We start from the raw sequence: 72,089 nt of genomic DNA, 5'->3' as shown, positions 1-72,089 counted from the left end.
ACCACTGCGAGGGGATCTCTACAAGTATCCAAAGGAAGGGTGCCAAGAGGATGGAGCCAGGCTGTTTTCAGGGGTTCTGAGCAATAGGACAGGAGGCAATGGGCAGAAACTGCTGCACAGGAAATTCCACCTGAATGTGAGGAAGAACTTCTTTACTGTGCAGGTGACCAAGCACTGGAACAGATTAACCAGAGAAGTTGTGCTCTAAGAAGGCCCTGCTTGAGTAGGGAGGTTGGACCAGATGACCCACTGTCATGAGGTCTCTTCCAACCTCATCCATTCTGTGACTCTGTAAACACAAAGAGGAAAATATCCCAACTATAAATTAGATAGATCAGCTTCATGGATATCCTATTCTTAATATTACATCTGGAAGCTATTAAAGAAAATGGATTTCTCTTCAGGGATGTTTTACTGACAATAATTTGCACAGATTTTGAAATATTTCTCTACAGTTGTTAGCACCAGCCAAGTTTTTGTGTGAAAATGACTGGGTTTTTTTAATATAGATATGCATCTGTGCTCAGGATTAATCTTGTTAGAGAACAAAAATACTTGGAAACCCCTCCAAATAAGTGCTCAATCAAATGGGAAGTAGGCACCAGATTGCCTCCTTCAGAGTTCTTCTATATATGGACAAATACCTCTTTAATGAGTTTAAGTCCCTTGAAAATGTCATGCTTGAATGTGAGTTCTCTGTTTCTCTTGTGTTTTCATTTCTAAAAAATATTTTTGGAGCACATTGATTTTTTTTTTTTTTCCCAAAGGTGGTCACTAATGTTTGGTTAAGAAGTACTGCAACCTCCTCATTCAGTTATGGAAGTAGATTGTTAATGTCCTTAGAAGTTCAGAAATATTGTTTGTACCTATTATTTACCTAAACCCTAGCTGGGCTCTTAGGGCTTACTCTGAATAATTCTCTCACTAGTAATGTCAAGTTTAAAAGGAATTTATGTATGCATGCCCATGGAGGTTCTTTAGAGGGAAAGCCTAATTTCCAAGATACACAAATGTTCCCAGTGCTGTCTGAACCAGGCTAATTTATGTGTGGGACAGAAATGGTTTGGATCTTGAAAATGGAAGAGGAATTGTCTGAAGTTTTGGTGAAGTTTCAAGGGTAACCAAGCATCTGTAACTAAGGTGAAACTAAAAACTTTAAAAGGAAGGCAAAATGCTAATGCTCTGTGAAAAAGAATTAGTTTGAAAGTTTTGGGTTTTTTTATTGAAAAAGGCATCTATATGCCACCAACAGACAAGAAAAACACAGATCAAAAAGATACATGGCAAAATGTAACCTCTGGGAACCAGTAAGAGCTATATTAAAATCCCATCAAGTGAAGAAAACGTGCTCCACACCACAGACAGCAAATCAGAGGCTGGTGGCAAGGCAGAAGTAATGCATTCTTCAGGCAGAGGCAGTGCATTAGAATGATTACACTTGGACGAGCTGAGCTACTGCATTCAGAACAAATGCACTTCCAGTGTCAGCAAGCAAGACAAACCCAGATGATTGTTTCTAAATAAGCTGTGGCACCACTGTGTATTCTGGCACATGCCAGTTTTTTTGGTAGTGGCCGAGCATGGCATGAAAGTGAGCTATTTGGGTATTGACAACATAGAACAAAACTACTGGAATTCCAGGAATCGGCAATGGGCACGTAAGAGGCAATGCTGTTCTACTTGTTGAAAAGTAGGACATGAGAACCGTAGGGATGGCTGCCCTTCTGCTCTTGCAAATTCATTTTCTGCTTCCTCTAAAAAGATTCAGCAGAATATGTAGTTTGGTACATAGGAAACATAAAACAAGTTTCCCAGAAATCCAGATGTGAATATATCTTTACATATAATCAACAGGGAGAAAATGTTTAGTGTTGTAGTTTAAAAAAATACACTAGGGTACCACAAATGAAAATTCTGGTGTTACTTGGAGTATGTGAAAATCGAGCACTTTATAAAAACAAACCCACAAGAAGGTTTTACCTGCCCCCACACACAGTTATGCACAATGACCAGAAAAGCTCCCCAAAACTGAAGTGTAGAGCACAAAGGTTTATACACAAAGTAGATGATAAGCAAAGCTGTGATAGGAGACAAAGTCATATCTGGAGATGAAAACTAAACTACTGAAATGTGAATGCCTTACCAAATGGAAAACAGTTATGTAGAATCTTTGAAAAGGAAATGACGGTTTAGTGACATCTAGTGATGTTAATGCTTGTCTAGATATTTCCATCAAAATAAGACATCAAATATTGGTTTGGGACAATCCATATTGTACTCTAACGGAAAATATGGTTTGTGCAGATGTTCAGATTTTTGCTGGGAAAATCCAAATGATGTATATAATTTTGGGGTTTAACAGTTTAAATTTCACTTGAAATTAAAAGCATACTACAAGCAAATTTGTTTTATCTTGGAATAATGGAATTATATAAAAATCAGCAAAGCAAAATGTAGGCAAGTAAAAAAATGAAAAATGTAACTGGAACATGCTTTTACCATGAAAATAAATCCCATGGGGGAACTTCTACTCTTCAAGTTGTTGAAATTTGATTAGTTTAGATGTTCAAATATTCTATAAAGGCAAATACACATACTCTCTATTTTCTAGATGTAAGTGCTGAAGCTCTGAACTGACTATGGCACATTTTCATGTTAGCTAAAGAATCATGAAATGAATGTATTTTTACATTCTGCAGAGCCCCAAGGAGTTGAGCTTATAATGAAAACACTGAAAATGTTAAGTGATATGACTTTTCTTTTAGACTGAGTTTTTGTTGGCGTGATAGAAACAACACAGGATAGGATCCTTTAATCAAATTAAAAAAAAATTAGACATTATTTTCTGTACTTTCACTTGCATAGGAATATTATTTTTTTTTTAAAAAGCCCCACTGTAAAATATCTGAAGCCATACAATGAGGTATTATTTTAAGGCAGGGGCCTAGTGTTAGAATTCTTATATTTCCCCAGAAGTCTCTCCATTTTTGCATTCAGCTTTTCTTTTCTGTATCTACCTCATTTATAGCCTATTCATCTTGTCTCTTTTTGATTTTAAGTTTGCTATATTATGGTTTCTTTATCAACCAGCTTCAGTACCATCCCAAGACTTTAACATCAATCTTTTTTTCTTTTTTTTTTTTTTTTTTTCTTTTTTTTTTGCTAATGAAGGGGAAAACCACAATTCTTTAATATGAGACCATAACTTCTCTGTTCCAAGAGCAAGCTCATTACTTTACTGTTAAGGAACAAACATACTGTAACCACACATGAAAATTGAACTGCTCTTTTCTAGTTCTTATGCTGCTGTTTTATTTGGCAGGAGGGAGAGGATATTGTTGGCTTTTATTTGTCTTTCATTTCATACCATGAAAAGCTGCCCTCAAGCACCACTGGGCATGACACCCTTTGCTGTGATATACAACATGAACTGTTGATGTCCTGCCCAAAGAATGCCTTGGGAAGAGCAAGATGTCAGTGTGGTTACTGAATGCCTGCTTCCCAATGTTATGACAAGGAAAAAATTGTATTAGCACAAAACCCAGAGCATCTATTGCAGAATTCAGAAGGGTTCATGTATGCTACAATAAAATTGGCTTCCAAACTGCCTAGAAAGGTAAATGCAGATTTGGAGTTGAGCAGGGGCTGATGTATGATCTGTGAAGCTGGAAACAGGAGACAAGATAAAATGATGTATTTTGTGTGTACAGGCCCACTGTGCAGAAATGATAATAAGGTGAGAATGGCAGCTGGATATTTTCTGGTGTGCAGTTTTTCTGTCAAAGAAAACTAACATGCTGAAAATGGAAATATCCTGGGGAATGTTGATCACTGTAGATGCTTATTTGGCTTTTTCATGAAATGGGTTTTAGATTTTGGCTGCTGATCTAGACATGAGGATCCCAGAGTTTTCATCAACTGGCCCTTCAGATACTTGCTCCGTCCTGACTACCAAGATCTCCATCCTTCCAGGACAGTGCAATTCAGCATGTGAAACCTCAGAGTCCCTGGGAACTCATTGCCCAAATATACACCCACTAAAGAGCCCAAGCAACATAGCTGCCTTCAAAACCATGAGTTCAGCCCTTGAAATGTTTTGCTTTTTAAGAAATTATAGCTCCTAGATTCCAATTTCAAAGAGAAATCAACTTTCAAAACTTTGATTTGTGATTCTTAAAAAATAGAAAATGTTACCTTAAAAATTACTAGAGAAGAATGATGGGAAAACAAGATGAAAGAAAAAAGGGAAAGTTCAGTGGAGATAGATAAGCTGGAAATAATAATTATTATTATTGAAATTGATGAGCTGAAGGTTGAATGCAAGAAAATGGGTCAGTATAGCATGTCAATGGGACCCTTTTAAAATATTCATATTCTCAGGTTAAAAAAAAATCTTCATATCTGTGTTTTCTTTGGTCTTTTCCCTTTGCATCATCATCTGTTGTATTCAGCCTAGAGCTACATATCCCCACAGCATTTATTAGCACAACACCAAGAGCAGGAATACTCACAAAAATATAGACCTCCTAGACTGCATCTCAGTATTATCAGCATTTTTGAACAAAACCCAGGGGTGAAATTCTGGCTTGATTTATATCCCTGACTATTATTTTAATGAGACTATTATTGTATACTATTTTATTTCCTCAGGTGCTATACAGGTACATTAACTTAAGTATATTATTATTCTGGTGTTGGAGCCAGCAAATCTCATTCATTACTTTCAAGTTCACTACAATTTCTTTCAGTTCTTTCTGTTCTTTCCTGTGATTTCTTTAACCTTTTTTAATTTGGGTTTTTTTTGGCCATTATGCAAACTTTCATTTCACACAGCTGTTCTGTGAAAGGGGTTCCCTAGACCATGATTAGAATTTCTCTGCATATCTGCCCTTTTATGCAGAAATCTCCCAAGAAATCTCATTTTCATTCTGTGAAATTGTCATTCTTTTGACCTCCTTGCTAGCCACCAATCTGATACATACTTTGTGGCTTGCTTAATCATTATCTAGTCCAATGATTAACTTGACATTGCAGATTATTTAGCAAATTCCTGTTGTGGTAATTTTTCAATTTATTGTTCAATTCATCCTGACCACTAACACTTAAACAAATATTGCTATTCACAATCATTGCTTATCAGACAAAGTATTTCAATTCTTTTGTGATCTTTATACATGAGCAGAGGTATTTGAATGCCTTATAATCCTTATATAATGAAATTTTACTGTGGTTTTTTTTGTTTTTCTCATAATAACGTCTAATTCTTCTTCTGCCAATCAATTTTTAAAGCATTTTTCTTCTCATGTAGATTACGTAGAGTCTTAATTTTTTTTTCAGCTATTTGTTTTCACAGTACAATATAATCTTAGACTCACACAAAATTCTGATGGAAAGAAACCTCTGGAAGCTTCTTGTTCAACTTCCTGCTCACATCAGCTATAAGGGCAGACCAGGCTTCTTTGGGCTTTACTGTGAAAACAAAGGATGGACACAGCACACCCTCCTCATAACTAGGCAACCTGTTTCAGCTGATAAAAGATTTTCCTTCTATCTAGTTTGGACTTTTCCTTTTTCATTTTTTGCCCATTGTCTCTCATCCCAACACCATCACATTGTTATGAGCAGCCTGGCTCCCTCTTCTCAATTACACTCCATGATTTTGTAGATAGCTCCTTTGAAATCCTCTCAGCAGGATAGTCTCCTTTTTATTTGGCCACAGAACCAAAATCTTTGTGATGTTTGATCACTGACCATAATCTTAAAAACCTAAACTAATGCCAGCATGTGTGATTTTTCTATTGCTTTACTCTTTGCTGCAGTCACATTTGCTGCTGTGTCCTGTGCTTCAGACAGAAGCTGATTAATTAACTCCACTCAGCTCTTCAAAGAGTACTTTGCCGTGTTCTAGACCATTTTTTTCTTGTCAGGAGGCAGTCAGATTGTGAAATGGTGGCACTGTTAATTTAATTAAGTGATAACCTCCCCATTTCCAATGTGGATTTTGGCAACAGTCAGATCCTAGGCCATGACTGACTTTTCTTGGGCAGCCTCCTTTCTGATTCTGAAGCCAAGGCACTCATTGCAGACCTTGCTGTGCTTCATTAGCCTATTGAGATCTATCATGAGGCATGAACCTTCGGGGATTTTACCACACTTTTATTTCAGATCCATCTTCAGTTTTCCATTTTTCTTTTCAGTATTAGTATTTTTTGGCATTTTAGTTTGACTTTTACCCCCAGATATCAGCAGATAACAATTGAGGTTTCATGTGTAATGTGTTCATCAACTAATCAAGCATAATATTTTTGTTTGGAAATCATAGTTAGTCTTAGGTAAAGGCTGTGCTGTACCCAGTGTCTCACAGCTGCCCAAATCTGGTTATAAACTGCCATGTTTTATACCTTCAACTTAGTTTAGAGTACCTCCCATAAGAGGGAAAATAACAGAAATGCATCTTCTACACACCACTGGCAACACTTTCTAGACATCAAATTATTTCTTAAACTTCCTTAGGCCAGCTGTCTGAGGCATATTTAAGAGACTAAATAGAAAAACTTAAAACAATTTATAAAATTAGTCTTTTCTGATGTGCCCAGCCAAGGCAGAATTCTGCCTTTCTTGGTCTGTGCTGTAAGTCTCTTCACTTTAAGAATCCCTGAGTCAGGTTGAGCAAGTGGTTTGTGTACAGAAGATTTTGATTCATCTCACGCACCGATTATCCACAGTTATACTGAGCGAACTGTGGAAAATTCCTTCAAAACCACTAGGAGGACACACAATATTCTGTTATTGACTTTGATATGTGTAGGTACAAGACCTTGTCAAGAGCTGATGGACATGTCTTTTTCCTCTATTTAAAAAGACAGTGATAACACACCTTGGAGACAAACCCTAAGATCTGTGAGAGATTTAGCAGGCAGGAAGGGTCTGAAAAGCTTTGTTACACTTAAAGGAGGGCAAGCCCGACAGACTTTTGACCAGCATGCAAGAAAAGGATTACTAAAAGTGACAGCAAGTTGGCCATGGAGCTGTAGGGGAGCTACTTAAGACCAATTTGTCCTTCTCACTGAGTCTGATTAGTCAATTCTTTAATTCTAGGCCCTTGCTGAGTTTTTGCTCATATAAATTCCTGTTACAATTATCTTAATCTTAAACCCATGACTCAGTTTCAGAAGGTCACCCAGCAGGTGGCACTCCCATCTGACTTAAAACTGATCCAGGAGCCAAGAAGAGAGAGCTCTTGGCACTTACACGGCAGGGCAGACCTGCCAAGCCTCACATCATGGGTGGTAGATGGGTGCCTTCATCTCCATCCCTACTTTCCCACATGGGGGCATCTTTTCTGTTGACCCACTGGCAGAGGAACGTTTCTAGGTTTCACATCATGTCCAGCATCTTTATGCTGTGGTTCCTTCCCTATTGCACAGCCTGCTGCATAGCCTAGAAAAAGGTTGAAAAGCCCAGCTGGTGCAAAGAAAGATGCAAGTAGCAATGACCAGAAAAGAGCTGTAGAACTGAGGTGAAGGGTGACGTGGAAGTCTGTAAAGTGCATGCCTGAAGAAGGCTAAAATAAGCTTGGCATTGGAGTGAATGCAGAAAGATTGATGTGCATACACATTTGTCTCAAGATGTATAATTTACATCTCACTCTTCTGTAGGTTTTTGTGACCTTTTCAATATTTCAAGTTTCACGTAATTAACATATTTCTTCCGGTTAGAGAGTCTGAAAGGTTAGAAAGGTTGAAATCAGAGATAAACGGATATCTCCTTTGAGTCAACAGATGAAAAAGGCACAGTCTGACATGAACTAAAATTATAATTAATGGAAAATATGAGAGAGTAATAAAGCATCAAATATGAAACAAGTTGTCAAGTGTGTAGAAAAGTTGAGTCTGAGGTGGCTTCTTCCTAGCCCCGGAGTTTCTCTGTATTTTGGTGGCTTTCATCCTTCCTCTCATTCTTCCCATTGAGAAACACCTGAAATGTCCTTTACCTTCTTCCTCTCACTACAGGTTCTTTTTTCTCTGTATCTTCTATAACTTTAGTATGCCCATATTCCCAAAGAAATCGTCATGGTGTCTTTTCTTGATTAATTTTTCTGTCCTACATCCTTCTGCTTTGTACCCTTCCATAGTAGTTTGCATCCCTGGAAAAATCATACAGGAGTTCTAAACTTAAGCAAGATTTTTTAGATATCTATTTTCTACAAGCACATCAGTTCTCTTTGCTACACTGGAAGAAATATTCCTTACAGTCTAAAGAGAAATATTGTTTTGTTTTCCTAATTAGAGAATTCAGTTCAGAGTAAAGGGATATTATTTTTCATTCATGAGTATATATTTTAAACTCTAATCATGAATCTGATATGATTTGAATTTTCATATCATAATAGGTCATTATACTACTGGTTTTATTCTGTTGATTGTTCTAGATGTTCTTATTTCTCACCTGTGTCTGTTCAATAAATTTGTGCCTGCCATTACAGGTTGCAGTTTGTGAAACCAGACTTATGAAATGCATAAATCCTGTTTGTTAAAAGGATGCATCAGATTTTGCTGTGTCAGAGACTTAAAACCACTGCCCACAGTTAAAGGGCTGACAATCTGACAGCTACAGCAGGATTTTATTTTCTTGCATGATGCTGGTAAGATGTTGAAGTACTTTGTTAATGCGTAAGAGAATTCATGTTGCTCTAGAATTAGAAATCCTGATTTTTACCCTTCAGGGATTCCTTATTTTATCATTCAGTGAGGGGTTTTAGGGCAATAAACAATCTGCATTATGGATCACATCTTTGAAATTGGGGATCAATTGCAGCACATCTTCCACTTGCTAAATACTACATACATATATATGTCATATGTTTGTGCATGTGTACGTCCCTGTTCTTTCACTGTGTAGGCTCTAAATGCATTCTAAAATTTTTGCTATATAAAAGTGAGAAAAGGCTGCCACAAACTGTGGACTCCATAATTATTTTGTCCTAGGCAATATTCCAAGACACAGAGTACTACTGATGTTATTTCTATTATGGAGTCATTAGTTTCAAACTCAAACCCTCAAAATAATAAGCCATACCTCATTTTCTCAGAACTGTGAAATTACATATTTTTAATTCTTCAGTCATTTTTATATCTTGTTTTTTGGGTTTTTTTTCTTAGCTATTCTCAATCTGTATAAATTAGATACACATACCTATGTGTACTTTCCTATATTCACGTGTAGGTATGTAACAGTCTGTGCATAGTTCTTACTTTTCCATATATGTAGTAATTCCAGAGGAAAATCAATTCCAGTTGCACACATGTGAAATGTCTGTTTTTCATAGCCTGTCTGGCAGAAAATACTTGGTTCTGTTGGGACGATGATAACAGGGAGCTATATGAACTCTTTTATGTCTGTATGCATATTCTCAATCTTCCATTTACAATGACCTATATTGTATTTTAGATCTCTCAAAATTTTCTGATTAAAGAGGCTTGTCATGACAATTAAAAGTAGCCTAATTTTTTAGTGGTTATCATATATTAAATTATAAGCATTTTAATTTACTGACAGTGTCTTGCTTTCAAAGACAGAGACTGACAAGTCTGTAATTATAGTTTGTATAATTTCACCATTTTTCCCAGCAAGAACAAATATGCAGACTACATCTATAATGCTTCATTAACAGCCTTATTAAAAAAGCTCTTCAGTATCTGACTGCATTAATTTTTAAAATTTATTTTTGTTATGATCTGTAAGGTGGAAAAGCCTTTTTATCTCTACTTTATTAGCCAAAAAACAGTACTGACGATAGAGAAGTGAGAATACTGTCTGGCATTCAAAAGGTTTCAGTTTCTTAAAAAAAAAAAATTAAAAAGAATCTGACTTCTTCAAGGTCATATTGGAAACCTGGAGCAAAGTAAGGTCTCAGGTTCCAGGCTAATGCCCTCCACACAATGAATAATATGCTAGGTAATATACTGCTAGAAGAAATTGTTGAAATGCCTTTAGGGAAAAGGAAAAAAAAAAAAGAAAGAAAAAGGATTCATATCCTTTTGAAAAAAGATGTGTTATATATATAAATGTTTGAATCTTCAGTCATTTTCCACTATTTTGTTGAGAATTGAAAGCACATAGTATGTCACAAGACTGTTCACCTACATACTGGTCCTTAGAAATGTATGACTGCTTTTTATTCTGCCAAATAAATGCATGCTGTAGGGTACAATCACTGTTCAAGCATTCTTTATTGCAAGTTGTCAATCATGTATTTGAATTGCACATTTTTCTCCAAATGAACTAAGAAATCTTTACCCAGTTTTTTTGTACCCCTGTATGAGAATTGGACATGTCGCTTGATAAAGGATCAATTTTCCAAAACTCCCCCATCCCAAAGTCTCCTTGGGTCTTATACACACTGTTTTTCATATTGTGTGGTTTTGACTCTGTTACCAACAAAGAAAAAACTGACTGCATTTTTTCTTTCTTAAATTCAAGTTAAACATAGGAAACAGTCAACACAAATGCTGAATTCAAGGTTATGCAAATGCAAAAGCTTAGACATAAAACTAGGAGAATTTTTACAGTAATATTATGAGCTATTCAAAATGTCAGTCCATATTTTGTATGAGGTGCTGATACACTGATCATATGCCAAAGCACAAAGCTTAATATGCAGAGAATCTGTAGCCTCTTGGTTTTTACTGTTTCTAGGGTTAAAAATTACAGAAAAAACAATGTGCACTGCAGTGTAAAAATGACTGGGACCTCTTTCACTTTCATTTTGTATCTGGTCTCTGTTTTGGAGGGACAGACTGTGAATTGTACGCTGCATTGACAGACACCATGACTGTAATCTAGTGCTGATATGTATTCTCGTGACTGTAATGCACTTTTCTTCCTGCCCAGTGTTGCAGACTGAGCAGCCAGACAAGTGACTGGGAATAGCTGCTCCTCCTTTGTATGCTGGGGAGCCTGAGAAGCAAAAACTTCTCTCCAACGTAAAGCTGCTCTGCATTGTTTTGCACTCCAATGACAAAAGTCGCTTGGAATTTAATTTCTTTTTGAAAACCTCTTTTGTATATTACTTCCTTTGATAAAGTCTTGAAAAAGAAAGTAAGAATCTTAGTTAAAGTGGATTTATAGTGTTTTCATTTATTCATGATCTGATTCTAAACAATAAAGAGAGCAACGCAGAAGCATCCCCATGCAAAACAGTAATATTATACTTTAGTGAGAGATCTGCCTTCAAAACCTTTAGCAGCTCCAGCTGGCAACTGTAACTATTTTGGCACTGAGACCTCTGGAAAAAAGAAGATAGCAGGATGAAAAACTGCAAAAGAAGACTAGAAATGGAATAATTTTCCTGTAAGTGGAAAAATTTCCAAGGGTTAATCATACTGAAAACAGAACATTTTAATTGCATATCTAATTTGCTACAATCAGCTCCCAAGGCCAATAATTCCTATTTCTGAGTTACAAACTGTCCCCGCAAAGCACAATAGAACAATTATTTTTAAATAAAAAACCCCTTTTTTTATTTTCAAACTGCAATTAATGATGAGAGACACTGAAAAACTTTGCAGTTCTCTTTAATTTCACAAGTATTTCAAAACACTGTTTCCAGAACTGTGGCTCTAGACTTTCAATGGCCAATAGCCATTGAATACATAGAGAAGAAATACATATTTTTGAATACAGAAATACATATTTTTGTGCTGAGAATGCTGATTTTCCATGGGAAACTTGAAGATTGATAACAGTCACTTGACCTGCACTGCACTAGAAAGCTCTATTCAACCCAGAGTGGTGGAGATAGACAAAATGTCCAAGAATCAAACATGCATTAAGGCCACCTTAATTATTTTCCTGAGCGTTTACTTGTCGCCTGAAAATTACAATTTCCTCTCAAGGGTCATTAGCACAAGGAAAAGGTGCTACAATTCACATCCCACAGAGGCTTGGCAAATACCTTATTAAAACAGTGTTGCCTCCATCTAATTAAGACCATGGAGAGGTGTTCTTTGTGCTCACTGCTCTGCCATTCTCTTCTCCATTGAAAACTTGTGTTCCAAAATCAAGGGCTCAGAAGTTAGGATATACTTCAGCTAAGTTGGTTTTGTAGTTACATAATTCCAAAGAATTTTTACCTCTGTTCCAGGGGGTACTTTCTTTCCAGATCTTAATGACCCATGGGATTAATAGGTCTCAAATTCCCTTAAGGTCCTGTTACAAGTCCTCTAGTGAGGAACATTTCAGGAAACCCCAAAAGTGTCCTCATTCTCTTCCTTTCTCTATGGTTTCTTCTGGAGTATAATTACTATTTTAGAACAGCAAAAAAGCATTTGGTTACCTGTTAATTGGTTAGCAGTTGGTTACCTGTTGGTTACCAGTTCTGCATCAGCAGATGCAGAGCTGAAACAGGTAACCAACCCCCAAGTATTTGTAGGCTTTCTGAAATGACACTTGCAGCTTTTTGTAGTGTATCTGGCAGTGATCAAGTGTGAACCTGTGAGTTTGATCTTCAGTCAGTATTATGAAAAGAAAACACAGAAAAGCTGCCCTGGAACAAGAAGAAAGGTTTTCTTTCTCTGTTAAGACAACTTGTGCAGTCTGAACATCAAAGACAATGAGTGGAAAAGAAGAAAAAGGATGCATAAACTCTGCTAACTTAAAGACATTCTGCAACATCTCACTTGGATAATTGGGCAACATCATTAACAAAACCCACGGATCATCTCCATTTCATGGCAAGAGGGTATCATGGCAATGGAGCCTCAGCCCTTGTCATCCTGGGCTCCTGAAGCTGGTGAGGTTACTTCAGTCACAAGCCTCTGGACCACACTTCTTTGTCCATAGCAATGTCATGACTTCCATGAGAAGCCTTCCTATGTGCCTACTATGTGTTCACCCTGTTTGGTAAGGAATGACATGTATGGGACCTAGTGATAAATTATGTTCGGCACAATACTGGTGCAAAAAAATCAGCCTTCAAGTATTTATTAGGGCTGTGTACTGTTCTCTGCAGCCCAATGGGATTTAAAGTGGGTTCTCATGTCTTTTTTAAATAGGATAAAAAAAATTAAATGCTGCCTTATTATTAATCATTGCAGGAAAAATGAAAATTTTATTATCAAGAGAAGTCTCTGTAACAAGTCTTTTCTTGATGCATCTCAGTTAGTTATCACATGGCCCTAAGAAGCCTTTTTACGTCTTTCTTTCCATTAAAAATTCTTTCATCCCTTTCTCTCAAACACATCAGCTGTGTTAGCACAGTGATACAAACCATCCCTGGCCTACTCTCTGCTGCTGTAGTATATTAAACTGGTCTTGGCTCTATAAATTGTCTTCATAGGCTTGGCCATATCTTTGTCTCAAATACTTTTCTGAAGTTTATGGGATCCTTCATTTTTCATGGATCGTAAAGTTAGAATGAACTGTTGAGGTATCTGTTTTGCCCCCCCAGATAAAACATTCCACGTAATTTCTCTGAAACAGATTACACTTGGACGGACCTGCCCCAGGCCAATCTTACAGCTCTGTGGAGGCTCCTGCAGAAATGCCAGCCAAATATTTTGATAGAATACTTTCCTCACTTCTCTGGATCTTTTCTTGCCTGTTGGCACTATTTCTGATAGAATCTCACTAGTGCAGACCTGTGTAGCAAATTTTAGAGTTTATCAGAGGTGGCAGAGTGCCAGGACTGCCAGGTGCTCTGGAGGTCATCACCTGCAAGCAATTGTAGCGTGCAGCATCTCTCTGCTGCACTCTTAAAAAGATCCTGGAGCAAACTCTGGAAAGCACAAACATGTCTGATTTACATTTGCTTGCTTAATCTTATGTCTACAAATACATTGGAATATGTGAGCCAGAGATAAATTGATTAGGTTTTTACTTTAAGTAAACAAAATCAAGGCTTCATAAGGTTTTCGAAATCCTAAGTTTGTTAGAATATGCTTTATAAACTTCTTTTTTACTTCTGTTTTCTTCTTCAAGAGTATGTATTTTACATACAATAACAAGCATAAAATTTTAGTTTAAAATATGAGTTCACTGACTGAAATATCAATAAAAGAAAAATATACTTTTATTTTTAATTGCATTATCCTGTTAAAAGGAGGCTCTGTGAAAATGTACATGTTTTCTGGTGATTGAGTACACCGTGTTTCCAGCCTTGTATTTCATGGGGAAGGCTTTGCTGTTTCGATAGGAAAAAAAAAAAAAGGGGAAGTTGGCAAAAGAACATGTTCTGGAATAGAATTATTCCACTATCAAACTAATGTCAGTTTCCAAGCATTTCTCTGTGTGCGTGTGGAATAGAGCCCTGTTATAGCAGCTTTTTTTATTGCAAAGCTTTAAAAATATGACTCATGGGTGTTTTGTCAGTGGAAATGTTTGTAAAAGATGTTAGAGTACTATTTGTTTTCGAATTGTCTGTTCACTCTGGTTTCAAGTGTTTATATATAAATCGCATTCAAGAATCTCTTGATTCAAATCATCTGAACATAATATGGTGTGGGTAAAAAATGCTTCATCACATTTTTTGTTCACCTTTCCATGTGATATATGTTATAGAAGAGAGTCAAAATAATGTGTGTTACTGTAGAAGTTGAATTTAAACACTTTTTTTTTCTTAAATATGACATCAGAAAAGCATATAAGTGCACAAATCAATAAATGAAAACTTTTCAAGTTAAATATATAACTTAAAACCTTTATGCTCAAAGGGTAAATTCATAATAAGACTATCAGTACCACTGACCAATGAGTAATTGGAATAAAGGCTGCATAGAAAAAGTAACAAAAAAATTCATAATATTATGAATGTTATAATGTATACCTAAAGTCATTATGAATGTTGAAGTGAAAATTTTATTTATTACTAAACACGACAGTAATATCCAAATATGCAAAATGAAAATCCAAACCTCTATTAACTTCAGAACTCATAGAACAATGTAAAGATTTTATTTTTTATAGGTGGATTACTGCTGGTCTTCATGATATCGACTGAAGAAAGGACACAAAAAAAAATCAGAAGGAGAAGGAAAGGGACATGGAGAAAAATACACCTTTCATTCTTCATGGATGTAACCAGATTTTCTATTTCAACCTGGCTTTTTTACTTTACAGAACCACTGGTTCCTGGTGATGGAATGAAGATACTTCATTTCTGTTTATTTAATGGAAATCTTTTTCTTAGTCCTGTAATACATTAAATAATGTTTTATATCTAAGAAAGTGTTAAACAAACAAAAAATCTTTTGAAAGTATAATTTGGCAGCACATTTTTATGTCACGTTTATCTCTCTGATTCATTAATGTTTCACTTATGTTTAGAGCTACAAAGACATATTTCACTTCTGGTAATGCTGCTCGTCAGGAAAATGAACCTGAAGCATATGGCAGGATATGTCCAAAAGTAAATAAACAGTAAAGGGCTTTGTTTTTTTTTGTTTTTTTTTTGTTTTTTTTTTTTTTTTTCTTTTTTTTCTTTAATAGCTCTTTTCATGGTTTTTTACTTTTCAAAAATCCAACATAAATTAAAGTGACATTTACAGCCAGGCTGGTACTTATTGAAAGTTTGGCTGATGTTGTTTGGGAACTTTGTATGAGGCACTTCTTAAGAGTGGATCTTGTGGTGAGGTTAGGCTATCACTGAAAAATCTGCATCACTTCCCCAAACTGTTGTGATTTTAGAATGATTCTTAAATAGAAGAAGAGGTCAACATTTTTAGTCAAAATATCTGCTTAATTACTTTACTTCTCTTGCAAATATTTTTAAATAGAGGAATTTTTTATGAAGTTCAAAGAACTTTTTTTTTAAGGAAAAAAGGTTTACTGTAAATGTATTTAACTGTTTTTTTTCTTTTTTTCCCCCAAGTACAAGCCTAACTTTCTGACTTTCCCTTTCCCTGTACCTATAAACAACAGTTAACAAATAAATCCAAGTTCAGCTAGACAGTTTCATTTATCAGGAGGTCTATATATTTTTAGAAGTGTAATAAGTAGACTGAACAAAATAATGAGAAAATATAAGTTTTTCCTGAAGATAAAATGAAATATATTTAAAATTGAATGTATTTTAAATGCTTTCATTAAAAAAAAAGAATTATATTTCTAACCAAATGTAAACCTTTTTTTCTTGATGCAGTAATGGCCTGTACTTATCAGCACCTGAAACAAATAAAAATAGTACTTGATCCCAGGAAGATGGCTGAAACATTTCATCAGAGATCACTAAAGCCTTTCCTTCCATGCAGCTCAGGGAAAAGAAACCCTTGCTCTGCTCACTGTAATTTCAATACCTTCAGAGTTTTTATTTCAAAGTCTGTGACCACGTGTGCCATCTCTGTGGTCATGCAGATTTTAATTAAGAATAACTTCTGATTAAATACATTTACTTGACAAGGGTTCCCTAATCAGAAAAAAAGTTCGAGGTACCAAAGCTCTTACTTTTCAAACAACCACAAGGAATACCACAGACTTGATAAATTTTCAGTTTTCAGTGGAGAAAGAATGATAAAGGCAACTTGTAGCAAAATTTGAAGTGGTGTTAATCTTGTAAGACAAATATTTTCACCACAAGGTCACTGTATTGAATAACCTGAAGACATGCCTCTCTCTTAGAAGATGAGTACACCTTGTTTCAACTGCTTTTTGCAAGCTGATGTGATCTTGGTACTTTACAACAACTGGAAAAGGGTAGAAACAAATGTACAGTTCCACTTACTCAAAATTGGACAACAGAAATCATGGATCTTAAGATCTTGCAATGGTTTTCTGTAAATAAGATACAGTTATGGTAGATGACAGAGCAAACTTTCCCGATAAAAAGCAACTGACTTTATTGGAGCACAAATGGATAGTGACAACAAGTTCATATAGAGTCTTCAACATTACTTGGTATAGAGAAGTTGTAGTGATAAAATTCCAGTACTTTATTCAGCCCTGAGACTCAACATTTTCCATGGAAACTTCTGTAAGAATTCCAATACTACTGATGGCCTGGTGACATAGGAAGCAAAATGGAGATGGCAAATACTCTGTTTGCTCATTGTAATGCCCATGCTTGGAATTTGGCATAGCTTCAGTCAGTAATAATACTATTATTTTATGTGACAGCCCTGTAGATGTTTAGCAAACTATAAAATTTAATTCAAATTACACAAACAAGATGTTATTTTGCAGGCCAAATTAAAAAAAAAAAAAAAAAAAAGAAAAGTCATGACGATGATATAAGGAATTTGCCCAAAAGCATAACATATGTGCGAAGGAGAAATGGTTTTAATTTCTGAGCTGAGTAGAACAAGTTGCAATAGGAAAACTTGGACATATGCAAAGAAAGAATTTAAAATGATTGTTTGAACTGATTGCAAAGTGTTGTGAGTTTTAAAAATCACCTTCTTTCATACTTAGTTATGTGGAAAAATTCCAAAGATGGTAGATCTTTCCAATGCAAGTGGCAGCAAAAGAAGACAAATCTTATTTGTCTCCACTCCTGAAATCTAAAAGTAAGATATCAAGCAAAGCTTAACACCTTGTAATTCAAATGGCTGAATGAGCCTGCAGTAGGAGGTTTTTCAAAGTACAATTTCAGATTATGTATTCAATGAGGAGCACTCACTTGATATGTTACACTAGAAGAGCTCCAGCTACAGAATCTTTGGCAAAGAAGCAAGGATAAAAATCTGTAAAGGGTGTAATTTCTGAACTGCCGCAGACATTTTGGCAGGAATGATTTGTCAAGGGCAAATCCACCAAAAAGTTGTCAAGTTAGGAATTTTTGAAAGTGCCTGAGATTCCAAGGAAGAGGAAAGTTCCGAGGAAAGTGTGTTGACAAAACTAGACACTTGAATTCATCAAGATATTTTATGACATTTTTCCTTGGCTCATAAATACATTTCCCAATGTCCAGCAGTTGGTCAAGCTTTGAACAGAAAAAGCACCAATTATAGAAGATCTGGTCATTCATATAAACTTAATAGAAACATGCATGCAGGCATGCTTTGGATGAATGTCTTTAAAGGCAGCTCTGACTGGCAGATTTTATAATTTTATTAGTGTTTTTCCTTTCATGATTTGTCCGATTCAGTGCATGAGGAAGATTCTGGATAATGGAAAGGGGGAAGTGAGATTGAGACCTGATTTGAAGGGGCTGGTATCATGCAGCACTCTTTTGACCAGAGAAATGAGTCCTGGAAGAAGTCATGTCACAGGAGGCAGTCCAGCATGCTCTGCTATTCTGCAATTAAATGCTCTACATTTGCTCTACATTTTATTTGCTGGTCAGCAAATAAACTCTGGCAAAGGAACCAGAGTGAAGGCAATGCACGGTCAGTGCAGGAGATTTGGCGAGGCTGCCAAGAAACAGGAGCCTGGATTCACACACAGGCCTCAACCTCTCCGTGTGTGAGGCTTGACAGCTTGTACCTGTTGCAAGACGGTCTGAGCTCACAACAAGATTGTTAATGTCATATCAGAAATATGTATATTTGTTCAACTGAGCAGCTACAGTGTCTGTATTCAAAAGCAGTAAAGGCAGTAACAACGGGCCTGGTGGCACTGGTAATGAACGCTCGTTGTGGGCGTATTGAAATACTCTCTTCAACATAACGAACTGTGTCTTTGATCCACAATTTAACAATCATGACTGAACTTGTATATGATTTTACATGTTTATGAGGGGAAAAAAATTATCACTTACAGCTTGCAGATGTTGTTGAAGAATCCATTTCAAGACACTGGTCAGGAAGACTAGTCTCTGAACCTTTTTTCAGTTTTGTTAGCTGTTCTTTCCCCTCATATTTAAAAGATTAATATTTGAACAGTATTTTTCTATGATTAAACTTGTCCACTGTTAATAAAGTGAGACAATGATCCCCTATTCCAAAAAAATATTTTTATATTTAGAAATTAAATCCAAAACGCTAGTAAACTAACCAAGTGAATGAATAGTTAGTAATATAAAAGCAAAACTATAGGGTTTTACATGTGCAAGTATTTATGAGCATTTCTTACATGTTTTTGCGTCTGCATTACTGTAGCCTGTATGTTTTGCTGAAGTATGGCAGCGTCACTGTCCAATTTATGTATGTCTTTGAAGTTTGCCTTCAGCAAGAAATGCATGCAAAGGGAATCCTCATAGATCCTCTGTGATTCAGTGACTCCAAATTATCTTAGACTGATTAATTTGGTGCATGCATTTACTGAAATGCAATTTTTTCTTATCATTTTTGAGGTAGTTTTACAACCCTTTTTATTCCCTGTTCCTACCTGAGCTTCCAGCCACAAGGCAGCACCATTGCTGATCAAAACTCAAAAGTTGTCTGAAGTCCTCAAAGTTGCAGCTGTTAACACCACAATCAGTGGAACTACAATTTCATTGCCTCTGAATAATCACAGCTTCCTCACTGCACTGAATTTAAAAACCAAAAAGAATTGTGTGTGACATTGGAAGATGCCAGGTTAAGCATTGGTTGTATTATTTTGATGGAAAATGTGTACTGAAACCACCCATGTCATTTAAAGAAGTTTAAAGCAGTTAATTATTTGATCTTATCTGCTCCTGTAGGTGTCAACAAAAAGAAATCATTGCATTCAAAATGAAGGCAAGAGGAACGAACCTTGCAAGATTTTTGAGTGAGCACTCCCTTGAGCTAGTCAGTGCTCAAAATATTCAGTGATTTGCAGAGACCTGCCTTCCAGAACAGGTCCCATAAAGATCTCTAAATGAAATATGCTTCTATTTCCATGTCTTTCAGTTAACAGGCACCTCATGTACTGAAGTGATATTCCATGTTTAACAGCTTCAGTAGGGATCAGATCCTCAGAAAATGCAAACTGGAATTATTCCCTTCACTTCAGCAGAGTTGCCCTGACTGCTAGCAGATCTGGCATTATTACTTTTTTTTTTTATAACTGCATTCTCAGCATATGCTGTACTTAAATCCTACTGTTTATTGCACCTTGAAGGCTTTCTCTAAGCTGGAAAATAATTTCTAGTCAGAACCTTTGAAAACCTTAGAAGAGAAACAAGGAGAAATACGATGTTACTGGAAGATGAAGTCAGAATATTGTGTTCTTGGATTACCATTACTCCCGTATTAGCAGCCTCAGTGCAAAAAATGTCAGTACAGGCAGGGAATGCTCAGTGGCCGCCACCTCGTGGGCTGCAGGAAATGGCTGGGCTTGCCAGCCGTGGGTGGAGGGCTGCTGGACCAGCACACACTGCTCTGGTGGTGTAGGCACTAATTACAGTCATTATGGTAATCAGAGGCAACTGGAGGTATTACTGAATAAGAGTTTCTCTTTTAAGTACCATGGGCACAGAGGTAATAGCAGCTCTGCCCAGAACTAGCCAGGTCTCAGAGTTACTTTTCACCTGGAATACTCTTAGGTTCCTGCCCTATTACTCCTAAGGGAGCCAGAAATTATCTTCCCTTTTGGTAGGCAACATTAAAGACCATTTCTGGGCATTTACGTGAGCTCTAGATTAGCCTTGTGACGTCACTTGGGAATTAAAGCCAGGTCCTGCTTTTAAGTTACAAGCATGACAAGCCAGGCCTTTTCTGAAAGGAGTGGGGTCACTGAGCTAGGAGTAACTGTGATGTACTCATAGTGCATGAGAAATTCCTTGTTAAAGGAGAAAAGTTCCAGTTATAGAATAAGCCTTTTCAGGTCAGGTGGGTGTTTGTAGAGCTTTTTGAAAATTTCAGTTCAGTTTTTGAAAATTCTGGCTCAGAAAAAAACATACATATGCAATGTAAGTATGATAATACTGCTCCTAAAGAACAAAACACCAAAATACATGGTTAAATATGCATCAACAACAAGATTAGCTGATGTTTTGCTGACTCAAAAACCTGATTAAGCACTCGAGTGAATACCTAGCTGAACTGTTTCTTTATCAGCAGTGGGTTTTTTTCCTTTGCATTGTTATAAAAAGTTTTCTTTTGCTTGATGTACCTGATGGTGAGAAACAGAGTGCTTTTTTTCCAGGAAATGAATGCACAAAACCTAAGAGCTCAGATGCACAATCCTATATCAAAAATATGTGACAAAGGCCTAGTAGAACTTCACTGATTAGAGTCACTATAAAAATAAATAGCATCAAATTATCTAAGGAAAATACAACCAAACCCAGTACCTTTTTAATCTTCAAAAATGACGTGTAAGTAATTGATGAATAAAACGTGATCAATCCAGGTATCTCATACAATTCTATGATAGTTGTAAAGATAATTTTTTTTATACTACAAACATTATTGAAAGCTTAACTACTATTTCTAGTTGTACACAACATTGGAAAGGTAACCTTTACACTTCCATATCTACCATATCACACAGTAAATTTGACTAATGAATACTTAAGGTATTAGACATAAAGTACCGGATATGATAGGTCAAAAATGTTGTAACCTTAGAGTATTGTTCCAGTCATTGCAGATACATGCAGTCATCTGGCTTATTCTAACAGATCACATTTCAAGGATATGTCACAGTGAGCAGCACCATGCTGTTGAATTAAGGCGGCCAGGTAATTGTGAGAAGGGACAAGAAATCAGCTTTTAGCTCCACTCACAACTTCTTGGCTGACTTCTTATTTATCTGCTCTTTACACCACATTTCATAAAACAATTGCATTTGGGTTTATGATTAATACAGGCTAAAGCATACTTAAACTTCGGAGAAATGTTTTCTATTGAACTGATGAAAGGTTCTCAAATGGAGGAATAAAACCCAAAAACTAACTCTCACTTTACATTGAAGAAAACAATGAATTTGTGGTTTTTAAGTTTTCAGGGCTTATTAGCTCCTATATTAGTGGAGATTAAAATCTGTTTTAAAGGGATGAATAGCTGATTTACAGGTAAAAATTATAATTATGATGCAATTGATAGATATTTAGCAAATAATTGGTAAGATCAATAAGTTGGTAAGAAGGTATAACCCAAGCAATTTAATGCATTTGAGCCTTTCCAAATCTGCATTTTTATCAAGCTGAAGCAAAAAGGAGAAACCCAAGCTAGTAAATACTTAGTTTCAGCTTTAAATGTCATAAAGAATACGAAACCCTTATTATTTACATCAGTTTTCAACCCCTATCTAACATAAGGAAAATCGGTTTTAAGATTTTAATGGTGCTACAGTGCATATTTCAGGTCTTACCCTGATGTCATAAATCTGATTTTCAGAAGCGGCTGCTTTCCATACAGGCACCTAAACAAAGGCTTGTCTCTCAAGGGCGTCTGGTATCTCCTGACTCCCAGAGCAAGGCACCCATGGCCAGATTTTCAAGTTCTTAACATACTCATTGCTGAAAAACAGGTCCTTGTTGACAACGTACATGGTCAAAGCAAGCCACCTACTACTTAATTCAGCAGAGCTGCTTGGGATCTACAATGAGATCAAATTCTGGCTCTTTGTGTCTCTGTGTTCCTATGAGGAAGAGCAGCTTTAGGATTCAAATTTCTTTTGAATTTCTGTTTTGAACTGGATTTTTTTTCCTGTTAAAAAAGGAAACCTTCTCTGGATTTTTTGCTTTGATACCAGTCCCTCTTTTATTTGTAATTTTCTGTGCGTCTCTGAGGTCTGATAATAGAGGAACCTTTCCTCCACGGATATCCTCAGCTTTCTTTTTTGCTTGGATGAACCTTTTCATAAAACCTAGTATTCTACCCAATATGAGATTTCTGTGCCTGCATTAGGCTGAACTGGCTCATGAATTCACAAACTACTGGTGAGGATCAGTTAGAGTCTTAGATAGAAATGGCAGAGCATGTAGACCCTGTTTCCTGAGGAAATCAGGCTAAAAGTAACAAGAAAAATCTTACTTTCTCCTTCTCTAGTAATCAGCCATATTCTACCCAAGTGTGGCTGAGTACAGCGTGCTAATAATTTCTAGAAAAATAATACAAGAAAATCTGAGATAGAACAGTATTTTTTTTTCATCACTGCTCATTGCTGTTTAAGACATGAACTTTTTGGCCCTGACCCATTCTTTTGCCTGCAGATTTTTATTTACTGTCACATGGAATATTTTCCTTGGTGACGTGTAATATAAGTGTAGTGGGATTTAATGAGGAACTAGGACTGAAAAAGGATTTTCCCAATCTGAAAGATGTTATTGTTTTGCCCAAGGAGGAAGTGCCATATGGCCCTGAACTCTGCTGCTGCTTCTGCTTTGGATCTGGAGGCATTACTTCAGGGACTTGAAGACTGGTCTCTGCAAAACGCTGGTTGAGTCATAGGGGTCTTTGCCTTTGTTTTGCTGACCGAAGTGGTAGGATTATAAACTCAAGCCAAGCTTGTTTGCCTTCTTTTGAGGTCTCTTTGTACCTTTTCTCTGTAAGAATGGACTAAGTGAACCTCCCCTGCAGAGTGCTGCAGATTTGGCTATGGGAGAGAGGTTTGCTAGTGACAGAATGAAAATGGTATAAACAAAAAATACTTTGTTTAATGAACACATTTTGCATAAAGTAATCTAGCAACCAACCAAACTAAACAGCTTTAGTTACAGAGAGGAAACAAATGTTTCATGGTACAAAAGATATCTTGTGAATCTTTCCCTAGGGCACAAGTTCCATCCCACTTGTTATTTCAATAGAGAAAGAGATCTTTCTCTACCACTTTCAGAGCTCTTCCTCCAAGTCCCTTTTGGCAACCATATGTTCACCATTCCGGAATGTTCCTGCTGTGATATTCTTCAGTCCAGTTTGCCAGCTAATTTATCATTGATTGAATGATCCTCTTTAAAGGTTTTGTTATTAAAAAAATATGTTCTCTTTTTAATAAAATTTCATGTTCCATCAGCATTAAGACAGGATATACTCATGCCTTCATTAAGATAAATAGTAGAAGAAAACAATGGTTTTCCTTGACCTGTTGGTATAAGTTGATATAAGTTGTTTCCTTGATATGTTGAAAGCCAGAACAATTCTTTTTTTCTGTAGAGTTGGGAGCTCTTTTTTAAAAAAAATAACCTAATCTAACAAACAAAATCCCCCCTCCAAAAAAACCTACCAAACCAAATACCAACAAACAAAACCCAAACTCCTTGCAAAAAACAAACCCACATTTCAGTTCTTCGTGCAGATTTCCATGGAGAAATTTTTTTTTTTTTTTTTTCAGAGTGCAAGCAGATCTAGTAAGTACAGATATGGATTTTGCTGCTCAATATAGCATCTTCCTTACAAAATCCATTGCTGGGCAGTGTTATTTCAGTTTGGTCTGCTGCTGCCTTCAGCAGTTTCAGTACTCACTTGTGCTTTGGCTGTAGCTTCCCGTACTATGGTACTCTTGCCACATGTTCTGTGTATTCATTAAAATGTGGTGTCACAGATTTTTTAAACCAAATATTCACCTTGACTAAAGTCTGAGAGACAGCCTGCTGGGGATGCAACATACTTTGAGAGCTGGGTTTTTTTTTTGATGTTTAACATTGCCCAAAACTGTATCCTGCCCTTCAGAAACCAGGTAAAATCTTTCTGATTCCTTTGGTTCACTATTTATCAGGAAAAGTGTGTTTGCCTGCCTGGGTGGAGTATTCATTAGAGTTTGTAAAGCCTGCTTTGTTTTAGATACGTGTGTTAGTGTAAGTCATATCTCTTAAGAATGTGATTTTTGGCAGTGTTTGATACTGGCAAGAGCCCTAATGTGATACAGAACTAGCAGGAGTGCTTTTGTTGGTATGGAATATACTCAGAGGCCTGGAATCAGTAAAAACAGCCAGAACTGCTTTTGCCAGCATTACTATGTTATTAAACATTTTCTAGCATAGTCCTGTCAGAAGACCAGTTTTCACCCCCACGCTTCTCTTGGTTATTAATTGTTATTTTATTGGGAGGAATGTCCAAGTTGCTACCTCATGTGTAAATATATTTGGCCTGGATGTTTTCTGCCAGGGAAGTTTTTCTACCATTTGTGGGAAGGGGCAGGGGAAGAATCATATATTTGACCATGTCTGAGTGGATTCTTTCTATCCAGAATGTCCTGACACTGAACCTTTTTCTCCTCTCCCAGATGCAATCATAAATCATAGTGCAGTGACCACAGCTAATTTGTGTTGGAAATAATTATAGAGGTAACTGTCATGTAGCCTACAGTTAATGGTGACCCTCTTCTATGTTTTGATGGGCAAGGAGTTTCTATTTTTCTTCTTATGAACTTTAGGAACAACTGAAACCAATGGGATGAGAATGAAACACAATGTAAAGTGAGGGCTTGGTGTTTCCCATTCTTTGGATAAGAACTGCAGCAAACAGATGCAGGTCCAAGAGCATATGCTACGTTCTGCCTCAGCTATTCCATCTGCTGCAAGCAAATAAAATATGTTTACACACAGAACCTAAGTGTGCCCTTTGACCTTACAGTCATCGCTAGGCTTATCCATCAAAATATGCAGTAATTTAAATACAAAGTCAGTGAAGGGGAAAGTGTGCTGTAATCAGGCAAGAAGCAAAGACATGGTTGTCACTTCCCATGAATGTTATGTTACTTCAAGCCAGCATGTAATTTTTTATGCTCCCAAACACTGCTACCATTACCAGTAAGATTACAAAAGCTAAAGGATGTGGTTTGGTGGCATTCACCCACCTCCAAAGTGAGGTTAGTGTTCTGTGGTGTTGCTTTTGCCCTGGAGTTGGCAGCTGCTGGAGACCAGCTCTACTGCTATTGCTGCACTTTTTCTGGGCTCAGATGGACTGACCCACCATGTCTGGATTTCATCCAGGGCTTACCATATACATGTCCTCCCAGCTTCCAGACTTCCCATCTCGGAATTATCCTCATTCTTTCCTCTTCTGTTCCAGGAGATTTCTCCCTAAATTCCACGAATTTCAATGACAGAAATATATCTGAGAAGTGGGTAAAACTTAGCAAACAAACAAACAAACAAAAAACAAACAAAAAACCCCAAAAAAACAACAAAAAAAACCCAAAAACAAACAAACAAAAAAAAACCACAAAAAACCCCAAAACATTGCCAGCTGAGCCTGTCAGCATCTGCTATTGGTTTTGTCTGTGTGTACAGCATGCATGTACAACCAGTGCAGTTAATTAAACCCATGGAAGCTCTTATTAACTGTCCACATATTATTAGCATTCCTAAGGCCTAGGAACCTAAATCTCTTTCTGGAAGACTTTGCTCTGAAAATGAGTCAAACTGCAGAAAACTGCAGTGTCTCATCAAATGATGTTCAAAAAAAAGCTGTTGCAGTGTCTGGGTTTCTGAGGAATCTGGAAATGAAAGCTGACCAGTCAGAACTGTTTCTGGAGTGGTAGCAGACTATTGCAGTGCTGTCTTTTAAATATCTGGCTTAGATACCTTCAAGGTATATTTTATTATGCAACAAGATGCATGTGGCAGACTTTACTAAATATGTGGGAACTAATAGATGGTCACCCTTGCAGGGAAAACCCAGATAGACTAGGTTAATATTTGGGCTCTTTTGTAGTTAGGAGTTTTCCAGTGCCTAAAGGGATGCTACAAGAAAGCTGAAGAGGGACTTTTAAAAGAAACATGTAGGGACAGGATTAGAGAAAAAGGCTTTAGATTGAAAGACAATAAGTTTAGATTAGCTATTAGGAAGAAATGACATACTGAGAGGGTGATGAGGTACTGGAAGAAGTTACCCAGAGACGTTGTGGATGCCCCATCCCTGGAAGTGTTCAAGGAATGGTTGGATGGGACTTTGAGCAACCTGATCTAGTGCAAGGTGTCCAGCCCAAATAATTTTATGATTCTATAGCTTTATGAGACCCAGGGATCAACTCAAATCTTGTAGATGTTTTATGTGAGTCACCAGGGTCCCAACTGCAGCTTTGTGGGTTCTAAACTCATTTTCTACCTGAGAAACAGCTGGGAGGGATACTATTTTAATTGAATTTTTATTAATCCCTACAAAAAGGGATGTTAAAAATCATCAGCCTAAACTTAAAGCCTTTCTGTTTAAGGTAAAATACCACTAATATTTTTTAAATTATTCTTTATTCAGAAGAATGGATTAGTAAAAACATCTGGCTCTGAAAATACTTCTACTTTTAACCAACATTTCTTTTCTGAGGTAATGTTCCTTTCAGAGAAATGAAGCCTAGGGAAGGTACCTTACCTAAACAGAAATTTTAAAGAGTAGTATGACATAACAGAAAAAGGATTGAAATTTAGAGTTTAGGTCACCAAAATCTTAATTTATTATTGGATTATATTAGTATGACAGTGAGTTTCAACTGGTTTGGGTTGTTATTGTCATTAGTATTAGACACACATGAAAGACATCACCTACCTCAAGAAAACCCAAAAAACCCAGGAAATGAAACATATAACAAAAATTAAATGCTTGATCTCTGGGTAAACCAGTAAATGTCACTGGAAATTTTTCCCTTCTCTTCCTGGTGTCTGACAGGGCTTATCGGTCCTACATTTTCTATTTCCAGATCTTGATTTTCCAAACTATGCCTTTAGAGAAGCAGTGGTAGCAGAAATCACCTAATTTTTCTGTAACAGGCAGTTTTAGCACGGAGGGAATAACCATGCTATATTACTCTAACATCCTGCTTCTGAAAGCAGGATAAAGCTCTCTCAAAAATCTATCTTGTTGCTTAAATAATTTGGAGATGGGGCATCTCTTTCTTCGTCTTTGTCACATATGGTGAGGTGGGAAAGGCTGTTTGCTGGATTGGGTGGGAGAGAAAGTGTTCAGTTCTCTGAATGGTGCTGTAATGGATTGAACATTTGGTTGAAATAGTTGGCCATTTCAACTTCATTTTTTTTCAGGATGAAACTGCTTGCTGAGTTTCACCTCACTTTGCTGTCAGATCAAACATAACCACTTATTTTGGCAGGTTGCTTATTTGTTGGAAATCTCCCAGCAATTAACGCTATTCATAAACAGCCAGGATTCTGCCTTTCTCAATTTTTTTTAATCCTATCTGACTTATACTTCAACTTTTTGAATGCAGGTTTAGGAAGCCTGTGAAATCTCTTTCCATGAAAGGGGGGTTTCTGCTGTGAGTCCTAAGAGTCATAAACCCACAGGTAGCAAATAAAAACAGGACAGGCAAATCATCCCTTCTCCGAGTCCCTGTGACCTTCCTGGCACGTTTTTCTTATCTGTCTGTTCCTGTAACCTTTGTCCTTCTAAACTTTATTCTATGAAATTCTTAAGTCACTGAAAAAAACACCTGTAATATAACATATGGGAAAATTTACTATTTCCTAAAAGACATGGGGCTAAAAAGGAACATTTTCCTCGCCACCCTGCCAAATGTTTCTGTATTCCCTCCTCTGTAGATATATGTTAGGCCACTGCCACCCCTCCTTCACTTGCTTCCTTATATCCAGTTGTCTGATTCTCTCACATGCACAGAGATGCCTAAACCGGTCATACAGGTTCAAGCAATTTCAGTCACAGTATTCAGTGCCAGTAAATCTAATTATTTCTAACTTGACCTTAATCAGAAGGCCACTCTTTGAAACCCTCCCAGCAATTCAGTGTATCTGCAGCATGGCATGTGAAAGTAGAAAATCCTCAGTCTGTTCCAGTGGCACACAAGGGGCACATGCTTCCTCCTTCTCCTCTGCTTATCTCTCTCCCCCCTAAGGTGAAACTTCCAGCCACCTCCCCTGGTTTCAGGTGTAATCATAAACCAGCTCAAGGCAATTATGGGTAATGTAGTCCCATGGTTCACGCCTGTCTGTTTGAACCAGCAGTGCCAGGTTCTGGCTAGACTGCACATTCCAGCAGGCATTGCTCAGCACTCCAAAGAGGGAGGCTCACCAGGTGTGCTCCAGCACCACCTGAACCCTGAGCACGCTGGAGTGTTTCAAAGCCAGAGCAGGAATAAGTGCTCCTTCAACAGTACAGATGTCTTGAACAAAAACATAATTTGGATCTAGGGAAAAGATCTTAGTTTCCAGAATGGTGAGTTTGCTTTTTTTTCTTTCAAGTAGCTTTTGCTAGTTACATTTAAAATACATTGGAGGATCTGAAATATCAGAGTCGTTTTTTGCCTAGTACTATTGCATCAGTCCAATACTATCTTTTGGCCATTGCTAGTTCCAGGTGCTACTGGAGAAGGTGCAGAATTTATGTACATTTTGAATTGCATGATATCGTACCCCAGGGTGATTTGGGATGTGTGGAGGAAGTCACTTGCTAAGTGCTGGTGATTGCCTTTGCTGAGAACAGAAGTAGTGGTGACTCTCCTAAAATTTTGAATCAGTTTTAAGCTCGCCTTCTCTGTCTTTTTACTTCTGTGAAATGAGCTGCTGTAGATTGGGGTGTGTGTGCACGCATGCACCTCTGTGGGGTTTGTTTTTTTTTTTTTTTTTTTTTTTTGGTTGATTGTTTGGTTTGGTTTTATTGAAGCACTATATGAACTAAAACAGTCCATGCATGCAGCTGTTGGGTTGGCCTCCCTCTTTTGAGTTGGAGATCAGAATGGTGAACACCCCCTAACAATCCTCCCTGAGAACAAGGCAGCCATTAGAAGTCAGAGAAAGAGAATTTAAAGAGCACATATACTTCTGGACACTAAAATTTTCATTATCTTTTAAAAGAATCCTTGAAAAGTAATATCTCCAGCCTAAATGGAGGCAAGACCTATCATGCTGACATACCTTGAACCAACTCCCTTTATGGCTAAAAAATAACAAGCAGAACTGGCTGGTCTGTTTAAAAATAGAAAGATTTAATTGAAAGACAAAAAAAGAAACAGTTCTTCTTTTCCTACCTGTTATTACCACTCAGCTAATACCTCCTTTTTTCATATGGAGGTATTTTTTTAAGAAGAAAGATCAAAATTTTAACAGCTTGGGAATAGATTTTGACTAGCATTATTATGAAAGGGAAATAGATGTCCTCCTGAGTAACTGATATAGGGAGAGGAGAAGTGAAGGAATTATTGCTGCTGGATAGATCTTGGGAGGCACAAATTGCCACACTGGCACCACTTTCCTGGCTCAAAATCATGTATTTGACAGTAGTTAATATAAAAGGCTCTGACGCTGAATTTATACTCTGAAAACAGTTGCAGAGTGTCTGTGTTGGGTGGGACATACACAATGGGATTAACAGCACAAGTTCAAGCTGGTTATTGACGTGTTAGAATCCAGAGTGTGGTGTTTGCCTTGAGTACATTAAAAGCCAGGAATACCGACGTTTGTATTCACTACTACAACAATATCCTGTGGGAGTGTGTTCAACAGGCTAATTACATAGAGTCATAGAATCAAAGAATTGCTTAGGTTGGAAAAGACCCCTAAGAACATAAAGTCCAACCATTACACCAGCACTGCCACGTCTGCCACTAAACCATGTCCCTGACAGCCACACCTATACATCTTTTAAATACCTCCAGGGATGGTGACTCCACCACTTCTCTGAACAGCCTGTTCCAAGGCTTGACAACCCTTTTGGTGAAGAATTTTTTCATAATATCCAATCTAAATCTTCCCTGGCACAACTTGAGGCCCTTTCCTTTTGCCTAATTGCTTATTAGCTGGGAAAAGAGACTGACCCCCCACCTCACTACAGTCTCCTTTTCAGGTAGTTGTAGAGAGCAATAACGTCCCCCTTGAACCTCCTTTTCACCAGCCTAAACAACCCCAGCTCCCGCAGCTGTTCCCCAAAATACTTGTGTTGTACTCCCTTCAACTATTTTTTGTTCTTCGGACTTGCCACAATATGTTGTAATAGAAGGTTTATTTAACATTTAAATATTTGGTTTAAGTTCTTGTGCTGTCTTGCTTCCTCGTCTTTCTCCTGTTATTATGGCTAATTGGGTTCAATTGCACACTTCTTTGTTATTTAATGTTTTTGCAACTCTGTATCATAGTGATTTCCCCCTTTTGGCCCTGGAATATTTGTATTTGGTGGGCTACCTGTGAGAGATTTCTATGAATGACATCCAAGGAAAAAAAAAAAAACCAACAAATCCTTTGATTCTCACTATCTCTGAATTTGGATGCCATTCCTCTCTATTTTTCAAAATAGATGAACTCAAGATCATGGAGAAACTACATGTCTTCATGCTACTGTAAACTTTGGCACAAGTCCATGCAGGGAAGTCCATCCTTGAAATATGGATACAAAATATGTGGAACAAACACCAAAAACATACAGTGCAGAAATATAAATCACACTGCTGTAAAAGTCAAAAGACTGGGTTTTTTTGGACAGAACAGCCAATTAGTCAACCTAATCTGATGATCTCTAGAGATGTCCTCCTGTCTGAAGAGCGGAGCTCTGAAGTAGTGGCAGCTGTAGTTCATCATATTTCTACACCAGAAACATGGTGCATACTTGTAAGAAAATTTGTAAAACAATAAGCATAGCTTTATCTGGAACTATAGGCTCTTCTATCACTTTTCCTACTGCATAGAATTGTAATTTACCTCACAGATCCCACAATGGAAAATAAAACATGATTTGGAAAAATAAAAAAAGCTACTTGAATACCATCCCTTTCCTTGTGTCCCATATACTGCTGCTATCCCCAAATGTTTAATCAAATTTTACCTGAGATCTTTTTAAATTCTATGGAAACCTTTTCTTCTCATCTCTTGCCATCTTTCTGGAATTATTTTCAGTTCATCGCCTTCAAGTTTGCAATTTCAAGAGGCAATAGGTGGTTTTTTTTCAGAAACTGAATTCCAGAGTAAAGGTGAAGAAATTTCAACTAGATTAGAAATCAATGTTTATGAGTAATTTCAAATTGTTCCTTTGAGACCACCTTTTCTTATCGACAGCAAACCTAATCTCATGCTGTCTGATTTGTTAGTCTTTCCCATAGTTTTTCATAGTCTGCTCTAGTGTTAATAATCTCAGCAATTTAGATTTGTGAGCAAACACAGTCAAAGACTCTCCACTGACTTTCCCTTTCCACCCTCCAGAATTTCCTCAAAGAGCCTATTGTGTACTTCAATATGTGGGGTCACTGCAGTACATCCCTACCAAGGAGCAGTGGTGAAACTAAATCAGGGCTTTGAAACACTGAAAGCATCAGAAAACTGAAACAATTGTGTAGCTTGTGGCAAGGGAGGTTTTGGGCTCTGGTTTAGTGTCTTTTTGGTAATGACCAAAAGTTTTTAGGTTTGGAGGTACATGAAATTTTATAGAAGGCATATATTGATTATTTACTGTAAGAGTAGGAGTCCTTTTCTTGTGCACCTGAACTTCAGCTTGTAAGTCAGCCTGATCAAGGAGAAGATGGCTGACTATTTAGCTGAAAACTATATTATATGCTGCCTCTCCCTTGCTGTGTGAGTGACTCTGGAGGCTGAAATACTCTGGAATCCCACAGCCCAGAAGAGAATAATTGAGGACTTATGTTTGGGATATGTATTTACAAAAGACTTTAGATGACAATTATTTGAGTCCAAAATGTAAAGAGTAGACTATGTTGCCATTTTCTTCAGCTCTCTCAATGGGGAAAAATCCTCTTTGAATTATTAGAGAAAGTCTGCCTTCACTGGAGACTCAAAGTACTTACAAGTCTTTGTGTTCTTCTTTGCTGCACACCTGTGAGATGGAAAGCTGCCACTTTACTTTGGGTAACTCCTTGAACTCCATATAAGCTCAGTAATGGCTGAGTGCTGCAGAATGAGGTAGTCCCCTTTCCCATACCCAGCCATTGCTCCCTGCAGGCCAGCATAGGAGGACACTGAGTCATTGTGCCTGGACCAGCTCCGGGTGAGACCAGATAAGCACCAGTGTTGATGCAAAGGAAGTGCAGGACTGCTGTTTTCTGGAGCAGCCAGACAGTCAGCCACCAGTCAGATGGCATCCCCAAGACCAGGCTTAGCCTCAAGCACAATGCCACATGATCTCATTTCTTTTCTAACACTTTGAAGACTTGGGAGACTTGACCCTTCTTCTATTCCAGGCTTGCTCTGAACTAATTCTTTAATCTCTCTCTCTCTCTCTCTATAGAGGCATATAATATTTCCCTTCATTAAATGGGGGTTCACAAGTATTTAAATTGATTAAAATTATTCTAAATCATATTAGTTTACACTTTAATCTGTATTGACCTCTAGTTAGATATAATGATATTATTTCAGGTTTCATCTTTACCTACTAATAACTGCTAACAGCCTTGCTTGTCCATTGTGCCAGTCATCCTGTGATCATGCCAAAGGAAGCAGCTCCTTTCCCCTGCTGAATAAGCTGTATCACAAAACATTCATGTAGCAACTTGACAAGGAGTTGTTCAAGCTCTCACCTGAACCTACGTCTGTAAAGAATTCCAAAAGTTTCATGAGTCAATGCAAAGCTTGTGACCCATCTATAGCAAATCCTAAAGCCTCATTTCTGTCCTGTGATCCTAAATGGGACCACAGTTTGGATATGTATTTACATTGAGAATAAACTGTTTTTCTACATGCACTAAGCTGCTTAATTAAAAGGAAATTACATTGTCTGAAATAGCCTGGGGGAGGGACAACTTATGAGACTTTGAAGTGGTTGGTTTATATTCATACATGATCTCACACAAGACCTCTGAGCCCTGAAGAAAAGGGCTGTGATGTGATGATAACCTTCTTGGGTTCATTCTGATCCACTAGCTTTAGCAGGATCTCTGTAAAGGTGGGAGGGGTGGGGCACTGCAGAGAGACAAGAAATATAGATTTATTCATAGGACTGCCCTAATTCCTGTAGCACTAATTGTTACCTGTTGCTCTGTGTGAAATTATAGTGTCTCAAACATGAGTAATGACAGATTGTTCTGCTTAGGAACTGTTCTTTTCTTTTCTTTTCTTTTCTTTTCTTTTCTTTTCTTTTCTTTTCTTTTCTTTTCTTTTCTTTTCTTTTCTTTTCTTTTCTTTTCTTTTCTTTTCTTTTCTTTTCTTTTCTTTTCTTTTCTTTTCTTTTCTTTTCTTCTCTTCTCTTCTCTTCTCTTCTCTTCTCTTCTCTTCTCTTCTCTTCTCTTCTCTTCTCTTCTCTTCTCTTCTTCTCACTTGCATTGAGCACGGGACACTAATATGTCAGAGCAGAAAAGGGCTACTAATCAGGAAAACGTGTAGGAGAGCCCTTTGCACCTTGGAATTCCCTGGTGTATTTTAACCAGTAATGATTGTACTGTAGTCACAAAATATAAACTATTGTGTGCACTACTCACATGCTCCCCAGATAAGGAGGAACTTTCTTAGACTTTTCCTCATCTCATGCAAAAAATGGTAGCAGAAACAGAAGGACAATATTTTGAAAGTCTGAACTTGATGGAAGTTGCATTTTCCACCACTGCAAATATTTTTCAATAACAAATAGTATCAGACTTCTAAGTTTGGCTACTATTAAATTGTTTTACCAGATAAATGAAGACATGGGGGAGAGAAACACTGTAAGGTGTGTGCATCTATATCGGTATTTTTCTGCTGCATGTTACAGCATAGTTACAGTTTACTTGTATCTGATTTCTGTTCACAGCTGGAAAGGGAAGGCAAACATAGCAGTGTCAAAGGCTGCCATGAGCTGTTATGAACACTTGCCTTGCTCCAGTTAATTGCCTTTTCAGGGTGTAGGCACTTGAGAGAAGGACTCTTGTGATATTTATGCAATTATTTTCATCCCTTTGGTCTTAGTGACAGTTCTCTTCCGATGGCACTTTTCAAGACCTGTTCCCATTCACTGATTTTCTGAGTGGTCTGGGACAAGCTATTTGGAGATGGATTTTTAAGGAGTTAGCACTTGTTTACACAATTCTTACAGTAGGAGTGGAAGACACTGGAATATGGTTATCAGTTTCTTTGTAGTTTAGTCTTCCCATCTTGGTTTGGAGTTTAGACTACTTAACCTTCAAAGGTTGCCTTCAAAGGTAATCTTCCAACACAAACTATTCTATGATTTTATGATATGTAAACTTGTTTATCCATTTTCCCCCATCCCTACTCTTCCTTATCTTGTGCATTAAACAATCAGTTTGTTGGTATGAGGCTCTGTTTTTATGTATTTGTACAAAGATTAGCAGAGGGATGCTATTCCAGCTAGTTCTACCAGAATATCAATGAAAAAGTAAAAGAAAACCCTGATTTGAGCCCCAACACAATATAAACACAAGCTCTCAGGCTCAGAATTGGATTTTTTTTTTAACATTTACAGTTCAATAAAAAGTTTTACAATCACACAATTTGTCCACAATAAAAGCTAGGTAAAATTCTATGGCCTTGATTCTTCATAAGAAGAGGAAAGATGATGGTTTTCTTGTTTTTTTTTTTTTTTTTTTTTGCTTTGAAATCTATCAATAAATCTAATTTAGCGATTCTGAAATTATCATAACCATAGGATTTTCCAGATTTCTATGGTGGTGCCAAAAGCTGTGTCTTGCCACAGATAGGCCTATGAGGCTGAAAAACCTAAATGTTTCCTAGGTGGCAAATCACGTCTCTCCTAATATGGAGAAAGTACAGAAAAAGCTCACTCTGTTTCCCTGTAGGCAGGAGGTTCACTTATGGATTATGAGTTAAATCTCAGGTTTTTTAAAATGCTGATCTCTAAAGAACTCTAAAATTAAATTACTTGTGTGGATGCTAGTGATTCAACATACTGAATGATGATGATAGACATTGACTTACCATTTAAAAATATTGCTAAAATCAGAAATTTGAGATGAATCTGCACTGTAAAATAAAATGATCTGAACCAGTTTTCACAGCAGAGCCAACGGTTTAGTTACATTTATCAAGACTGTTGGGGCATAACATCATTTTTTCTTTTGTGGACTAAAATCTCCTGAAGTTCTGAATATTAGAACTTGCACCATCTTAGACAAATATCTTCTTATGTTCTCATTTATGACCTTCTGTGTGATACTTTTCACTTCTGGTGGATGTGACATAGCTGTATAATAGCTAACAGAAAAACACCACATTATAGAAGGTGTTTAGATCATAGTGATTCAAGTTTTGAGCAAAACATATTTCTATTTTTTACAGATGAAGGAACCTATACAAATACAACCCTGGGAGGAGTTGACCTAAACTTAACTTCATGCTGGCCAACATTTGAACCATGCACCTCCAAGAATAGTTTCCAAATTAAAGTTTACATGAGGTTTTGGAAGCAGAATATATTTAATTTGAGTATCAGTTTATATACTTCATGCTTTTCTTTCCCCTTCTGTATTAGACAACACTTTGTTGGAGAATCTTGTGTTCTGCAAATATCTGCTTGTCATCATCAGTGACCTGAAATATAGATGAATAATTGCCATAAAAGGGAGGCTGAAAAACACATTCAATAAATTGCACAATCAGGATTACATGTGTCTGTAGGATAGAGATAAAACAAATAACAGGAGTCTCCTGTCTCATTACAGGCAAGGAAAAATGCCTTAAGCAAAGTTACTTGGTGTCATGCACAAAAGTGCACATCAAGGTGTGTGCTTGACTTGCTATTTGTAAGCTAAATGTTAAAAGGATGTTTATGATATTTAGGACATCATGACACTTGTATACTTTAATCAAGGAACCACTAGCAGTGATGGCAAGGATATATGTGCAATGGTAGGAATGAGCTGATTAACCTAAACAGACTTTCAACTGCACTGTAAATATAATGTGCATGCTCTGTAGAAAAAAAATAAAATACAACACAAAATAACAAATTTGGTTAGGAAAAACTGAACGATGGAATTTTGCATATAAGGTTCTGCAGTATTTCACATAAGAAAACACACCTTTTGAACCTTATTATATTGAGGTGTAGGAGCTAGTTAAAGGTGTAAAACTCAAGACTTGATGCCAAGGAGGTGAGATGGGTAAGGGAATGCTTTGTTCATCAAAGTCAGTGACCTTATGAAGGGCTGTGAATTCTTCCTCCCACATTGTGGTACAAATGGAGCAAGGGCAGTAAACTTACGAAGGTGAGACCAGAAAAAGTTTTTCTTCAGGGCTGGTATTTGGAAGGTGTTCCTGAATAGGCTGAATTCTCTGAGCTAACCCATGGCAGGTGCCTTCAGGTTCCTAACTAGGAAAATCAAAGCACTAAAAAGCTACTGTGAGGTCTGGATTTTAGTTTATTTTACTTGTAACCTTGTATTTGGTCCATTTCTGTCTAAAGCAAAGGCTGCTCTGCTGTTACTGATCAGATTGAAACAGGCCAGCTAGAAAAATTCTAGCTTCCTAGAAACATAGATCCCAAAAGAAACAGCCTGTGCTGGTTTCTGTAGGGGCTTTGTGCCCTGGGCTGTTTAGTGGTATTTGAGATGGATGTCTGTTCCTTTCAACCTGCTGTAGCCAATGTATGGGACACTGTTGGTAGTTTTCTCCAGCAGGGAGAGATCATCCTCCCCTCCTGCAAGCCAGGCTGTCAGAAAAAAAAACTCAAGACATCACATGAAAATTTCATTTTCCAAGTAGTACTTGTGAAATTAATGTGGTTTTGCAGGATGTTTAAATATCCTAGTGGTCTCAAATAAATTTTCTGTAATTTCTGTAGTCTGACATTAGCCTATAGGGCAGTTTCACTTTGTATACCAGATGTTTATTTTTTCTAGTGAGTGGAGCATCATATGGCTACAGAAGTGGGTTTAGATGATAAATGCCACCCATGTTTTTTTTTTTTTTTTTGTGTAGGAAGCCAGTGTAATCACAGAGCTTCAGCTTTTTCAAAGATTTAATAGTATAAAATATTGAACTTGCTTAGTCTTTATAAAATTGAAATGCAAGCATGCTCAGTGTCTGTGAATGGTGATGCAAAACAGAGGATTGAAACTAGTACTGTCACAAGGTTTAGGAGTTGCTGGTTCTTTCACCAGTTTTCTTGGTGAAAATTAATTTTCTTCTTGTAAAAGTTCTTGGAAAAAGGCAAGAATGCTTGGAGTTGTGGATTCATTTTTGTTTAGGGTTTGGGTTTTTGTTTTGGTTTGGTTTGGGGTTTTTGGTTTGGTTTTTTATTTGTTTGTTTGGGTTTTAATTGTTTTGTTTTGTTTGGTTTTTATTTATTGGAAGGAGGAAAGGAGACAGACCAAAGGGGAAGCTGGACATAACATACTGTATAAATGCTGTGATTCTATCTAAGAGTTACTAATCTACAGCTTTTCACTTCCGCTGAAAAGGCAATAACTTCAACTGTGGTGAAAAATGGTAAAGCTTGCTGAGACAGAAAAATTGAAATAAAAGTCTGGACAGATATTTTGAACTGATGAAGTATAATCAACTGCATTTCTGAATCATTGTCTTGAGATTTTCTGCAGGGGTGCCTGAGAAACTCAATTTGGGAATTTAATAAGTTTGCTTTCAGTCCTAATTTCTAAGCAATTTGTGACTACATCTCTTCAGACATTGCTTTTAGTTCAGGATGTCAGCCAGATTTTTTAGGACAAATGAAATTTTTTCTGCAACTAAACTGACTATTTTTTGCATGTAAAAGTATGAAATTTATGATAATTTATGGGTTGGTTTGGGGTTTTTTTTTTTTTGCCCTTTGACATGTGACTGGAGAGTCTTTTATGTTATAGAGCTTGAGCCACTGACATCCTCATTTTCTGTCCTATGCTTATTCCCTCAAAATCTCTAACAGAGTGTCATAGCCAGTGAACCTGTGTGGAGATAGGGAAGGAAATAAGAAAGAAGGAAGCAACAACTTTATGCCTTCTTTCTCTTTGCACCACTGCCATATTAAATGCAGAGAAGAAATAACATTAAGTTATTATTAACATTAAGCTTTCTTCATGGCAAATGGTATGGTAAAATATTATAGAGCTGTGTGGGACAGATTCCTTGCATCATTAGGCACCCATGAGTGTATAGTGCCAGGTCAGACTATTCCTGAGCAATTAGAACTCTCTCAGCTGCTTCATCAAATTTTGCCCTCACTGATGTTGGCTCAGAAGGAAGAGCGGGAACCAGTGGGAAGGTAGGGTGCCTGTAGCAACCTGATGGACAGGGATGTCAGGAAAAGCAAGTTGGAGCTCTGCTGTTGCTTTTGGAGGGAATAGGGACAATGTGAGATAAAAGTCAGCACAGGGATGCCTGGGCTAATGTGGTATACAATTGTACAAACATTTCACTGATTAATTTTGGATATCAGCCAATTGTCTGGTGAGAACCTCATGAGTGGCTTCTGTGTCTGAGTTGTTCAGGGAACCAGGACAAAAGAATACACAGCCTTAAGATGCTTCCAGTGGGTAATACTATCAATCGCACTATAATAGTGTGGTTTTCCTGGGTGGGAAAACTGGCTTTCCACAGAGGTACTGCATCTAGGCTAATGGTGTGCATCACCAGAAGGAGAACTGCTGCTGAAAATACAGTTGGATACATGGTGCAGTGAAGAGAATGAAGATGATTAAAAAATATAGGGATGGGAGGAAGAAGAGACCTGGAACAATTATTTCTTACACTTCTTGCTTCCACTTCTGTAAAGAGAAATTTGTTGAAGAGTGACTGTAACTGCTGCATAAAAATGGATGAGATTGAACATGTTATTCTGCTTATTATACAAAACATTAACAACTAAAAGTATAGATGTCCACCTCTAAACAGGGAGGAATAGACAGTTCAATGAATGATCCTGTAAAGCAGCTAGATTTAAAAACTAAATTTAGACACATAAAGGCATGCAATTTATTGGAAACTTGTTGCCTCAAATCTTCCCGAAGTTGATTGCTCCTTCAGAAGAAGATCCCCAGAAATTTTGTGATCCCCAGTTCATTCTGTGATAATGAACACTATATTTAATTTTTTTTCTTAATAGAATCACTGTCATTTTGGTTCTAAAACTACCAGCAATACTGAAAGTAGCAGTTCCTCATTTGCATAGTTAGGACTTCTTCCTTTTTCCTCTGAAATGTGAAGTCTTCTGTAATTAGAGATGGATCATTAAATGGGACCTGATATTGCATGGCAGTTTATCTTTCTCTGACTTCATTTTCGTTAGTGGATATTTACCATTTTAGAATCAAACTGACAGTCATATTATTTCAGTGAAAGTATTCAGTTAACAATACTATTAAGAGTAGTAGTTGAGAGTATGGTTCAGAGGTTGAAATGTCCTTAATTAGTAGAGAAACTATCCATTTAAACATGTATCCTATTTGATAGAAATAATTGGGCCTTTTCTTGTCAAGAGCATGAGTGATTGTTATGTAAAGGGAGAGTCTGCAGTATAATGAGAGGTGCTGTTTTTGGCTTTTAGAGAACAAAATACATTTTAATGAACTCCTCTCCCGTCTTCCCTTCAAAATTACATTGTCAAAAATAACTTTAAAATATTGGCAGGTGTAACTTAATGGACAGCTCAGACTATTATTAACAACACAGGCACAAATGTTTTAAATGCAATGATGTCTCACTTCTGGAGAAAAGATCCAACCAAACTTGGGGAACTGTAATTGCCATAAAAAGCAACAAAGAAAAGTTCCCTTTCTGCCATTTAACTTGGAAGTTGTCTCTGTGATTAAGACTCCCTCTCTGATGATCTTTTTGCCATGTTCCTGAAGTGTCAAGGATTATTAAACAAGTTCTTCAGTCGAAAGAGATCAAAACACACAAAAACAGGTAACAGCCTTTCCTTGCGAATATTACTGTGATCTATCAAACATACTATTAGTGCTGGTACATGTTCCCTGTGTCTGTTATGTGGTCAGTCAAGTAGAGCAAAATGTAGTTTGTGGATGCATTGAAGAATGATTATGCTTGCAGTTATTAACTCTCTGAACTAACCTCTAATTATAACCAGAGGAATTCTTGTCAAATGGATTTACTTTCTTCTACTATATTTAATATAATTATTTTTCCCAAATGAGTAGTTGCCTGTTTTATTAATTTTTTCCATGTTGAGCTGATCACATGTCACACTTTTCCCATTGTTTCTGCCATCTCAGTATTTGTCTTCCTTTATAATTCCCAAGAGAAATGGAACAACTGATTGAGATGTATCTCCCCTCTTCACCATGCCATTCTTGCCCTACACAACTGGGGTAGCTTTTTCGCTAGTTTATACATTTTGAAAACTTGCCTGAGATAGTTTAAACCTTGCAAAGGAAATTCTTCATGTGTATTAATATGTTAATTCATTTTCTGCTTGGGATGTGTGTTGGGGTTTTTTTGTCCCCACTCCAAGTTAACCAACATCAAACCAAAGTGTTCCATGTGAAAAGGTCCACCTGACAGTATAGACTTTCTGACATGTTTTTCCTTTGTGCTGAGGCAGAATTCTATGCACTCATGGAAAGAAGCTTTTCTAGTACCTCATCTCATCAAAAGCACAGCATATTGTAGTGTCCCCCTATATCCTTCTCTGGGCACTCACCTCAATTTGCTGAAACTAGGACAGCAGAAGCCTAAGGGCACCTTTTATATGCCTGGATATCAAGTTCAATTTCCTGCAAGGCTCTTATTGCATATTTTGCTCATGCATCTTTAATCTACACCTGTCCAAAATAAAGTGTCACTATCCAGGCAGCACACTGACAGGCAATTTAGTTCCACAGCTGGATGTTCAAGACTGGATCCTGCCATAGTGTCAGCTACATCACTTTGTCATATCATTCCTAAACTGAAATAGCAGAAAAACCATCCTACATATTTGCAACATAGCCAGATGATTTGGGTGCTCAAAGTCTGCTGTTAATATTAATTACAATAATAATTTCAAGAGCTTTAAGAGCTATGAGCAACTAAAACACTGGTCTTTCTCTGTGGGTGATTTCCTTGATGTATTCTGCTTTACTCTGATGCAGTGAAGAGAGCACAGCTTTTGCAGGATTTTTTTATCACATCACTGGGTCAGATGAGACGTTTAAGTGCTGAAAGTCCCTGCCTGTGCTCAGCCCTTAAATTTGAAAGTAATTATTTCTATGAAACATGTAACTCAGAAGTGCCTGATTGCCAGTTTCTATGGAAGAACTGAAGAATTACTTCACTACTTGACCTGGGTTTGATTGTCTGGAAAGTAGATCCTTTGCTTGTTTTCTGGCTGGAAAGTAGATGTGCTATTTTCTATATATAACTGGAAAAGCTGGAAGAGTGTTGGCGGAATCAAGTCTTTGGGACAGAGGAAGGATTTTTTTTCTTTTTGGTCATACCCCAGTGACTCTGAGGCATGCAAAGGATTTCAGCCTGTGCTACCACTACTTATATCCCCCACCACTGCTTCCTTCCCTCAAAGACCTCAGCTCATGTCTATCCTGCACAGAGCTGACTTGTGGCATTAACAGACTCAGACATGAGCCCTTCCCAGGGAAGGACATAATAAATACTATGCAGGATTGGGAGTGCTCTCTATGCCAAGCTAGTGGGCAGATGTCTCAGCCTTTATCTCCACTTGTCACTGACAAGCAAGCTGCTCAGTTAAAGACCCAATGTAATTCCCGCAAGCAGCCTGGATGTGAGAAAAAGTCTAGCTTAGTGGAAAGAGAAGAAATCAGGGTAATGAAATATAGAGTACTTTGGAGGTATCATGTACTTAAAAACCTGTGATCACAGCTATAGTTCACAGGGATATAAATAGCTAACAGATTTTGAGAATCCTGGTAGCTCCCACTTCTCTAGGTTGATTAAAAACGTTGATAGCTGAGGTTTCTGTGTCATCTAGCAAACATTAAAAGTACCTAAGGAAAAGCAGCAGAATGTGGTAGATACAGCCTTTGCTTTGCTCTGCAATGTTTAATGCATTAATTATGGTGACATTGAAACACTTGTGGCTCCTAGAAACAGAAATTTTATTTTGCAATGAAACTTCTAAATTAAAGGTGTTCCTTACAGAGTACTTTCAATATCCACTTTGGAGGAACAGCTGTTGGCTTCAGTCAGTAGTACAATATTACAATACTTGTAGTATTATAATGTCTGTGAACCAAACGTTGCTTCACAGAACCACCAAAAGTGAAGAAACTCACCATGCTTCCAAAGCATGCACATGTATACATACTAAGTGAGAATTCAGTGTGATTTTTTAACTATTGTTTTTGTAGGTGTAAGGACATCCATAGAAGAACTAGGCTAATAAACTTGCAATGTTTTCTCTGTTCATGAAAAAGAAAAAATACTGCAATTTCATAGTGAAAAGTTGGATCCTTTAAGTAATTTGTTAGTGAGATCTTTATTTTCCATTTCCTATTCTTGAAGAAGTTATTAAGTAATGTATGTAGAAGACAACAAATTTCTTTTTTCCTGAGGCCTAAGTGAAACTGTGGAGTATTTCAGAGTCGTAACTAAAATCTAAAAGATAACATCAAAACTTAACTACACAATCCTGAGGCTTTTGGAAAGCAATATTCCCAAATGTGAAGGTTATAACTGAAAATAAACACTCTACTACTTATGCTTATGACAAGCTGTTTTAGAAGTGTAGATGTGTGGAAGGGAAGGAAGGATATTTGCCTTGTGGAGGGAGTGTGTACAGTATAGCTATTTTTGTTTGCATAGCATTCCCCAAACAGGCTGAAAAGCAGTCAGTTGTGGGTTGTGCAGACCTGAGCAGAGACTATAAAAACCCACCTGCAAAATAGTGGAAATGTACTGAGAGGATGACCCACTTCAATTCCCATTTTTGTTGTGCTGAGAGTACCTGCTCTACCCTTTAGCTCCAGCTCAGGTGAAGCAGTATAAAAGTGATTGTGCCAGTTCCAAGCAGCCATGCAGACAAATGTTGGGTCTGCAGAAAGTCTAAGCCCTGGATCCAATGTGAATGTGTCTGCTGCTTCCACAGGGTGATAAATTTTCAGAACAATGAAAAAGTAGGTACCAAACTTGGCAACTGTTTAACAGCAGCGCAAACTAGTAGATATATCTATTGAAAATTCCTTTCTATAATTACAGTCAAAATGCCAAGTTATTGGGTCATACTAAATCATTAATGTTTCTGCGGAACATTAAAAGCCAATTTTATCTCTCTTATAAGTGAGATACAGATACATTTCCTTGACTGCCTCACATGCAGCAGACTGAAATAAGTCAAAGGCTTCCTCACTTCAGCTGAATGTTCCATTTGCTGTGCTGTACTGCCACTGCTTACAGTACAGCTCTGTCATCAAAGATTAGTAACTTGGGTCCAAGAGCCTCTCATTGAACTATGAGCTGCATAAAGCTGTTCTAGGCCTCAAGAGCAAGGGACAGTTAAAATATGGCTTATTACTGTAGCTAATGATTGCTCAAAAATATATCAGTCTGCTGAGAACGGGCAGTGGTTTGGTGATGTGGAGTCCTTCTGGCATACTCCCTCTTCTGTGTATTGCTGTCTCTTTAGAATTCCTTTTCTTCTCTCTATATAATAGAATTTAAATAATTCAGTATACTCAGTATTTGGTTAGATGAGGAGCATTTTATTTAACATTATGATGCATTTATATTTCTCCTTTTTCAGAAAGAAACTTGAAAGTCTAACATACTTCCTACATAAGTAGGAAGTAATTTTCCCCCATGTAACCCAAAAATGAGCCTGAGGGATGAGACACATCACCAACATCTGTGTCTGTTCCTTGATCTGTCACTGCTAATGCATGGACTTCATCCTTGACACAAAGGCCATGAATCTTTTTGAATTAGGGTAGCATCGTCTGTGTGGGGAACATGTAGAAGTCCATGGAGAAACATGGCCACAGGAGAGCTCTATTCTTAACAAACTTGCTTTTGAAGAAGGATTAAGGTAGAATGGAATATAAATTGCTAGTGTTTTGCTCTGGGATGTTGATACTTAAAAAACACAATGGAATGTGTTCTTTCTTATTTTTGAAGGCAAAGGCAGTGGGAACGTGTTTGCCTTTGGGCTTTTCTTATTTTCTTCATTACCACTGTTTTAGACACAGCAGGATATGTTTTTTTTGGTAGTGAGACTAGGAAAAAAAACAAGGTGCACTTGAATCTTGAAAAACCTGGAAGAAATTTCTGGAGTCATTTTATGCAGCAAAAATGCTGTCTGCAGCAAATCTGTCTCCTGACTTCTGTGAAACTGAACTTTCTGCCCAAGAATTTCTTCTTCTAGGGTATCTAGAGCATTTTTCTTCCTCTATAACAGTGCTGCCAGCAGTGCTCTGGGTCCTGAGTTACATGCTCTTATGGGTTAAGCAATCCCTAGCAGAAGGTACCTGGCAAACTGTTGCTTGCCCTCAAAAAAATGCCACATCGCTCAGCAGTCACTCAGGTTCACTCAGTGGTCACCTCCACAGCTGATCTCTTTCCAACTTCTTCACTTTTTCACTCCCTCCTGACTTCCCACTGTGAATTGACGTGCCATCAGTCAAATAATTCCTTGCACCATTAAACACGTGTCAGTTTACATCTTTCTTGTTCACTTGCTACAGCAAATGAAAAGCTTGGTCTCTGGTTCTTCATCCTCTTTTTGCAGCGAAAGCTTTTTATACCTTTCCCTTTCAATGTTGATCAGTATGCCTGTTTATCCCATATGCATACACCTCACTTCTCTTGTGAATGATTGTTCTTCAGAATTTGTTCAGGTAAGTTCCTAGTTAATAGGTTTGTGCTATCAAAAGTTTAATTTGGGATGCTATTTTATCACAGAAAGTATTCATGGAAAAGGGTAAGCATTTGGTTTTCTTATTTTCTTAGTCTCATAGAAAGAAACTGGGGCTTTAGCCATTCTCAGCACTCAGGCTGGAACAGAGAAGAGGTGGGACCTGACCCTGGTGTCAGCTGATCTAACCCTGTGCAGGAGGCACATTGCCCAGTACCAGGGGTGTGGGTACAGCTTGTCCCTAGCATTTCCCACATCCCTTGACATGCTGGCCAAAAGCGGTCCTCTTTTGCCCAGGAATGTTTATATCTCCCCCTTCTCTCATCCTCTGCTTGGCTGGCCTGAAGACATGCCTCAATCACAGGGATCCCTCATCATCTTGTCATACCAAGAAATGCTTTCATGGGGGTGGAGGATTATTTTTGAAAGTGGTTTTCCTTTTTCAGTATCTGTCTTTTCTATCTCCATGCCAGGCTAGTGATGAACATTTTGAGGAATTCCCAGAGAGAACATTAAGGAAATGGTTTATTCTATTTGCAGAAGTCCTTATTTTGTTTAAAAAACTTCCACATGCAGTCTTTTGTCATGTCTCTTTCAATATAATACCCCTGTGTAAAGGGATTGTTTTTCTTTCTCTCTTCCTTTCTTCTTCTCCCTTCTCCATGGATTTCCTATTTTAGCCTCTTGTGTCCTTTCATCATCCTTATTTACTGCCTCCTACTTTATGCAGCTACTGAAATAATTGTAGGTGTTTTAACTATTTGGAGAACTCTTAAATTCACATGTGAATTGTCAGTAAGTTGTCAGTCAGAGATTCGTGCTGGCAACAAGTACACTGGTACTGTAAAATGAAGACTTACTTTTTGTAAATTTTTTGAGATTTTAGACTATAGATACCTTATGCTGGCATGATTAAACCTCCACAGTGTGTATGTAGAAGCCAAAGATCATTATCTTGCATGTTTATACAATGTGTTCAGTTCTTGAGATGCAGCAGCAAAGCAAAAAGCATTTCCTTTGAAGAAGTCTGTATATGTTATCAAATAGCCTCACTTAGAGACAGAAGAAACAGTGATATCTTTATACAGATGAGGAATGCCAGATCTTGGAATTAATAGTGTTGGGACTAAGGAGGCATTTTAGTTTCCAATTTTGTTCTGGTGGGGTAGTAGTAGCAGAAGCCAGAATGTATTGGCATTGGAGGCTAGCTTTACCAACTAACTAAAATCAGGACTCCAAAGGCAAAATAAAAGAGGTTTCTGGTAACAAAGGAAACTGAAAATCTATACAGCCCTTGGAGGTGCTGGGTGACTGTTGAGCTTTGTCTTGCATGCTGCTTGTGCACCAACCAGCACCTGAACAGACTGCCATTAGCTGAAGGTACCTCTTGTGGTAAGAGCACCACAAGAGTAAGTGTGGGAAGTTGTGTAAGTAAGTTGTAGGTAAGTTGTGTAAGTACCAATTTACATTTGCAAGAGAAAAAATGGATCTCTTAAACCATGGCACTGGGCAATGAAAACAAACAGCTGGCTTCAGCTTTCTGCAGTAATGCTTGGATATAAAGTATGCTTCCTTTTCCCATAACTCACCTACTGGAACTGGAACTGAAAATTTCTTTTCCTTACAGCCACAGCAAAAGCAGACCAAATAAATTTTTTCTTTATTTTAAATGTGATAAAAAGAGATCTACTTAGACTGCAATGTTTGCTGCAGTAGTAACAGGCTGCAATATTTCAGGCTCCCAAACAAAGCTATTGTATCCCATGTATGGACCCAAAAAGGTTCTGGTATCTGTTGATCATCAGCATTTATATCTTATTACATATAGGATGCGTGAGAGAATTCTGGGAAAGTCACTAGATGATGTCTTGCTTTTTAGCACTAACTTGAAGAGCTTTTCTGTAAAAAAGATCTCACATCTTTTATTTCCTCCAGCTTCTGTTCCTGGGATACAGTAATTTCAGCATGTAGGATACTAAATGCTCACTTGAAACTTCTGTAATTCCTCTTTCTTTAGGAGACACATCAATTCCTGTTTTCTTCAGCATTAGGTAATGCACCTTGAGAGGCTCATCTTTCTGTTGCTTGCCTCAAAGAGACTGCATCAAAATGAAACAGAACTTCTTGTAGCCAGAACAAGGAAGAAGAGAGACCTGGATATCCTCTCTTAGGCCGTTGCTATGATGGTGTAGTCTCTAAGGAAGGATACTTTAAGTCATTCTTGGACTGACTAGAAGGAAATCTAACCTGATCTTCTTTCAGGGAGGAATATAAGAAGAATAATAAAGCAAAAAGTGTTAAAAATACTTTCTATTAATTGGCATAGAAAGTAACAGATACAGATCTTCCCCTTTAATAATTCTACTCAAACTTATCTGAAAATAGGAGGTAGGATGTCTATTTTATTTTTTAAAAAATATTTTATTCAAGACCTGAATGGATGTCACTGTGTAGTTGGCTCAGTTCCAATTACAAGATTAATTTTGTGAGTTATTTGATTTCACTGTGGGCTGGGGTATCACATTATACTGCTGCCAGGTTTGATGCACATACAGTCGTAAGACTCAGGATTGTGATGCTCTTGGGCAGAGTTCATAAATTTACTCATCATCTAACCTTCACTTTTTTTTTTCATGTCACACTAGAGGAGCAAGCTCAATTATTCTTCAACAGTTTCCACTTTTTCAAATTGCATACTTGCTGATATTATATATGCTTAACTGTCTTCTAGGAGGAAAATTCTTCCAGTAGTGGAACAGATTCCCTAAGCAGTGGAGAGATTCCACGAAGCCGGTCAGAGGGGACTTTGATTGATGTGGATGACCAGACACCTTCAGACAGCTACAGTATGGCTCTTCTGCTATTTTCTGTTCTAAGGCTCTCCAGCTAAAGTCTTTAGTTCTGCAAAACTCTGGGTCAGGCAGGTTGGGAGGAAGAGTTGAAATCTTTAATGTTACATTAACAAATGCTACTTAGAGTAAGTTTACTGGGCATCAAGGTGGGGAAGAGAAGAGGAAGTTCTTAGCCAAACTAGATATATTTAGGGTTTTAACAACATGAAGGCAGGGTAATTTTGAAGGTAGCTCAATTTAAAAACTGGAGTCTTAGCAAAGTTTATTTAATCTCCTTGCTATTTTAACCCCGAAGCTGAGAAAATTTTGCCCTCCACAAGGCAGGCATTCTCTTAGCTTCTTGTCCAGTAGCAGATATAACAGCAAGTCTGACACCTGCTGTGTAAGTTGTGGAGCAGGAATTATTTCTTTGCTGACATGCTGCACCCCAGTAATTGTATTGTTGTGCTTTCTCATGCTCTTGGCATGATAAAGCATCTGTCCTAGTGACTCAGGCTTTGACAGAGTTTTCTGCTCATATTTTTCCTGTAGAAACATGTCCTTTAGGATGGGGAAAAAACCCAAACAAAACCCTCATATTTATTTTGGGCTTAATTAATCTGTATTTTTAATATGCAATACTGATCTGATTATAATAACATCACAGCACAAGGAAAGATTTTGGCCTATGGGCAGAGACAAAAGAACTTTCCAGTGGTGCTTGAGCAACATGTCTCCCTCTGGTGACCCTGGTTAAGACAAAGTGCAGGAGGAAAAGGAGGTTGCCCCTCGGCTCAATACCCCTGGAAGCTCACCTGGAAGGCTCTTGTCAAGACAATGTTAGAGCTTTGTAGATAGGCAGCTGGCAAACAGGTAAATTCCTGGTTCTTGGTTCTTCCAAACTGGGATCTTTCTGGAACCGTGGGAAGACATCATGGTTTTGGCTTTTTATTACAACTTGAAAAAGGAAACAAAAAGAGAAGTACCAATATTTAATTTTTTTTTTTCTTTTTGTGGCTGTATGCACTGTCATGCTTGCATTTGAGCAGTATAGAGTAACCTTGGAAATGGAAAGTACTATGGAAGGTGTAATAATGTAAGCTATAGCTTGTTGCATCCTGGGTTGCATTGTCGCAATAGATATCATGAAAAAATATAGAAATAATGTCTTTTCTCTCTAAAATTTAAACTCTGCAAGAATATATAAAGAAGGGATGGTATAGCCTCTATATATAGGAAAAAAAAAAAGGCAAAATGAAGTAATAGAAACCCTTAGTATAAAAAGTTGCAGATATTCCATTGCAAGAAGGGTGAGTTGCAATCAACTGTAAACCAGCTTCTCTGAGCAATTGCTGATATAAAATGTAAGGATGTTTCTTCTTCAGAAAAAATAATTATTACTTCTATTAATGAGTATTTTTATTAGAAAACATATATAAATATCACTTATGCAACAAGATTTGTCTATGTAAATGCAATCTCAGAAAATTAGTAGTCACACAAACATTTCTCTCCAAACTTCATGTTGCACAAGGTCTCATAAATTATATCAATGATTGTTTTCTAATGGAAAGCTAGTATAACAAATTCCACACACATGCAGATAAATTGTAAGAGCGCTGTTATCAATTAAATGCACATGCACTAGCATGAAAAGGAATCTTGAATAATTCATTTATCAGTACAGTCTGCAGTGTTTGAAAAATGAAACTAGTTGTTTAATCTTTGCAAAGAGACAGACACAAAGGAAAGAAGTTCACAGCATTTTGTAAGAGGCCAAAGATTAATGGAATATAATGGTTTGAACTTATGGAACTTTATCATGCTCAATGCCAATTAATAATCATACTAGTTGATAATGATCAATGCCTCAAAGAAGTCGCTTTACAATCTTCAACACCAATTTGTTATTCAGCACTAATTTGTTAGCAGTCTTTCTGTTAAGTAAGATTCTTAATTAAATCAACTTTGATAATGTTTAAAAACCTGAAGGAGAAATACAGAAACTATCTATGTGCATTTGAGGAAGAAAATTTAGTCACCTCTTAGTTTAACAAACTATCAGTTGGACATGACTGGAACATCTCAAGTCTCTCTGCTTCAGGAAATGCTTCTTTTTTTCTTTTAAACAGATGCCAATGAAAGTAAACTGGATTTGGATATTGACTGGCCTGGCATATTCAAACATGCTCAATCTGTTTCCAAGACTAATCCTTTCTGGAATGAACTGTCAGGATCCAACCCTTTTGTACATGACATAGCTGCTTCCAATAGAAATGAAAATAATAAGCGTCTTTCCATTTTAAAGGAAAAACCTTATTTGTTCTCTAAAATTTCAAGCAATAGGGACTCTTTGGATTCCTCAGGTGATGAGCTAGATATTGACTGTCTCCTAAGAAAGAATTCAGCAAGAAGATCTGGACGATCCAAGAGTGTCTCTGACTTCCTGGATATAGTTGATAACCAAAGATTTAATCCTCACAAGACAGCGCCTCAAAAAACTACATCTTCCAATATGACATGGCTTCAGAATGACCGTGAAGCCTACAAGATGGCTTGGCTGAGCCACCGACAGCTCACCCGGTCCTGCCTGGATTTAGAAGCCATGAGCCACAGCCCTGGGTGGGCACAAACACAAGCTACAGACATTCATGTAGTTTGTAAACTGGATCATGAAGGGGGCTCAGTACAGCTACCTGATTCAGATATCAACATTCATGTCCCTGTGGGTCATGTGTTACCAGGAGAATTCCAAGAAGTTGGTTTAAAGGCTATTCTTAACCCTCCATTGTCATGCAACAATGAGCTGTCCAGCACAGTAAGTCCTCTGATAGAACTTACGCTGAGCAACCTCAACACGAGCGAAGCCATTTTCCTAGAAGTGAAAGTTGCAGCTAAAGTGAAGAATGATCCACTCAGCCAAGTTATGAGTGATATTGTGTGCTTTTTTAGTCTCAACAAAGAAGGACCTTTTAAGAAGCTAGACAATTGCTATATTTATCAAGATACCATACAAGTGAAGCTAACAGACCTAAGTCATGTGATGTATGCAGTGATTGCTGTACAAGCAAGCAAAATCCAGTCTCCAGCCACTAATGTGTGGGACTATGTCCATAGAACAGTCTCAGTTGGAATTTATGGTCCCAAATATATTCATCCATCTTTTACAGCAGTTTTTACAGTCTTTGGTCATAACTATGTTCCAGGAAAACTCACGATTTGTGATATTAAAAAAGGGGGGAAGAGTATGCCTCCTGTGGTGTTTCAGCTGTGGGGAAAGCATACATTTCTGCTTGAAAAACCACAAGACCTAAATATTTCTTTGATATCCTGTGATCCAGACTTTCAAGTAAAAAAGGAAGATCAAAGCAAAAATATTAAAAAGGAGGAGTTGAAAAGTGGTGAAATGGTCCGCCAACAATTCCTGTTTTCTATGCTTGGATGCAGGGAGATGCATTTCTTTGTTTTCCTTGTTCAGATTAAAATCTTGAAAAGTAGCCAAGTAACACAGTTCCATGTTACGACTCCTGATCCAGCTCCAAAATTAAGTGGAATTATTAATAGGCCAAAGCACCTACAAAACCGCAAAGAAATCAAGTCTGCACCATGGCTTTTGATACCAACAATAAAATATCCCAAGTTTCAAGACAAAACTTTGAGTGTCAATACTTATGGAGTGGCTTTGAAAACTGTGTTGCGACAGAATAAGATTGACTATTTGTTGGAATATTTTAAAGGAGACACAATAGCATTGCTTGGTGAAGATAAAGTTAAAGCCATTGGACAAACTAAAGTGAAAGAGTGGTATGTGGGTGTTCTCAGAAGAAAGATTGGTCTTGTACATTGCAAAAACATTAAAGTGATTTCTAAAGAACAAGCTATGGACACTGCTGATAGTGAGCTAACAACCAGGAATCTTGTTGAACAAATTGCATTGCCGTTCAAAAAACTGACTTATATCTACTCGGTAGTTCTGTCTACAGTATCAGAGAGTGTTTATGACTGGAGAGCTTTAGCTGAGGTGTTGGGATATTCACATATGTCTTTGGATGACTTTAATGAGGCACATATTGATAAAGAATCAGAAAGAGTTGCACATGTTGTGAAAAAGATGAAGCAAGACTGCCATGCTAACAAAAAAAAAAGACTATTTCTTTATGAACTCATTGTTGTAAGTATTGCATGAGCTAACTGGCTTGTTGGGAATGTATTGCCAAGAAACTACTCATTAGTAATGTAGGAACAAGAAAACATGATTCTGTATCCTTGCAGGATCTTTAAAAACCTGAATATATTACTAAAAGTTGTAGACACCAACAGGTGGAAAATACATCCAAACTCTCATGAAGGAAAATACTTTGATATTAATTAATTCTGAACAGGCTTGTGTTAATGCTCCATGAACTGTGTTCATTTGGTAGGTTGACTAAGATGACTTTTTTCATTTTTAAATAGCCATGATTGAAACTGTTTTGTCATTTGTCTTGGTAAATTGCTTTCCTGAGAAATTCACATTCCTGTTGTGAAGTATTAAGTAACATTACTATACTGTGGGAATTCCACTATACATACATTGATATAGATAGGTATCATCTATATGTCATAGATATATATGAGTCATATGTTTAAAAGGGACATCTTGATCCAAATGTTGAGGGCAAGATTTTCTATCCACACCTTACAACTTCATAGTCAATGCTGTAGTGGCCTAAGAAGGATATTGCAAGTATTTCAGTATGTAATTTCATGGACCTCATTTGTAAGCCATTGGACAACTTCTATGTGACTAAATACTGCCAAATATGAATCAAAAGTTTATTCTAATTACTTCCAGGTAATAAGTGGCACTATTAACAACACTAATTTACTTACTGATCTGTGTGCAAATTAGTTTGAAATTAATGGTCACTTAATACTCTCCTTGGCTCTGACAGAAAAGTTGACCAACCTGTTAAGGGACAGAAGATAATTAAATTTCTGATATGAAAATAAAATATTACAAAAATGAATGTTTAAAAACTCACATTGTAGCTATTCATCTAAAGCCTTTTCACTATCCTGAACTGTAAACCTCAACTGAGTTTACTTCTCAAAACTAGTCTGTCCCCTTTGAAGTGTTGACAGAAATTTCAGCAGGATTCAGAAAGTTTTGGCAGCAGTGGCCACTCAAATTCTTAAAAGCACATCAAACTCAGTGGAATAAAACTGAGCCGTTATGAAGTACAAAGTCTGTCTCTCTTTACAAAAAGGAGAGGGGGTCCTAAATGTGAAAATTGTCCAAACTTTTAACTGAACACAGTGAAACACAGTTCATTACAAAACAGGCAAAAAGTAGGGCATAATTAGATTAAGCTTATAGAATCATAGAATGGTTTGGGTTGGAAAGGACCTTAAAGATCATCTCATTCCAACCACCCTGTCATGGGCAGAACACCTTTCACTAGCCCAGGTTGCTCAATGTCCTGTTTTGTGAGATTTGTGTATTTTTGCTAGAAAGTGACAATACAGGTCCTTTTCTTTGTAGAGCTAGATATAAATCTAGATGTCATCCATGTAATTTTTGGGTAGAATTTTCAGTTACTTCTTTTAAGAAACCTCCATTTTTTGTGTTTTATAGGGTTCTTGCTTATCAGAGCAAACACAAACTGAACAACTTTGTCTCCAGTTTAGGGGAATTTTGTGCAATACACTGTAGTCAGCTTCTCACTACTCTGTCTACCAAAGTTCTATTGTTTGCTGTGAGGATTTTATTGGTAAATACTTTAAAATTAAATCACACGTATGTCTGATTTCTGCAGAAATGCTTGGCATTTCAGTAAAAATCAGTATCTAAAAACCAAAAAATTTCTGTATCTTGCTCTTGATCCTTCCTTGAAAACCTCAACAGTTTCAGTGGAATATTTTGGTATTAATGTGAGGAGAAGGAAAAAAAATCCAACATTTATTTTTCCCATTAGCTTTTATCCAAACAAATAAAGAAAGAAGTATGCAACATATCTACATTTCAAGGTTTTACTTGTTCAACTATTTTAATTTGAGTGTCATTAAATGCTGTTTTGGCAAGGAGGAGGGAAAGGTTTCATGTTTGCATTTCTCCTTAGTGGTCAAAAAATTGTTAGTTTTGTGGGAGGAGTAAATCAAAAGGTGCTGGCCAATGTGATCAGTGATTTTCCATATAAAACCCTAGATTAAGGACCACATCTTAGTATAATAGTGCTCTAACTTAATTTTCAAGTTTCATGTCATACTTCTAAGAAGCTAATTTTTTTTTGTCCCAAATATTTTTGTTGGACAAGTATGGTTTCTTTCAGGATCTGTAAGCTTGGCAGGACCCACTTGACACTGGAATGCTGAAGCAGCTGAATGCCAGCTTGATATTTTTCCTTAAGCTCATGGGCATTTTTCCTCTAAAAGCGTTGGCATTTTGTAGGAAAAAACCCACATATTTGTAAGAGCTCAAAAGTAAAAAAAGTCTTCCTGTTTATGTAGAAAGGCAGAATAGTGCTATAAAATTAAATTTAAATGTTCTGTTTGTAATTACTGGTGAAGGATCACTAATGAAAATCATTGTTGCAGGCACTTTTGAAAATAGATTGCCAGGGATTAGTGGCACGTCTTACCCAGGACACCATCATCTTGACTGCAGCTGTCAAGCTTGGCAAAAGTTGGCGGGAGCTTGCGGAGAAGTTAGCCCGCCTCACAAAGCAGCAAATAGAGGCTTATGAAGTGCCCCACCATGGGAAAAATGGAGCAGTAGCTCTGGAGGTAAGGGGCTGGTGTAACACTGCATGCACATTTCCTCCTCTGCACAAACACAGCCAGGGACCTTCCTTCTTCCTGGTTTTGCAGGCTTCTTTCCTTTTGCACTGTCCACTAAAGGTCTCAGTTCCTGTCTTGAGCTTCAGGGCTAGGTTCAATCATTTTTTGTTGTCCTGGCCACTTGTTAACCTCACTCGCACCTCTGCTGTCATTTCAGACAAAGCGAGGAGGACCAGCCAGTGCTTGCAGGAGCCACTTCTAATCACACTCTGTACAGCTTTTGCTTTCCACAAAAAGGAAAAAAGGAAGCTGACTTCTATCATTAATACTTTTCTGTGCCAGTGTAACACTTTTTATCATTTAGCTTAAGAAGCATGAGAAGAGGTTGGAAGCCCTGACACCAATTTCACTTCTGATGTATGAATGTGGCAAATCTATGCTTTAAGCTTATAGTTTTTCAGGTAGATCATTATATATATATATATTTTTTCCTTTATAAAGCATTTTTTCTTGTACAGAAGTTTGAGCTTTGTATAAAAGTCAGTTTATCCTCTCAGATGTATTTTAGTGCATTTAAATCTAAGGAGCAATTTTGGTGCCTAATTAAATCTCTAGTGCCATTTGAGGTGACGAGAGATACTCGTGGCATCCATGCAATGTCAGACATGCCACAAGACTTGGGGTGGACACTTGCTGACCTGAGGGTCAGACTCTGCTCCTGGCATACCTTTGCCTGGGCTACCAGGTTACTTCTTGCCCTTCTCTCCTCTAACACCAAAGCATGCAGTAGCTCCATTCTTTCCCACAGAGTTATGTGCCAATGACTTCTAGGTTCCAGACTGGTTTTTACTCTGAAAATCCCTTTTTTTATGAGCATTGCTGAATGATCTTTCTGACTTGAGAGCTTACATTCAGGCTTGACTCTCCCTCTGCCTATGCCATCATGTCCTGATTATTGCAGGTAATGTACATGATCCAGACTGCATTCCCTTTCTCTCACCTCTTAGTGCCAAAGGAATTGCTATTTCCTATTCACAGGTTCACAACTACTCAAGATAATTTTTTCTTACTTTTTCTATTTCCCTGTAGCTGATTCTACTTATTCCCTGCAAATCTTTCCTTTCCATTCCTTTCCACTGTCTAAAACAGTGCATCTGTCATCTTGTTTTCATCTGCTTGGTGATAAGTATCAAGATATTTCTGCTCTAATAATGAACTACTACCTGCTATTCCTTTTGAATGCTCTGCCCTCTCTTCCCAGTCAATATTTGATCAAAATTGTATGTGTTTACTCATGTGCTTCTGTACTTTTCAACAAAATTGTCTCCATAATTGTTGTTTGCAATCACTGTCTCCTTCTCAGATCCAGTTTTTCTCTTTGAGCTATTTTGTATATTTTTTTTCTTTTCTGGGTACTTCAGTCTGGATGCACCTTCCTCCAATTTTTTCTCATAAAATTATCAGCCTTTCCAATCCCATGTCTACTCTCTTGGTTTTTTTCTTTTTTACTGTTAGGCAGTGGCTTGTCTGATTTCCTACACTTTTGTTCTAGATACTAAGCTTTCGGTGTTTGGCTAACAAACCCCCAGCTTTCTACAGAAGGAATTATTGACATGAACAATATATAGCTCTGCTGGTCTCCATGTTATTTGGGAATGTTTCCCCTTTGCTGATAGACAGTAGAAATAAAACAATCTTATATCTGTTTTTCCAGCATCATGCTTATTTATTTTTATATTAAGAAAATTTTTAAACACTTTGCTTTGAATGGGTTTTGATTTTCCATGAAGCCTACCTTCTACCTCATACACCCTACTAATTTGTTTTCAAGAGTTTTTTTTTTTGTATTATTTTTATGGCAAACCACCCAGACAATTCTCTGCCTTTCAGTGACAATGTCTACTGAAAAAACATAGTGCATTCAAATTCATCATAATTAAAAGCCCATAATACAGTGCACTCTATTTTTTCAGAGAACATTCAATAAGCAATCAAAGATCAGAATTTTGCTGTATTTCTGTGTCATTTCTCAAAGATTATAGTGTACCTATGGGGGATTTATTGGTTTTGGGTGAACTTTTTAATTGTGCTTGTCCACATCATTGTGAGTTCAAAGCACAAGGCTTCTAGAACTGTTGTCTTGTGGGATCACTCAGTACCCTCAATGTCCTCTGAATCTAACCTAAATTTCAGTACTTTCTAGTGAAGATCAGTGCTTTCTTCTGACCTCTAACTTTTTTACTGATAGTAGTTTTTTGCCTTAAAACCTGAACTCCAGCAAAGCTGGGGGAGGTTAATAAAATTTGACTAGTTATTGAGGATTATATGAAAGTATTAACTAGTTCATTCCCCACCAAGGATTGATTGGTTAAAAAATGTTTCTGCTTTTAGACTTCATATTTTTCTTGGTGGAAGAAATCTTCTTGCAGATGGTCACAGAGGCAACTTGAGGTACCTACAATTGGTGCATAGATTATGAAGTGTTTTTAATCAGTAAATTCCAAATCACTTTGCAGTGGATATAGGTGTCATTTTTGTGTACTTAGCAGAGAGAGTAGGAAAGAGGGAAGACTCATGCACATAGCTGAGATGAGACTTGACCAGGATGCTGCAATGATTTAATATTTTGCCCGAGATTCTGTTTTGATACAATTCAGGAGTTTTGAACGCAATTCAGTTCACCCATTGCATTAGAGTACGTGGCTGAGGAGAAGAATCTGCCTTAGAACCGCTGCTCTGTTTGCAGTACTAGTGTAATGTGATGAGATAATTATGCATCAATGGTGACCAGTTTGTAAAGCTTTTGATCCCTACATTCTCCTTTTTCTTCTTTCTTTCTTTTCTTTTGTCTTAGATTAAAAAAAAAAAAATCAGTTGTGCTAGATTAGAGGAAACCAAGGATTGTGTTTAAGGATATTTCAGCCAATTGTCTTATTACAATGTCAGATTGACCATCAGCATAAGTCAAAGCATAACATCTTTTCATATTCATTGTCTTTTCACATTCTAGTGAAGACAGAAGACTATACCCTCATTCTTTAAACATCTCAGTCTAACAGGAATGTAAGAAAAGGAAGAAAGAGACCCAGAAAAAAGCATAGCCAGTAAGAGAATTTCAGGAGATACCAGCTTTTCTTTTTGGCTACTTTGGCTATCAAGCTAAAAATTGGAATACAGAAACTTTCTGGTTCCAACATAAATACAATGGTGATGACCTGCTTTAGTTCATTAAAATATGTTATAATATCTCACATTTACAGTAGTACATTAAAAAATAATTTTCAATTTAGCCTCTCTAAAAAAAACCCAAAAGAATTAATCAATCTCCTTCTTCCCACCTACCACTAATGTACTTTTCTCCTCTCCTTCTGTAACCTTATGGTTATGATTTAGGATAGACTTGCTTAAAGGAAAAATTCTGCACTATTCAGTTGGGAAAATGATGATACCTTGCTCTCCTGTGGATCAAAAATGAGAAAATTCACTAAATGCACAGGCACTTTTTTATTACTGAAACTCAAGGTAGAAACTAGACTAATCAGACTGGGAGACCATAAGTTTAGACTACACTAGACCAATGAGATTGTGGGGCTGTAAGTCTAATTTTTTTTTTCCCATTTGGGTATGCCAGCAGAATTTGAGGGAAATGTTTACAGAAACAATGACAGAATCAGTCTTGGGTAAGCTGAAAGATCTCAGCCCAAAACTATGGAGAAATTTCAGAGCTATGAGCAAAGAAATTCTCCTCCTACTCAGTTCCTCCAGGGATCAAGTAAATAAAGCTTAAATTAAAGAAGTAAAGCTTTATGTTGTGTACTGTTTGCAAATTAGTAAGATAATATTGAGGAAATAACTAATTTACTTCAGAATTATCCTTCACAACCATAAAAACTGGTGGTTTTTTTTTTTATAAAAGAGGAAAAAATGCTCACTTTTGTGTATATACATAAATGTACAGTCATCAGTCCATGCACATTTATAACTATGAATATGTTATGACTATGGTATGTTCCTGTTAAAACAGTGAATGACAGAACCTTTTAGGAGAATCATGGGTTTCTTTGTGGATTTGTGCATCATCCCTGCAACTGTTAACTCAACTGCTGTTTGCAAAACCTTTATTGCCAATAAGGAAAAGGAAAACAGAACTTTGATTGCCCAAATAACATTTGGAAAAGCAGTAGCTGGGAAAAGAATTATTTTGGTGGTTAACTGAGCAAATTTACTCAGCACTTTGAAAGATAAAATTCCAGCTTGGTATCTGAATCATACCACTATAACTTAATTAATGTCATTAGACCAATGACAAATTACACCTGCTAAGGATCTGGTCCATTTGTTTGGCATAAACCAAATAAATTGTAGTTTGAAAAACAAAAAAGCACTGGAAACCTATCTTTTAATTTCGTTTGTTTCTTGCAGGAAATTTTTAAAATGTTATGTCCTTATTAAAAAAATTACAAAAGCTTTTGACTTGCCTGTTTTAGAGTGTTTGGGTGTTTTTCTCCCCCTTTTAAAAATAGTTTTTACAGATAAATCATGTTAGAATCATAGAATCATTGAGGTTGTAAAAGACCTCTAAATTCAGCCAGTCAGTCTGCCTAATTTGCCCAGCACTTCCAAGTCCACACTAAACCGTGTCCCTAAGTACCAACATGTGATTAAATTCCTCCAGGGATGGAGCCTCAACCACTTCCCTGGGCAGTCTGTTTCAATGCCTGACCTACCTTTCAGTGAAGATTTTTTTCCTAATAGCCAATCTAAATTAATTAAGGGGACTTCATTCTGCTCCCCATCTTTGTTTTCCAGCTCAGTGGAATGGATACCCAGAGAGCAGCTGGTCTGGGTATTTAAGCCTGAGGCAAGGAAGGCATTAAGTACCTCAACCTTTCCCTCATCCTTTGCCACAATGTTGCCCCTGTAGCCAAAAAAGGTTGGAGATTCTCCTTCGCCTGAGGATGCTGACATCTTTTTAGAAGCATCTTTTATTGTCTTTTACGGCAGTAGCCAGATTAAGTTCCTGCTGCTGTTGTCAGAAAACATTTCTGAAAGGTAAAAAGCGTGTTTAAAATTTTCAGGCTGAGTAGAGCGACAGTAGGATGTTGATTAATGGGGCAGTAACCATCAAAAGCACAACCAAATAGGGAAACTGTTACTGGGTTGTCTTGGTTTGAAAAGACAGCTGTCCACTAAGGAAGGCAGGAGCCTCCCTTGAAATGGAAAATGTAAACCCCCTCCCTCCAAATTATTATAATTTTGAAATTAAGAGGCTCTCAGGCAAAGATATGGGAATAGGAAGAACAGTTCTTTACTAGGAAAATTAAAAATACCAATGCAATAGTACAAAAAAGAAAACAAACCACTGACAGAGTCAGAATATGACCTGACACCCTGTGGGTCAGGGTGTTGGTAGCAGTCCCATTAAATGGTGGCTGCAGTTCTGTAATGACAGGTGTGGTTCTGTTGAAGCAGTGATCCTGTAGAAAGGTGGTGTTTCCTCTGAAGGTCCAGTAGTGGTGTAGATGGGCCTGGTCTTCTTCCAGGAATCCATTGGAGAAGACAGCTGCTCCTCTGCGAATACAGTGGGAAAAAGCTGTCTCTGGTGTTCCAAATCTCACATTATATCCAGGTAGGAATGCTTGGCTCCTCCCTCTGGGTGGAGCTTCTCACAATGGGATGATGTAATTTTATCAGTCATGCAGTGACACTTAATGACCCATTAACAGAAGATATCTCACCAGAGGGAGGATTGGTTGTGGAAGAGATAAAGAAAAACTGCCCAATTAACAGAAGATAACTGCCACACCTCTAACAAATAACAAATAGAATACACAACCCCATCCTAAGACATGGATGTATGCATTGCAAAAGATGAAAAGTATTTTCCTTCCTCTCTTGTTCTTTGACTTATAGTTTCAGACAAGGATATATTTTGACTTGGTGATAATCATCTGAGTGATGAATTTATCTATTATTTACCTCTCTGAGAATTTGAGAGTTTCATAGAAATAATGTAAATAAGATTACTGGAGTTTTTATATCAACGTGCCTCTTTTTATAAAGCATTTCAGCATGCCTAGTGATTAAACACTTATTTTCTCTTTTCTTTTCTGTGACTTTTCAACTATTTAGCTATTTTTTTTTTCTTCAATAATTAAATTTCTGCCATTATTTTTTCCCCTTTATTTTCAGATGATGTGGAAACCTGCATATGACTTTCTCTACACTTGGGCTGCCCATTATGGAGATGGTTATAGGGATGTCTTACAAGACCTACAATCAGCCTTGGATAAAATGAAAAACCCAGTAACAAAACAGTGGCGAGAGTTAACTGGAGCTCTGATTCTTGTGAATTGCATGGAGGTGTTAAGAGCAAGTGCCTTCTCCAAAATGGAGGAAGAGTAATGGACAAAATATGTTTTTGGAAAATCTGTTAAGAAACTATACCTCTGTATAGTTTATTTGTATATTTATGTTTCAGAGATACTTGTAGAGCATGGCAGAATGAAGTTTGTTTTAACTGACCTGATGTTGGGTCTAGCCCTATGGTTCTCAACTACAGATTGTGCTAGTGGCTTCTGAGTAAATAAGAAAAGAATGGAGAATTAAACTAATGAGGCCAACAAAAATTACATGTATTCTATGGGGTATTTTGTAAAAGGAGCTATTTCTGATTGCACTGACTTCTAGACAGAGATTAGTCTTAAAACCAGAACTATTCATGGGTGAGTTCAGCATGTGGAGCCTAGGTTTACATTGTTTTCAGTGAAGTATTAAAATCTAAATATTTAATACATTTAATATTTGGTGCTCAAACCCCTCAACTCTAATTCAGTGGGTGCAGGTTAGCCTACAAAAAAGCCTTTAAGATTCTTTCATCCTCATCTGGGACAAAAATAATCTAATTGTCTCACCACACAGGAATTCAACAGTTCCTGGAAAAATAGGTGTGTGCTGCATACACTCAAAAAATAGGTGTGTGCTGCACTTTTCCAAAACAACTTCTGGTATCTATTTTAAAAACTCAAGAGAGACAGAAGATAAAAATCTCAAAAGTGTTTGGTTTTGATTTATTTGTTGATGGAACTAAACAAAAGAGGGTTTCGTCTCTTTTCATATATTTTTTAGTTTATATTTCTGCAATTTTTTTCTACATTGTGCTGAACGGAAATTCCAGAAAATTCCAGAAGCCTTTATGCTCACTGTCCATCCCTCTGATCATTTGTGTAGTCCTTCCCTGTTGCTTTTAGGTAAGAACATAGTGGAAGGAGACTTTGTAGGTACAAGGACTGGAAACAATTCATACCTGCATCTGTTGATTGTTTTCTTCTACCTCACTGGATATGGAAGATGACTATTATTTTCTCAAAAAAAGTTAACAGTGGAGTGCTTTTAAGATTAGTTTATTTATGGAGCAATTAATTATAACTAGTCATATGTTTTAAAAAGTACTCTGCTTAGATGCTGTCAGTAAAAATCTTCCAATAACTGAGTAGCTTATTATAAGTACAGAAAATACAGACTGAATAATAGTTACAGGCTGACCAAATTTTTAATATAATTTCAATGTATTAAATATCTTTTTAGTTAAGTGGTAGATCTAAAAGGTTAAATCCATTTTGAGCTCCTTTGATCAACATTCATTCAGAAACATCAGCAAATACTCAAGACAACCAATTGAAAAGAGACTTGGCATTCTGCCATCACTTGTGGTTGACAAGACAAAGTCAAATTCTTTCAGGAGTAGCACAAAACAGCACTTCTGTTCAGAAACTGCACTTCTTCTGTTGTCTTAGTTCATTTTTACAAAGGGAGGTTTTGCCATTCTAAAATAAAACCACATTTAGACATTTTTCTTCCCCTCTCCTTTCCTCTAACCTTTTTCTTTTCTACTTTCATTAAGCTTTCCCAAAGTACCCATAGCTCAGGAAGGAGGCTGAGGAAGGAGTACTTGCCTGAATAACAGGTAAATTAATTCACCAGAAAGTCCTCTCGCATGAGGGCAGTTACAGAATTAGCATGCATGCAAGTTATCTGCTTTCAGAGGACTTGCCCCTGATTTGCAAGACAATGAGGAATTCTGACCATAGAACACTATCTGCTATTGCTGATCAAGGAAAGGTGGAGAAAAAGGAGTCAGATTATCAAAGCTTCCTGTTGTTTCAGGTGCCAGCACTGATTTTATATCTTCCTCCACACAGTTTTAAGAAGAGCTAATAATAATAATATTATTATTATTATTATATTTATTAAATATTATATATTTATTAAATACAATAATAATGTTTCTCTTGTGATCTGCACTTCAGTGTAGAGCCAGCTTGTCCTTCCTTCTTCAGGTAGTGAAGCCCCCAAAAGATGAGAAGGGAGGTTGTCCTACTCTTTTGTGCTGCTAGGTAAGGAAAAGGTATAAAATATATCAATAGACATCTTTAAAGGTAAAAAGACACATGAAAATACTAAGAACTAAAACAAACTCCCTGAAGATTTTCTAGACTGCTTCTGCTTCCACCTTAGACCCTGCTCATAAGCAGACTGTGAAACCTGAACAGGACTTTGTAGTGGTGCAACAGGTTACACACCAGATTGAATTCAAACCTCAGGGAAATATATATTTTTGCTCCCTCAGAGCTGAAATACCAGAGGAGATCACAAAGCAAATCTTTCAGCTTCACTAGGTTGTCTTACTATCTGCTTTTCATACATCCCACTAGGCCATAGTCCCTTGTTTAAAGCCCTGTTAAGTAAATTTTTAACACCTTTTTTCTTTCACTTTTTTCCCTTTTTTGTTAACCTGGCTGCAACAGCTAACCAACTCAGCTTGCATCTGTTTCTGAAGATGAGTCTGTGCTTCCATCCTTTTTTTTGCACATCTGAATGTCTTATCTTTAGTAAATGTGTGTTTACTTTCTTTTTCAACAGATCATGTAGTAATTTCTTTGCTCAGTCCTGTATTTTTCTGTTGTCAATACTAGTCAAAAGACTGGAAAAGGCCATTAGAAGCTACCAATTATCAAATATAAAAGCTGCCCAAAGCCATTGAAGCTGAAGGAAAATCCATCCCAAGAAGGTAGTCAGTGGTCATGCTCCCAGGGAGAGAAGGCCCCAGTGGCCAGAGCCTGTTGCCTGTAACTCTCATGGCCAGGCCCTTTCTTTGCTCTGAAAACTTTTTCTGTTCTGAACAAGAGTTGAATTTGGCCCAGCAAATTTAGCAAATATTGACTCAGTGAGTCAGTGTTCTCCTTAGCTTGCAAAATTATGCAACATGTCCTCCAAGTATATTTCTTTAAAAGGAAATTTATATCTGCCTGTAGCTGTGCTGTATTGCAGGGCCTTTGACTGCTGGTTGCTAATTGCACTCCCATTTTTGCTTTAAGCTTCTGCTCATATGAATGAAATGTGCACTCGTGCAATATTCTGTTTACTTTAGCAGCCCACACTGGATATATTTAAGAAAAAAAAGGTATTAAAACTCCATATTTTATTTAGTGGTCTAGTATTCAAAACCACAAAATGCCAGCTCAGAGTGAAAGCAGCTGCATTCAACAGCAGCACACAGCTTGGAGCACATGGCTTAGGTAAACATGCTCTGTTCTTGACCTTTTTTCTTTTCCTCCCACCCTGTCAAGAGAGAACAGCTTTCCCATGAGCCTGCACACATACTTTCTTTGGTTTCTTCAAAGTGAGATGAGATTAACAAGGCCTTGGGAGGAGACAAGGAAAAATACCAACCCCTGGTCCTTGCCTTAAATGACCCTCTGTTTCCAGGTTTCCTAATTTCTTTGTGTAGAAAACAGCTGTGTCAGCCAGTTCCATTTTCCTTTGAAGTTGTAGGCAGAAAACCCCCATCACCTTCCTTCATCCTTCTATCCTCTGAATAGGTGTTTCTTAAGCAAATGAGCAAATTAAATCTGTGAGTGCATCTGTTGCTTTATGAATCCACCTACCCATGAAAACTGGAATAATTGTTCCCTTGGTTGAGTCAACACCTGAGTGGGGCAGACACCTTCCACAGTGGGCAGTGGCAAGGAAAACCTGTCACTGATACTAAAAATGCTGTTTTTCAGTGAAGTTGGAAGCCATTCATCTTGCAGTGCAGAGGCTTCATGCCATATAATGACACAGTGCAGTGACATATTTCTGAATTAATAACAGTCAAGATTGGAGAGAAAAGGCATATTATTCCCCCCGGAAGTTCCAGCCCTCCAGTTGGGTTTGGGGAAAGGTTCAATTTCTTAGGTTTCACTAGCTTTTTTTGGAAAGTAGAGGTTTAGGGAAGGAAAAGGAAGTTTCTTTTAAAATGTAAGTAAAGGGCTACTCCCAAAGCCAGGCTCTGGGCAGTAGGCTGGATGCCAAGACCAAGCTACATGTTATGGGGTGTTCTTTGTGGAAGTGTCTAGGGAAGAAAATGGGAGGAGACACCAGTCATCTTTCTTCCTACTGAGAACAGAAAAATGTGAAAGAGTGGATAAGTGTTTATTAGGTAATTTTTTTCATGAAAAAGACTGTTTTTCATAAATCCTTTCCATAAAGCTAAGCTGTGGGGAAAACAAACACTAAACAGTTCCAAAGGAGCAACTCAATCTTGTTGTGTTGAGCTGACTCTAAAGACCTACTCCTGAAGTATCTCTAGGCTCAGTAAGTGACGCAGCTGACAATGACCTACTAAATAACAAAGGCAATTGTGTAGAACTGCAGATGGCAATGCTGTATTCCCATCTAAATCCAGGGCTGTTGCTTTTTCATCATCTAACAGCTTGTTCAGCTATGGACAGCTGTACCAAATAGGGATATAAAGCTATGCTGTTTTGTTGTGTTTGTATCATATGAAGTATTGAAAAGATGGGAATAAAATAGAGAGCAAAGGGCTGTATTTCCCACCCTGCCCAGGAAGAGACTGTAGCAAATGGTATTCTTCACATTAGTGTGAGACACCAACCATTAAATTCTTTGGCAAGGCCCTTGAAAAATTGTAGATATGTAAAGGAAATGTTAGTCTAGTGTGAGTGGTAATCATTGTCCTTGAAGGATATGTTGCCAATAAGTATCTACAGACACTATGGGATATTCAAATAACTTGTGATTATTTTTAGTACAAAAAGTGCCATTTTCTGTTTCTTGCCAATGTATATATATATGTAGATAATCTATTTTTTTAGCTTACAGTATATATTTTTAAACAAAATAAACAAAATTACATTGTCCACTGGAATATCTTGAGAATTTTATTTTGGTTTTGTAAGACTAAGAAGAGCAAAGGAAGAGGTCATGAGGTAAAAAATAATGGTTCAGTAAATACCAGGAAATTAGCAATGTCTTTATACACATTTCTCTTCATTTATAAATCCTGTGTGTTAAAAATATGAAAGCACACTCCTTTTACTGTGTTCATAAGCAAAAGTTGTTTGCTAATATTACTTCCCGGAACAGAATTATCTCACTTTTGAGAAGAGGGCAGTCTGTGGATGTTGACGTGGAAACCAGTGGAAACCATATTCTTCTCACAAGAATATGCTCTCAATTTTTTTTTCTCCGAATTTTTTTTTCTCTGAATTTTTTTTTCTCTGAAAAAGGATCAAATTCTTATGATCCTTTCAGTGTAAGCTGGACGGGAACACAGCCTATATATCAAATTTATGGTTCAGATTTAAATTTAAAGCTATGTGTCAGGAGTTGCTGTATGAACTGAAAGGTCCATTTGCATATCCATTCTAAATCCCAGGTTTTAATATGTAAATGAAGTGGCCTGGCAGGAATAGGGATGGCAGCACAATAGTACCAGAAGAGCAGACAAAGATGAAGTGCATTCAGCTCCACTCCACAACTTCAGAGCCTTAAACATTATGTTTGTGTTAAATTCAGTACAAGTTCTAAAATACAGCCTTGTCAAATACAATACCCTGAGAACAATGGGAATCCAGAGTGACAAGGGGGAAGTGAATATGCAATGACTGCTCAGTCTGTCTCATAAGAATGAAGTTATCAGGAAATGGGTTTAAAAATAAACAAAAGTACCCTTTCATACAGTGAGGAATTGGGGAATGTGTTGTTATGGGATATTGCTGAAGACAAAATCATACATGGGTGCAAAAGAAAACCAGTCAAATTTACAGAGGAAAAAAAAAGTGCCTAGTGGATGTGGTGGTTTGTCTACAGCCACCAGCTTCATATAAAACAGAATTGGATACTGAAAATGCAGCAGGGAGAAATACTACCCTCCACTAGTGCTATTTCTCACCATTTCCTCTAGAGACTGGGTCTGGAGTGGGCAGATGTCTGCTCTCACCCAATCCTTCCTGCACTCTTATAACCACAAGACTCACATGGTCCTCACATATCCCAGCAGGCTCCTTTCCTGCACCTGCCTCCCTTCTGCCCCAGTTCAGGCAACAGTTCCTCAATTTATTTAGCAACAACCATCTGGCCCTTCTCCAGCTCTGTGGCCTTGAGTCTAAGAGTAGCTGGGCTGAGCTGTGATCCTCTGACATGCTGCCTCTGGCAATGGGGTCACTGATAGGGGAGCACGGTTCTCAACTTTAGGCACGGGGACATCAACCTAGCAAGACTCCTCAGGGCTGGCCTTGCTCCATGAACTTTCTTTTCTCTCGGAATCTAATGAAGCCTTCTTTTATGCATCTGAGGGAAAATCATGAAGAGGAGAAAGAATGAGTGGGAAAAGGATTTTGAACAAAATTTTAGACAAGAAAGCTCATTTCTTAGTTTTACTCACAAGCAGGAAAAGTTATTATTAGAGTCTGAAATGATTTCATATAATGCCACCCTCTGTTCTTCATACAAAAGGCTCCATTGCTATTAATAAAGGAATTTTAAAATACCAAACAGCCAATGGATGATTTAATAACACTGCTTATAAAACTAATTGTGTGTAACTGAAAAGCTCTCCCTGGGGTCCCATTTGCAGGAGGGTTAAATAGGATTATCAAATCTAAAAGAATAAAAAAGATAAAAAACTCCCAAAGCCCTGAAGCCCAGGAAGAAGGAGTTAGGACATTTTGCTGAATAAATTATAGACCTCAGTCATTAGTACCAGGGGATTATCTCATAGAAAGAGAAATCTGAATTGGTTTCATATGCCTGCAAGCTTCTTTAAAGGTTTTAGGTCAGAAGCTTGATTTTCATATACACAAACAAGTCTTTTCACCTGGGGACCTCCAGCCAGCAGGATGACTTCAGTGGGAAGCCATTTACCCTTCATGTCAGGGTACGTCAAACATAACAAACTACTGTAGAAAAACTAAAGGGACCTTATCCTTTCCTCAATTTTTATTTGCCTATAGAAGTTCTATATTGTTCCATAAAGCAAAAGTGATAGTGTAGCTGAGATGAGGAGAATGAGAGTGATCAGTGCAGATCCATGTGGAGGCTATCTGGTACAATTTTCCATCACAGATCCTGGTTGGAAATGTTCACATCAGTCCCATGGAGGCACAGACCTCTTTGCAACCCATGCTACAAGCCTGCCTCCCCAGCCTTTCTCATCCCCTCAAACCCTCTTGCCCCTCTCCGCAGAGGTGTCCTCTCTTCATCCTAGCTGGCAGTCAGTCATTATAGACCCCACTGCACCTCACACCTCAGCTGCTCTCCCTCACCCACTGCTCTGGGTTCAGGGAAAAGATACCCATCTTCTCTGTCCCCTAGTCCTCTGTACTTTCTTCTTTCTCCAAAGCTTCTCCTAAGCTGGACAACCACTTCCAACAGCCTTAGAGCTCCCTAGGCTTTCTGTGAGACTCTGTGAGCTGCTCTCCAGCTCTTGCCTGCCCCATGCCCACCCCATCGCAGCCCTGCAGGTCCTTGCAGGATTGTCACAAAACCTGTGTTACTTGCTGCTCGGTCTCTGGTCAGTTGATGCTATGCTCTCCTTTTAGCACCACAAGGGCTGAGCACAGCCCTTTGTTTGGCTCTGTGCTCAGGAACAGATTTCAGGATCCAGCCCCTGATGAGACTGAAACAACATGGACACAGGCTGCCTCAGCCAAAAAATCTGCCCACAGATGACTTTGAAGGCAAGAGAGCTGAATATATCCAGACAAATATCAAAAGAAAACATAGAAACGTGGTAGTTGTGTCCTTTAATAGACAGAAACCAAAGACAAAATATGAATTTTGACCCTAGGCTAAAGACACTTTCTCACAACTTTTTGGTTTCTTTCTATTTCATACATTTTTAATTAATTAGGTGCAGATATTTAGGAGAAACATAATAGTTAAGGCCAGTACCTGCTTAATGCAAGGACTTTAACCTCAGACAGCTTTTGTCCTTTTGAAAGACTTCTAACAAGTAGGATTTTACTTGGGAGATTGGGTTGCATAAAGGTAAGCACTGCTGGCACAAAAACTCAGCATGTTAATCTAAGAACAATGCTGACATTTCTACAGAAATTTGCGTCAGGTTACTTCACCAGAGAAGGAAAATATAACAAAATACAGGATATGGAAGACACAATAATTAAAACCACTATAAGATATTAGTAGCCAGTCAACACACTTCAAGCCTCACACATATCAAGTCCTCTTCAGTTTATTTTTGCCTACTTTAAAGTACATCTGGAGAGAAGAGGAAGGTAAAAGAGGAGAGGTTATTGTTACTTGAATGATTATGATAGCTATTTGTACTACATGAATGGCTGGTTTGAAGCTGAAGATCGACTGTGCAGTGATCTCCAATAATGAAAAGGGAGAAAAAACACAAGAAGAAAAGAGAAGCTCAAAAAGCATTTTTTCAAGGTCACACAAAGAATATCTTCAGGACCTTTCTAAAGTCTTGCTCAGGACTTATCCATTAAGCATTGCTACCTTAATAGTTACATGGGTTATATCATGAAGATGTATAATAAGAAATGTTGCATCCTGGGTTTGGGTTCAGATTAGGGGTTCTGATCTTTGTTAAGTTTGCCAGTTCTGTGTACCCTCATGCATCCCCCGGGTTTTCCCCCCACTGCAGTAACTAACTCCAGGCTGCCTGCCACTGGAGTTTCCCCCTGTCACTCTTATAACCACTCCCTGCCAACTCTTGAGAATTCCGCGCTCGTCACCCCATCCCCATGATCTCACTGGCCCCAAAGCCCCGTGTCCGCCCCCGTCGTGTTCCCATTGGTCGTTGTGGCACACGTCACTGCCACGGCGTCTGCACTCATTGGGCGGAGGGCTCCCGTCCTCCCCTGTCCCACCCCTATATCCCTCCGCAGCTCCCCAGCCTCAGGGCAGATTCATCCACACGACGTTGGGAGTGGGCTGCAGAAGAGCCCGGAAGTAGCGGCGAACACTGACCCCGACGAGAAGCCGAGGCACCCAAGCTGGGTGCTCGGCTCCAGGAAAAGTAACGCACAGCCGCTGAAATACTTGTGATTTTGCACAACAAGGTTCATGGGTTCTTCCAGGAGCATTTTCAGGCTATTCATGTTTTTTGTCATACAAACAGACACATATTCTTCACTTAGCCAAACTGTGGGCATCCTCTGCACATGGAGAAAGTACCCTCCAACCTGACTGCCGGTCACTCCTGGAAGGGGTCATTAATGCCTCACCACATGCAGATGTGGGATGAAGCTTAAGGAGAGAGGAGCTAGCCTGCATTGCAACTGTAGGCCAAAACCTGGGATGAACTGAAAGATTAGCTATGTAAGAGATGCTTTTATTCATGTACTAATGGACATCTACATCAGGATGTTTTTGTAGAAACCCTGACTGCTGTAAGTATTTTATTTCAGCCTTCTCAATGTAACTGTGGCCAGTAAAACTAAAAGCTGGGAAATATCTTCAGCAGAAAAAGACACTTGTAGAGGAGTCCCCCTGTTTCTATGTAATAGTCAGCTGCAAGTAACATCAGAAACTGTGTAACAGCAAATCAGTAAGTTTATATTGAGGAAAAACAATACTTAAAATAATCCAGACATCTTTTCTGTGTAATGTCAGGTACATCTCTAGAATGGGCAGCAGTGAGATTCTTGATCACATTTTATCAATTGAAATATTATTTTAAATTTCACCATTCCCAAAGGGAACAGTTTTCTTGTAACTGCATTGTTTCAGATGAGCTTTTTCTAGCAGACTGCCTCTTTCAAACAAGTACCATTGATTATAAGAAAACAACATCCCAGGCTACTTAATCTAAATGAGAATCTGGACCCACCTACAAGTCTCCAAATAAGGTACTGGCTTTGCATATTTTTTCCCTCAAATCCAACTATTTTTATCCTAAGGAATACCCATTAAATAGTGCTGCTAGGTCTCCCTTTTTCAAACTAAGGCAGAAGGGACACATTAAAAGATATTTACAAGCAAAAGATGGTTTGGATGCTTTATTATGTGCAGGAATAATAGTTTTCACTGTATTATGAAAATACCTATATAGCAGTGGCCCATATTCTGATGGCTTTATGTCACCAAATATTACAATTTTAGGACTGTAGTCTTGCAAATGCTTACAAATTACCCCGCCAAATCCCACCTTCTTTCTCTGTACTTACCTATATTAAATGGCCTATACCACAAATTATCAGGGATTTTTTTTTTTTTTTTTTTTAGAAATAGTACTTAAAAATCTAAATTTTCTCTCCCCCCATTTCTCCCTCCTTTTCTGTGCACAAGGATGCAGAACTTGGTATGCAGTACAAAGAAACATTTTTGTGGGAGGTACTTATTGAAAATGCTGGCAGCACATGACTAAGATTATAATGAGTACAAAAGTGCTTACACAAATGCTAAGAGGCAGCCAGCACAGTACAGAGTAATAGGCAGAAAAATAATTGCTGAGGTTAGTTAGAGCATTCCTGTATATTGTTATTAGTTATGGCCCACCTAAATTTTGCAAAACAGCTTGACAAAACAAAATGAATACAGCCATTGTCTCAAGTCACAGACTAATAAAAACCAGAGTGATTCTTTGTCATTCTGGAGCTTTTTCTCTTTCCTGTGTTTCATTTAGTGGAAAAGCCTCATAGTTTCCATGAATAAATGTAATAATAGAAAAATATGGATTCCTTTTTTTAGCCTTGTTTGGTTCATATACACTTCTGGAAAATAGTTGTCTGTAGCTGGTATTCTCCTCAAAAAAAAACCCCAATCACTTCTGAGCACA

General features: G+C 37.6%; 1 protein-coding gene across 1 annotated transcript; it reads left to right on the top strand.

The window, feature by feature from the left end:
• The first annotated feature begins 28,829 nt into the window (after positions 1-28,829).
• On the top strand, positions 28,830-63,199 carry MACC1 (MET transcriptional regulator MACC1). The gene is made up of 5 exons (XM_053999829.1): positions 28,830-28,907; positions 48,133-48,247; positions 50,365-52,403; positions 54,809-54,997; positions 61,184-63,199. The coding sequence occupies exons 1-5, from the start codon at positions 28,905-28,907 to the stop codon at positions 61,394-61,396; spliced, it is 2,559 nt and encodes an 852-aa protein (XP_053855804.1). The 5' UTR covers positions 28,830-28,904; the 3' UTR covers positions 61,397-63,199.
• Positions 63,200-72,089: the final 8,890 nt, after the last annotated feature.

Source organism: Vidua macroura, chromosome 1 (genome assembly GCF_024509145.1).
Source record: "Vidua macroura isolate BioBank_ID:100142 chromosome 1, ASM2450914v1, whole genome shotgun sequence".
Classification (NCBI taxonomy): domain Eukaryota; kingdom Metazoa; phylum Chordata; class Aves; order Passeriformes; family Viduidae; genus Vidua; species Vidua macroura.
The sequence above is the reverse complement of the archived record's forward strand: the minus strand, read 5'-3'. Positions and strand labels throughout refer to the sequence as shown.

Excerpts from the sequence above, each read along its gene's own strand:
- MACC1 (XM_053999829.1), top strand. Across the intron at positions 48,248-50,364 it reads GACACCTTCAGACAGCTACA|ATGCCAATGAAAGTAAACTG; the intron begins GTATGGCTCTTC and ends TCTTTTAAACAG. Across the intron at positions 54,998-61,183 it reads ATGGAGCAGTAGCTCTGGAG|ATGATGTGGAAACCTGCATA; the intron begins GTAAGGGGCTGG and ends CTTTATTTTCAG.